The 72,089-nt window shown below is 44.6% G+C and overlaps 1 protein-coding gene across 1 annotated transcript; it reads right to left on the reverse strand.

Moving 5' to 3' along the window:
• Positions 1-33,299: 33,299 nt before the first annotated feature.
• Positions 33,300-58,969, reverse strand: LOC122553356 (calmodulin-1). Its single transcript, XM_043696951.2, has 6 exons — positions 58,841-58,969; positions 55,634-55,664; positions 53,383-53,526; positions 48,403-48,509; positions 47,190-47,325; positions 33,300-35,190 (listed from the first exon to the last, which is right to left on the reverse strand). The coding sequence occupies exons 1-6, from the start codon at positions 58,841-58,843 to the stop codon at positions 35,162-35,164; spliced, it is 450 nt and encodes a 149-aa protein (XP_043552886.1). The 5' UTR covers positions 58,844-58,969; the 3' UTR covers positions 33,300-35,161.
• Between the last annotated feature and the right edge of the window lie 13,120 nt (positions 58,970-72,089).

Below are 72,089 nucleotides of genomic sequence, written 5' to 3' on the forward strand. Positions count from 1 at the left end.
AGCAGGTCAGGCAGCATCCAGGGAACAGGAGAATCGACATTTCGGGCATAAGCCCTTCTTCCTGAAGAAGGGCTTATGCCCGAAACGTTGATTCTCCTGTTCCCTGGATGCTGCCTGACCTGCTGCGCTTATCCAGCAACACATTTTCAGCTATGTTACACAGTGAGGTCAGGGTGTGTTTTACAGTGGGGTCAGGGTATGCGATAATGTGGGGTCAGGGTGTGTTCCACAGTGGGGTCAGGGTATGTTATACAGTGCGATCAGCGTGCGTTTCTCATTGGGGTTCTGGTTAAATAGGGGGTTCAGTGAGTCTTACAGATTGAGGTCAGTATGTCGTATACAGTGGGGTCAGGGTGTGTCATACAGTGAGGTCAGGTTGTGTTACACAGTGAGGTCAAGGTATGTTACACAGTAGGGTCAGGGTGTGTTACACAGTGAGGTCAGGGAGTGTTACACAGTGGAGTAAGGGTGTGTAACACAGTGGGGTCAGGGTGGGTTATACAGTTGGGTCAGGGTGTGTTACACAGTGGGGTCAGGACGTGTTAAACAGTGAGCTCATGGTGTGTTGTACAGTAGGGTCAGGGTATGTTATACAGTGAGGTCAGGGTGTGTTATACAGTGATGTCATGGTGTGTTACACAGTGGGGTCAGGGTGTGGTACACATTGAGGTCAGGGAGTGTTACACAGTGGGGTCAGTATGTGTTACTCCGTGAAGTCAGAGTGTGTTATACAGTGGGGTCAGGGTGTGCTATACACTGGGGTCAGGTTGTGTAGTACAGTGGGGTCAGGGAGTGTTACATAGTGGGGTCAGTCTGTGGTACACTGTGAGGTCAGTGTGTGTTTTACAATGGGGTCAGGCTATGTTAGACAGTGAGGTCAATGAGTGTTACACAGTGGGGTCAGGGTGTGCTACACAGTGGGGTCAGGGTGTGCTACACAGTGGGGTCAGGGTATGTTACACAGTGGGGTCAGGGTGTGTTACACAGTGAGGTCAGGGTGTGTTACACAATGGGGTCAGGGTATGTTATACAGTGCGATCAGCGTGCGTTTCTCATTGGGGTTCTGGTTAAATAGGGGGTTCAGTGAGTCTTACAGATTGAGGTCAGTATGTCGTATACAGTGGGGTCAGGGTGTGTCATACAGTGAGGTCAGGTTGTGTTACACAGTGAGGTCAAGGTATGTTACACAGTAGGGTCAGGGTGTGTTACACAGTGAGGTCTGGATGTGTTACATAGTGAGGTCAGGGTAGGTTATACAGTTGGGTCAGGGTGTGTTACACGGTGGGGTCAGGATGTGTTTTACAGTGAGGTCATGGTGTGTTGTACAGTGGGGTCCGGGTGTGTTATACAATGGAGTCCGGGTGTGTTACACAGTGGGGTCAGGCTGTGTTATACAGTGGGGTCAGGGTGTGTTACACAGTGGGGTCAGGGTATGCGATAATATGGGTTCAGTGTGTGTTATACAGTGTGGTCAGGGTGAGTAACACAGTGGGGTCAGGCTGTGTTATACAGTGGGGTCAGGGAGTGTTACACTATGAGATCAGGGTGTGTTACACAGTGGGGTCAGTCTGTGGTACACTGTGAGGTCAGTGTATGTTGTACAGTGGGGTCAGGCTATTTTACACAGTGAGGTCAATGAGTGCTACACAGTGGGGTCAGGGTGTGTTATACAGTGAGGTCATGATGTGCTACACAGTGGGGTTAGGGTGTGTTACACAGTGGGGTCAGGGTGTGTTACACAGTGAGGTCAGGGAGTGTTACACAGTGGGGTCAGGGTGTGTTACACAGTGAGGTCAGGGTGTGTTACACAGTGGGGTCAGGGTGTGTTACACAGTGGGATCAGGGTGTGTTTTACAGTGAGGTCAGGGTGTGTTATACAGTGGTGTCAGGATGTGTTACATAGTGGATTGGGTGTGTTATACAGTGGTGTCAGTGTGTGTTAGACAGTGGGGTCCGGGTGTATTATACAATGGAGTCAGGGTGTGTTACACAGTGGGGTCAGGCTGTGTTATACAGTGGGGTCAGGGTGTGTTATACAGTGAGGTCAGGGTATGTTACGCAGTGGGGTCAGGGTGCATTATGCAGCAGGGTCAGGGTGTGTTAAACAGTGAGGTCAGAGTGTGTTACACAGTAGGGTCAGGGTGTGTTACACAGTGGGGTCAGGGTATGTTACACAGTGGGGTCAGGGTGTGTTACACAGTGAGGTCAGGGTGTGTTACACAATGGGGTCAGGGTATGTTATACAGTGCGATCAGCGTGCGTTTCTCATTGGGGTTCTGGTTAAATAGGGGGTTCAGTGAGTCTTACAGATTGAGGTCAGTATGTCGTATACAGTGGGGTCAGGGTGTGTCATACAGTGAGGTCAGGTTGTGTTACACAGTGAGGTCAAGGTATGTTACACAGTAGGGTCAGGGTGTGTTACACAGTGAGGTCTGGATGTGTTACATAGTGAGGTCAGGGTAGGTTATACAGTTGGGTCAGGGTGTGTTACACGGTGGGGTCAGGATGTGTTTTACAGTGAGGTCATGGTGTGTTGTACAGTGGGGTCCGGGTGTGTTATACAATGGAGTCCGGGTGTGTTACACAGTGGGGTCAGGCTGTGTTATACAGTGGGGTCAGGGTGTGTTACACAGTGGGGTCAGGGTATGCGATAATATGGGTTCAGTGTGTGTTATACAGTGTGGTCAGGGTGAGTAACACAGTGGGGTCAGGCTGTGTTATACAGTGGGGTCAGGGAGTGTTACACTATGAGATCAGGGTGTGTTACACAGTGGGGTCAGTCTGTGGTACACTGTGAGGTCAGTGTATGTTGTACAGTGGGGTCAGGCTATTTTACACAGTGAGGTCAATGAGTGCTACACAGTGGGGTCAGGGTGTGTTATACAGTGAGGTCATGATGTGCTACACAGTGGGGTTAGGGTGTGTTACACAGTGGGGTCAGGGTGTGTTACACAGTGAGGTCAGGGAGTGTTACACAGTGGGGTCAGGGTGTGTTACACAGTGAGGTCAGGGTGTGTTACACAGTGGGGTCAGGGTGTGTTACACAGTGGGATCAGGGTGTGTTTTACAGTGAGGTCAGGGTGTGTTATACAGTGGTGTCAGGATGTGTTACATAGTGGATTGGGTGTGTTATACAGTGGTGTCAGTGTGTGTTAGACAGTGGGGTCCGGGTGTATTATACAATGGAGTCAGGGTGTGTTACACAGTGGGGTCAGGCTGTGTTATACAGTGGGGTCAGGGTGTGTTATACAGTGAGGTCAGGGTATGTTACGCAGTGGGGTCAGGGTGCATTATGCAGCAGGGTCAGGGTGTGTTAAACAGTGAGGTCAGAGTGTGTTACACAGTAGGGTCAGGGTGTGTTACACAGTGGTGTCAGGGTGTGTTACACAGTAGGGTCAGGGTGTGTTACACAGTGGTGTCAGGGTGTGTTATATAGTGGAGTCAGGGTATGTTACACAGTGAGGAGAAAGTGAGGTCTGCAGATGCTGGAGATCAGAGCTGAAAATGTGTTGCTGGAAAAGTGCAGCAGGTCAGGCAGCATCCAAGGAACAGGAGAATCGACATTTCGGGCATAAGCCCTTCTTCCTGAGGTGAGGTCAGGGTGTGTTTTACAGTGGGGTCAGGGTATGCGATAATGTGGGGTCAGGGTGTGTTCCACAGTGGGGTCAGGGTATGTTATACAGTGCGATCAGCGTGCGTTTCTCATTGGGGTTCTGGTTAAATAGGGGGTTCAGTGAGTCTTACAGATTGAGGTCAGTATGTCGTATACAGTGGGGTCAGGGTGTGTCATACAGTGAGGTCAGGTTGTGTTACACAGTGAGGTCAAGGTATGTTACACAGTAGGGTCAGGGTGTGTTACACAGTGAGGTCAGGGAGTGTTACACAGTGGAGTAAGGGTGTGTAACACAGCGGGGTCAGGGTGGGTTATACAGTTGGGTCAGGGTGTGTTACACAGTGGGGTGAGGACGTGTTAAACAGTGAGGTCATGGTGTGTTGTACAGTGGGGTCAGGGTATGTTATACAGTGAGGTCAGGGTGTGTTATACAGTGATGTCATGGTGTGTTACACAGTGGGGTCAGGGTGTGGTACACATTGAGGTCAGGGAGTGTTACTCAGTGGGGTCAGTATGTGTTACTCAGTGAAGTCAGAGTGTGTTATACAGTGGGGTCAGGGTGTGTTATACACTGGGGTCAGTCTGTGGTACACTGTGAGGTCAGTGTGTGTTTTACAGTGGGGTCAGGCTATGTTAGACAGTGAGGTCAATGAGTGTTACACAGTGGGGTCAGGGTGTGCTACACAGTGGGGTCAGGGTGTGCTACACAGTGGGGTCAGGGTATGTTACACAGTAGGGTCAGGGTGTGTTACACAGTGAGGTCAGGGAGTGTTACACAGTGGAGTAAGGGTGTGTTACACAGTGGGGTCAGGGTGTGTTAGTTGAAACTTTATTGCTGGAACAGCACAGCAGGTCAGGGTGTGTTACACAATGGGGTCAGGGTATGTTATACAGTGAGGTCAGGGTGTGTTATTCAGTGAGGTCTGGATGTGTTACATAGTGAGGTCAGGGTAGGTTATACAGTTGGGTCAGGGTGTGTTACACAGTGGGGTCAGGCTGTGTTATACAGTGGGGTCAGTGTGTGTTATACAGTGTGGTCAGGGTGTGTTATACAGTGTGGTCAGGGTGTGTAATACAATGGAGTCCGGGTGTGTTACACAATGGGGTCAGGGTGTGTTACACATTGAGGTCAGGGTGTGTTATACAGTGGGGTCAGGTTGTGTTACACAGTGAGGTCAGGTTGTGTTACACTGTGAGGTCAGGGTGTGTTACACAGTGGGATCAGGGTGTGTTTTACAGTGAGGTCAGGGTGTGTTATACAGTGGTGTCAGGATGTGTTACATAGTGGATTGGATGTGTTATACAGTGGTGTCAGTGTGTGTTAGACAGTGGGGTCCGGGTGTATTATACAATGGAGTCAGGGTGTGTTACACAGTGGGGTCAGGCTGTGTTATACAGTGGGGTCAGTCTGTGGTACACTGTGAGGTCAGTGTATGTTGTACAGTGGGGTCAGGCTATTTTACACAGTGAGGTCAATGAGTGCTACACAGTGGGGTCAGGGTGTGTTATACAGTGAGGTCATGATGTGCTACACAGTGGGGTTAGGGTGTGTTACACAGTGGGGTCAGGGTGTGTTACACAGTGAGGTCGGGGTGTGTTACACAGTGAGGTCAGGGAGTGTTACACAGTGAGGTCAGGGTGTGTTACACAGTGAGGTCAGGGTGTGTTACACAGTGGGGTCAGGGTGTGTTATATAGTGGAGTCAGGGTATGTTACACAGTGGGGTCAGAATGTATTATTCAGTGGGGTCAAGGTGTGTTATACACTGCGGTCAGATTGTGCAGTACAGTGGGGTCAAGGAGTGTTACATAGTGGGGTCAGTCTGTGGTACACTGTGAGGTCAGTGTGTGTTGTACAGTGGGGTCAGGCTATGTTACACAGTGAGATCAATGAGTGTTACACAGTGGGGTCAGGGTATGTTATACAGTGAGGTCAGCGTGCATTATCCAGTGGAGTCAGGGTTTGTTACACAGTGGGGTCAGGGTATGTTATACACTGTGGTATGTTATACACTCCATCGGTTTAGGCTGTGGTATACAGTGAGGTCAGGCTGTTACACAGTGGGATCAGGGAGTGTTTTACAGTGGGGTCAGGGTGTGTTTCACAATGAGGTCAGGGTGTGTTATACAGTGAGGTCAGGGTGTGTTTCACAGTGGGGTCAGGGTGTGTTATACAGTTGGGTCAGGGTGTGTTACACAGTGGGGTCAGGTTGTGTTATACAGTGGAGTCAGGGTGTGTTATATAGTGGAGTCAGGGTGTGTTACACAGTGGGGTCAGGGTGTGTTATACAGTGGGGTCATGGTGCATTATACAGCAGGGCCAGGGTGTGCTAGACAGTGGGGTCGGAGTGTGTTACACAGTGAGGTCAGGGTGTGTTACACAGTGAGGTCAGGGCATGTTATACAGTGAGATCAGGGTGTGTTATAGAGTGAGGTCAGGGTGTGTTTCACAGTGGGGTCAGGGTGTGTTATACGGTTGGGTCAGGGAGTGTTACACAGTGGGGTCAGGTTGTGTTTTACAGTGGGGTCAGGGTGTGTTACACAGTGGGGTCAGGTTGTGTTTTACAGTGGGGTCAGGGTGTGTTTCACAGTGAGGTCAGGGTGTGTTATACAGTGAGGTCAGGGTGTGTTATACAGTGAGGTCAGGGTGTGTTTCACAGTGGGGTCAGGGTTTGTTATACAGTTGGGTCAGGGTGTGTTACACAGTGGGGTCAGGTTGTGTTATACAGTGGAGTCAGGGTGTGTTACACAGTGGGATCAGGGTGTGTTTTACAGTAGGGTCAGTGTGTGTTAGACAGTGGGGTCCGGGTGAGTTATACAATGGAGTCAGGGTGTGTTACACTGTGGGGTCAGGCTGTGTTATACAGTGGGATCAGGGTGTGTTATACAGTGTGGTCAGGGTGTGTTACATAGTGGGGTGGGTGTGTTATACAGTGGGGTCAGTGTGTGTTACACAGTGGGGTCAGGGTGTGTTATACAATGGAGTCAGGGTGTGTTGTACAGTGGTGTCAGGGTGTGTTATATAGTGGTATCAGGGTATGTTACACAGTGTGGGCAGGGTGTGTTACACAGTGGGGTCAGGGTGTGTTTTTTCGTGGAGTCAGGGTATGTTACACAGTGGGGTCAGAGTGTGTTACATAGTGGGGTCAGGGTGTGTTACACAGTGAGGTCAGGGTGTGTTACACAGTGGGGTCAGGGTGTGTTATACAGTGAGGTCATGATGTGCTACACAGTGGGGTCAGGGTGTGTTACACAGTGGGGTCAGGGTGTGTTACACTGTGAGGTCAGGGAGTGTAAAACAGTGAGGTCAGGGTGTGTTACACAGTGGGGTCATGGTGCATTATACAGCAGGGCCAGGGTGTGCTAGACAGTGAGGTCAGGGAGTGTTACACAGTGGGGTCAGGGTGTGTTACACATTGAGGTCAGGGAGTGTTACACAGTGGGGTCGGGGTGTGTTATACAGTGAGGTCAGGGTGTGTTACACAGTGAGGTCAGGGCATGTTATACAGTGGGGTCAGGGTGTGTTACACAGTGAGGTCAGGGCATGTTATACAGTGAGATCAGGGTGTGTTATAGAGTGAGGTCAGGGAGTGTTACACAGCGGGGTCAGGGAGTGTTATACAGTTGGGTCAGGGTGTGTTATACAGTGGGGTCAGGGTGTGTTACACAGTGGGGTCAGGGTGTGTTATACAGTGGGGTCAGGATGTGTTAAACAGTGAGGTCATGATGTGTTATAGAGTGTGCTCAAGTTGTGTTACACAGTGGGGTCAGGGTGTGTTACACAGTGGGCGCAGGGTGTGTTATACAGTGGGGTCAGGGTGTGTAATGCAGTGACGTCAGGGTGTATTATACAGTGGGGTCATGCTGTGTTGTAAAATTGGTTCAGAGAGTGTTTCACTGAGGCTCAAGTGTGTATTATACAGTTGGGTCATGGTTTGCTGCACAATGGCGTCAGGGTGTGTTACACAGTGAGGTCATGATGTGCTACACAGTGGGGTCAGGATGTGTTATACAGTGGGGTCAGGGTGTGTTACACAGTGAGGTCAGCGAGTGTTACACAGTGAGATCAGGTTGTGTTACAAAGTGAGGTCAGGGTGTGTTACACAGTGGGGTCAGGGTGTGTTACACAGTGAGGTCAGGGTGTGTTACACAGTGGGATCAGGGTGTGTTATACAGTGTGGTCAGGGTGTGTTGTATAGTGGTGTCAGGGTATGTGACACAGTGAGGTCAGGATGTGTTACAAAGTGGGGTCAGGGTATGCGATAATGTGGGTTCAGTGTGTGTTACACAAAGGGGTCAGGGTATGTTAGACAGTGCGATCAGCGTGCGTTTTCCAGTGGGGTTCGGGTTTGCTAAACAGTGTGGTCAGGCAGTGTTACATAGTGGGTTCAGTGAGTCTTACAGATTGAGGTCAGTATGTCGTATACAGTGTGGTCACGGTGTGTCATACAGTGAGGTCATGGTGTGTTATACAGTGGGGTCAGGGTGTGTTACGCAGTGGGGTCAGGGTGTGTTACACAGTGGGGTCGGGCTGTGTTACACAGTGGGGTCAGGGTGTGTTACACAGTGAGGTCAGGGTGTGTTACACAGTGGGGTCAGGGTGTGTTACGCAGTGGGGTCAGGGTGTGTTACGCAGTGGGGTCAGGGTGTGTTACACAGTGAGGTCAGGGTGTGTTACGCAGTGGGGTCAGGGTGTGTTACACAGTGAGGTCAGGGTGTGTTACGCAGTGGGGTCAGGATGTGTTACACAGTGAGGTCAGGGTGTGTTACACAGTGGGGTCAGGGTGTGTTACGCAGTGGGGTCAGGGTGTGTTACACAGTGGGGTCAGGGTGTGTTACACAGTGGGGTCAGGGTTTGTTATACAGTGAGGTCAGGGCATGTTATACAGTGAGATCAGGGTGTGTTATAGAGTGAGGTCAGGGAGTGTTACACAGTGAGGTCAGGGTGTGTTACACAGTGGGGTCAGGGTGTGTTACACAGTGAGGTCAGGGTGTGTTACACAGTGGGGTCAGGGAGTGTTACACAGTTGGGTCAGGGTGTGTTATACAGTGAGGTCAGAGCATGTTATACAGTGAGATCAGTTTGCGTTTTCCAGTGGAGTCCGGGTTTGTTAAACAGTCTGGTCAGGCAGTGTTACATAGTGGGTTCAGTGGGTCTTAAAGATTGAGGTCAGTATGTCGTGGACAGTGGGGTCAGGGTGTGTCACACAGTGAGGTCATGGTGTGTTATACAGTGGGGTCAGGGTATGTTGTACAGTGACGTCAGCGTGTGTTATACAGTTAGTTCAGGATGTGTTACACAGTGAGGTCAGATTGTGTTACACAGTGGGGTCAGGGTGTGTTACACAGTGAGGTCATGATGTGCTACATAGTGGGGTCCGGGTTTGTTACACCGTGGGGTCAGGCTGTGTTATACAGTGGGGTCAGGGTGTGTTATACAGTGGAGTCAGGGTTTGTTATACAGTGGGGTCAAGGTGTGTTATACAGTAGGGTCAGGGTTTCATAACACAGCGGGGGCCAGGGTGTGTTACACATTGGTGTCATGATGTGTTATAGAGTGTGCTCAAGTTGTGTTACACAGTGGCGTGAGGGTGTGTTTTACAGTGGAGTCAGGATGTGTTACAAAGTGGGGTCAGGGTATGGGATAAAGTGGGTTCAGGGTGTGTTACACAGTCGGGTCAGAGTATGTTATACAGTGCGATCAGTGAGCGTTATCCAGCGGGGTCCGGGTTTGTTAAACACTGTGGTCAGGCAGTGTTACATAGTGGGTTCAGTGGGTCTTACAGATTGAGGTCAGTATGTCGTGGACAGTGGGGTCAGGGTGTGTCACACAGTGAGGTCATGGTGTGTTATACAGTGGGGTCAGGGTATGTTGTACTGTGATGTCAGCGTGTGTTATACAGATAGTTCAGGGTGTGTTACACAGTGGGGTCAGGTTGTGTTACACAGTGGGGTCAGGGTGTGTTACATAGTGAGGTCAGGGTGTGTTACACAGTGAGGTCAGGGTGTGCTACACAGTGAGGTCAGGGTATGTTACGTAGTGGGGTCAGGGTGCATTATACAGCAGTCAGGGTGTGTTATACAGTGGGGTCAGGATGTGTTACATAGTGGATTGGTTGTGTTATACAGTGGTGTCATTGTGTGTTAGACAGTGGGGTCCGGGTGTGTTACATAGTGGGGTGGGTGTGTTATACAGTGGGGTCAGTGTGTGTTACACAGTGGGGTCAGGGTATGTTATACAATGGTGTCAGGGTGTGTTACACAGTGGGGTCAGGCTGTGTTATACAGTGGGACCAGGGTGTGTTACACAGTGGGGTTAGGGTGTGTTACACAGTGGGGTCAGGGTGTAGAACATAGAACATAGAACAATACAGCACAGAACAGGCCCTTCGGCCCATGATGTTGTGCCGAACATTTGTCCTAGCTTAAGCACCCATCCATGTACCTATCCAATTGCCACTTAAAGGTCACCAATGATTTTGACTCTGCCACTCCCACAGGCAGTGCATTCCATGCCCACACCACTCTCTGGGTAAAGAAACTACCCCTGACATCTCCCCTATACCTTACACCCTTCACTTTAAATTTATGCCCCCTTGTAACACTCTGTTGTACCCGGGGAAAAAGTTTCTGATTGTCTACTCTATCTATTCCCCTGATCATCTTATACACCTCTATCAAGTCACCCCTCATCCTTCTCCGTTCCAATGAGAAAAGGCCTAGCACTCTCAACCTATCCTCGTATGACCTATTCTCCATTCCAGGCAACATCCTGGTAAATCTTCTCAGCACCCTCTCCAAAGCTTCCACATCTTTCCTAAAGTGAGGCGACCAGAACTGCACACAGTACTCCAAATGTGGCCTAACCAAAGTCCTGTACAGTTGTAACATCACTTCACGACTCTTGAATTCAATCCCTCTGCTAATGAACGCTAATACACCATAGGCCTTCTTACAAGCTCTATCCACCTGAGTGGCAACTTTCAAAGATCTATGAACATAGACCCCAAGATCCCTCTGCTCCTCCACCTTACTAAGAACCCTACCGTTAACCCTGTATTCTTATTTGTCCTTCCAAAATGGACAACCTCACACTTGGCAGGGTTGAACTCCATCTGCCACTCCTCAGCCCAGCTCTGCATCATATCTAAGTCCCTTTGCAGCCGACAACAGTCCTCCTCACTATCCACAACTCCACCAATCTTTGTATCATCTGCAAATTTACTGACCCACCCTTCGACTCCCTCTTCCAAGTCATTAATAAAAATTACAAACAGCAGAGGACCCAGAACTGATCCCTGCAGAACTCCACTTGTAACTGGCCTCCAGGCTGAATATTTACCATCTACCACCACTCTCTGACTTCGACCGGTTCGCCAGTTTTCTATCCAACTGGCCAAATTTCCCACTATCCCATGCCTCCTGACTTTCCACATAAGCTTACCATGGGGAACCTTATCAAATGCCTTACTAAAATCCATGTACACTACATCCACTGCTCTACCCTCATCCACATGCTTGGTCACCTCCTCAAAGAATTCAATAAGACTTGTAAGGCAAGACCTACCCTTCACAAATCCGTGCTGGCTGTCCCTAATCAAGCAGTGTCTTTCCAGATACTCATAAATCCTATCCCTCAGTACCCTTTCCATTACTTTGCCTACCACCGAAGTGGCCTGTAATTCCCGGGTTTATCCCTATTCCCTTATTTGCACAGGGGCACAACAGTCGCCACTCTCCAGTCCCCTGGTACCACCCCTGTTGACAGTGAAGACGAAAAGATCACACAGTGAGGTCAGGGTGTGTTACACAGTGGGGTCAGGGTGTGTTACACGGTGGGGTCAGGGTGTGTTACACAGTGAGGTCAGGGTGTGTTACACATTGGGATAAGGGTGTGTTACACAGTGAGGTCAGGGTATGTTACGCATTGGGGTCCGGGTGCATTATACAGTAGGGTCAGGGTGTGTTACACAGTGGGGTCAGGGTGTGTTACACAGTGGGGTCAGGGAGTGTAACACAGTGGGGTCAGGGTGTGTTACACAGTGAGGTCAGGGTATGTTAGGCAGTGGGGTCAGGGTGCATTATACAGCAGGGTCAGGGTGTGTTACACAGTGAGGTCAGGGAGTGTTACACAGTGGGGTCAGCATGTGTGTTATACAGTGGGGTCAGGGATTGTTACACAGTGCAGTCAGGGTGTGTTTTACAGTGGAGTCAGGGTGTGTTACACAGTGGGATCAGGGTGTGTTTTACCCTGAGGTCAGGGTGTGTTATGCAGTGGGGTCAGGATTTGTTACATAGTGGGGTCAGGGTGTGGCATACAGTTGGGTCAGGGTGTGTTACACAGTGGGGTCAGGGTGTGTTATACAGTGGAGTCAGTGTGTGTTACACAGTGGGGTCAGGGTGTATTATATAGTGGAGTCAGGGTGTGTTACACAGTGGGGTCAGGGTGTGTTATATAGTGGAGTCAGGGTATGTTACACAGTGGGGTCAGGGTGTGTTTTACAGTGGAGTCAGGGTGTGTTACAAAGTGTGGTCAGGGTATGGGATAAAATGGGTTCTGGGTGTGCTACACAGTGGGGTCAGGGTATGTTATACAGTGTGATCAGCATGCATTTTCCAGTGGAGTCTGGGTTTGCTAAACAGTGTGGTTAGGCAGTGTTACATAGTGGGTTCAGTGAGTCTTACAGGTTGAGGTCAGTGTGTCGTATGCAGTGGGGTCAGGGTGTGTCATACAGTGAGGTCATGGTGTGTTACACAGTGGGGTCAGGGTGTGTTACACAGTGGGGTCAGGGTGTGGTAGACAGTGAGGTAGGGTCTGTTACACATTGGGATAAGGGTGTGTCACACACTGAGGTCAGGGTATGTTATGCATTGGGGTCCGGGTGCATTATACAGTTGGGTCAGGGTGTGTTACACAGTGGGGTTAGGGTGTGTTACACAGTGGGGTTAGGGTGTAGAACATAGAACATAGAACAATACAGCACAGAACAGGCCCTTCGGCCCACGATGTTGTGCCGAACATTTGTCCTAGCTTAAGCACCCATCCATGTACCTATCCAATTGCCACTTAAAGTTCGACAATGATTCTGACTCTGCCACTCCCACAGGCAGCGCATTCCATGCCCACACCACTCTCTGGGTAAAGAACCTACCCCCGACATCTCCCCTATACCTTACACCCTTCACCTTAAATTTATGCCCCCTTGTAACACTCTGTTGTACCCGGGGAAAAAGTTTCTGATTGTCTACTCTATCTATTCCCCTGATCATCTTATACACCTCTATCAAGTCACCCCTCATCCTTCTCCGTTCCAATGAGAAAAGGCCTAGCACTCTCAACCTATCCTCGTACGACCTATTCTCCATTCCAGGCAACATCCTGGTAAATCTTCTCAGCACCCTCTCCAAAGCTTCCACATCTTTCCTAAAGTGAGGCGACCAGAACTGCACACAGTACTCCAAATGTGGCCTAACCAAAGTCCTGTACAGTTGTAACATCACTTCACGACTCTTGAATTCAATCCCTCTGCTAATGAACGCTAATACACCATAGGCCTTCTTACAAGCTCTATCCACCTGAGTGGCAACTTTCAAAGATCTATGAACATAGACCCCAAGATCCCTCTGCTCCTCCACCTTACTAAGAACCCTACCGTTAACCCTGTATTCCGCATTCTTATTTGTCCTTCCAAAATGGACAACCTCACACTTGGCAGGGTTGAACTCCATCTGCCACTCATCAGCCCAGCTCTGCATCATATCTAAGTCCCTTTGCAGCCGACAACAGTCCTCCTCACTATCCACAACTCCACCAATCTTTGTATCATCTGCAAATTTACTGACCCACCCTTCGACTCCCTCTTCCAAGTCATTAATAAAAATTACAAACAGCAGAGGACCCAGAACTGATCCCTGCAGAACTCCACTTGTAACTGGCCTCCAGGCTGAATATTTACCATCTACCACCACTCTCTGACTTCAACCGGTTCGCCAGTTTTCTATCCAACTGGCCAAATTTCCCACTATCCCATGCCTCCTGACTTTCCACATAAGCCAACCATGGGGATCCTTATCAAATGCCTTACTAAAATCCATGTACACTGCATCCACTGCTCTACCCTCATCCACATGCTTGGTCACCTCCTCAAAGAATTCAATAAGACTTGTAAGGCAAGACCTACCCCTCACAAATCCGTGCTGGCTGTCCCTAATCAAGCAGTGTCTTTCCAGATACTCATAAATCCTATCCCTCCGTACCCTTTCCATTACTTTGCCTACCACCGAAGTGGCCTGTAATTCCCGGGTTTATCCCTATTCCCTTATTTGAACAGGGGCACAACAGTCGCCACTCTCCAGTCCCCTGGTACCACCCCTGTTGACAGTGAAGACGAAAAGATCACACAGTGAGGTCAGGGTGTGTTACACAGTGGGGTCAGGGTGTGTTACACGGTGGGGTCAGGGTGTGTTACACAGTGAGGTCAGGGTGTGTTACACATTGGGATAAGGGTGTGTTACACAGTGAGGTCAGGGTATGTTACGCATTGGGGTCCGGGTGCATTATACAGTAGGGTCAGGGTGTGTTACACAGTGGGGTCAGGGTGTGTTACACAGTGGGGTCAGGGAGTGTAACACAGTGGGGTCAGGGTGTGTTACACAGTGAGGTCAGGGTATGTTAGGCAGTGGGGTCAGGGTGCATTATACAGCAGGGTCAGGGTGTGTTACACAGTGAGGTCAGGGAGTGTTACACAGTGGGGTCAGCATGTGTGTTATACAGTGGGGTCAGGGATTGTTACACAGTGCAGTCAGGGTGTGTTTTACAGTGGAGTCAGGGTGTGTTACACAGTGGGATCAGGGTGTGTTTTACCCTGAGGTCAGGGTGTGTTATGCAGTGGGGTCAGGATTTGTTACATAGTGGGGTCAGGGTGTGGCATACAGTTGGGTCAGGGTGTGTTACACAGTGGGGTCAGGGTGTGTTATACAGTGGAGTCAGTGTGTGTTACACAGTGGGGTCAGGGTGTATTATATAGTGGAGTCAGGGTGTGTTACACAGTGGGGTCAGGGTGTGTTATATAGTGGAGTCAGGGTATGTTACACAGTGGGGTCAGGGTGTGTTTTACAGTGGAGTCAGGGTGTGTTACAAAGTGTGGTCAGGGTATGGGATAAAATGGGTTCTGGGTGTGCTACACAGTGGGGTCAGGGTATGTTATACAGTGTGATCAGCATGCATTTTCCAGTGGAGTCTGGGTTTGCTAAACAGTGTGGTTAGGCAGTGTTACATAGTGGGTTCAGTGAGTCTTACAGGTTGAGGTCAGTGTGTCGTATGCAGTGGGGTCAGGGTGTGTCATACAGTGAGGTCATGGTGTGTTATACAGTGGGGTCAGGGTGTGTTACACAGTGGGGTCAGGGTGTGGTAGACAGTGAGGTAGGGTCTGTTACACATTGGGATAAGGGTGTGTCACACACTGAGGTCAGGGTATGTTATGCATTGGGGTCCGGGTGCATTATACAGTTGGGTCAGGGTGTGTTACACAGTGGGGTTAGGGTGTGTTACACAGTGGGGTTAGGGTGTAGAACATAGAACATAGAACAATACAGCACAGAACAGGCCCTTCGGCCCACGATGTTGTGCCGAACATTTGTCCTAGCTTAAGCACCCATCCATGTACCTATCCAATTGCCACTTAAAGTTCGACAATGATTCTGACTCTGCCACTCCCACAGGCAGCGCATTCCATGCCCACACCACTCTCTGGGTAAAGAACCTACCCCCGACATCTCCCCTATACCTTACACCCTTCACCTTAAATTTATGCCCCCTTGTAACACTCTGTTGTACCCGGGGAAAAAGTTTCTGATTGTCTACTCTATCTATTCCCCTGATCATCTTATACACCTCTATCAAGTCACCCCTCATCCTTCTCCGTTCCAATGAGAAAAGGCCTAGCACTCTCAACCTATCCTCGTACGACCTATTCTCCATTCCAGGCAACATCCTGGTAAATCTTCTCAGCACCCTCTCCAAAGCTTCCACATCTTTCCTAAAGTGAGGCGACCAGAACTGCACACAGTACTCCAAATGTGGCCTAACCAAAGTCCTGTACAGTTGTAACATCACTTCACGACTCTTGAATTCAATCCCTCTGCTAATGAACGCTAATACACCATAGGCCTTCTTACAAGCTCTATCCACCTGAGTGGCAACTTTCAAAGATCTATGAACATAGACCCCAAGATCCCTCTGCTCCTCCACCTTACTAAGAACCCTACCGTTAACCCTGTATTCCGCATTCTTATTTGTCCTTCCAAAATGGACAACCTCACACTTGGCAGGGTTGAACTCCATCTGCCACTCCTCAGCCCAGCTCTGCATCATATCTAAGTCCCTTTGCAGCCGACAACAGTCCTCCTCACTATCCACAACTCCACCAATCTTTGTATCATCTGCAAATTTACTGACCCACCCTTCGACTCCCTCTTCCAAGTCATTAATAAAAATTACAAACAGCAGAGGACCCAGAACTGATCCCTGCAGAACTCCACTTGTAACTGGCCTCCAGGCTGAATATTTACCATCTACCACCACTCTCTGACTTCAACCGGTTCGCCAGTTTTCTATCCAACTGGCCAAATTTCCCACTATCCCATGCCTCCTGACTTTCCACATAAGCCAACCATGGGGAACCTTATCAAATGCCTTACTAAAATCCATGTACACTGCATCCACTGCTCTACCCTCATCCACATGCTTGGTCACCTCCTCAAAGAATTCAATAAGACTTGTAAGGCAAGACCTACCCCTCACAAATCCGTGCTGGCTGTCCCTAATCAAGCAGTGTCTTTCCAGATACTCATAAATCCTATCCCTCCGTACCCTTTCCATTACTTTGCCTACCACCGAAGTGGCCTGTAATTCCCGGGGTTATCCCTATTCCCTTATTTGAACAGGGGCACAACAGTCGCCACTCTCCAGTCCCCTGGTACCACCCCTGTTGACAGTGAAGACGAAAAGATCACACAGTGAGGTCAGGGTGTGTTACACAGTGGGGTCAGGGTGTGTTACACGGTGGGGTCAGGGTGTGTTACACGGTGGGGTCAGGGTGTGTTACACAGTGAGGTCAGGGAGTGTTACACAATGGGGTCTGGGTGTGTTAGACAGTGAGGTCAGGGTGTGTTACACAGTGGGATCAGGGTGTGTTTTACAGTGAGGTCAGGATGTGTTATGCAGTGGGGTCAGGGTGTGTTACAGTGGGGTCAGAGTGTGTTACACAGTGGGGTCAGGGTGTGGCATACAGTTGGGTCAGGGTGTGTTACACAGTGGGGTCAGGGTGTGTTACACAGTGGGGTCAGGGTGTATTATATAGTGGAGTCAGGGTGTGTTACACGGTGGGGTTAGGGTGTGTTATACAGTGGAGTCAGTGTGTGTTACACAGTGGGGTCAGGGTGTATTATATAGTGGAGTCAGGGTGTGTTACACAGTGGGGTCAGGGTGTATTATATAGTGGAGTCAGGGAGTGTTACACGGTGGGGTCAGGGTGTGTTACACGCTGAGGTCAGGGTGTGTTACACAGTAGGGTCAGGGTGTTTTACACAGTGGGGTCAGGGTGTTTTACACAGTGGGGTAAGGGTGTATAATACAGTGAGGTCAGGGTGTGTTATACAGCTGGGTCAGGGTGTGATACACAATGAGGTCAGTATTAAACAGTGAGGTCAGAGTGTGTTACACAGTGGGGTCGGAGTGTGTTACACAGCGGGGTCAGGGAGTGTTACACAGTCGGGTCAGGGTGTGATACACAATGAGGTCAGTATTAAACAGTGGGGTCGGACTGTGTTACACAGTGGGGTCAGGGTGTGTTACACAGTGAGGTCAGGGAGTGTTACACAGTGGGGTCAAGGTGTAGAACATAGAACATAGAACAATACAGCACAGAACAGGCCCTTCGGCCCACGATGTTGTGCCGAACATTTGTCCTAGCTTAAGCACCCATCCATGTACCTATCCAATTGCCACTTAAAGTTCGCCAATGATTCTGACTCTGCCACTCCCACAGGCAGCGCATTCCATGCCCACACCACTCTCTGGGTAAAGAACCCACCCCTGACATCTCCCCTATACCTTACACCCTTCACCTTAAATTTATGCCCCCTTTTAACACTCTGTTGTACCCGGGGAAAAAGTTTCTGATTGTCTACTCTATCTATTCCCCTGATCATCTTATACACCTCTATCAAGTCACCCCTCATCCTTCTCCGTTCCAATGAGAAAAGGCCTAGCACTCTCAACCTATCCTCGTACGACCTATTCTCCATTCCAGGCAACATCTTGGTAAATCTTCTCTGCACCCTCTCCAAAGCTTCCACATCTTTCCTAAAGTGAGGCGACCAGAACTGCACACAGTACTCCAAATGTGGCCTAACCAAAGTCCTGTACAGTTGTAACATCACTTCACGACTCTTGAATTCAATCCCTCTGCTAATGAACGCTAATACACCATAGGCCTTCTTACAAACTCTATCCACCTGAGTGGCAACTTTCAAAGATCTATGAACATAGACCCCAAGATCCCTCTGCTCCTCCACCTTACTAAGAACCCTACCGTTAACCCTGTATTCCGCATTCTTATTTGTCCTTCCAAAATGGACAACCTCACACTTGGCAGGGTTGAACTCCATCTGCCACTCCTCAGCCCAGCGCTGCATCATATCTAAGTCCCTTTGCAGCCGACAACAGCCCTCCTCACTATCCACAACTCCACCAATCTTTGTATCATCTGCAAATTTACTGACCCACCCTTCGACTCCCTCTTCCAAGTCATTAATAAAAATTACAAACAGCAGAGGACCCAGAACTGATCCCTGCAGAACTCCACTTGTAACTGGCCTCCAGGCTGAATATTTACCATCTACCACCACTCTCTGACTTCGACCGGTTCGCCAGTTTTCTATCCAACTGGCCAAATTTCCCACTATCCCATGCCTCCTGACTTTCCACATAAGCCTACCATGGGGAACCTTATCAAATGCCTTACTAAAATCCATGTACACTGCATCCACTGCTCTACCCTCATCCACATGCTTGGTCACCTCCTCAAAGAATTCAATACGACTTGTAAGGCAAGACCTACCCTTCACAAATCCGTGCTGGCTGTCCCTAATCAAGCAGTGTCTTTCCAGATACTCATAAATCCTATCCCTCCGTACCCTTTCCATTACTTTGCCTACCACCGGGGTTATCCCTATTCCCTTATTTGAACAGGGGCACAACAGTCGCCACTCTCCAGTCCCCTGGTACCACCCCTGTTGACAGTGAAGACGAAAAGATCACACAGTGAGGTCAGGGTGTGTTACACAGTGGGGTCAGGGTGTGTTACACGGTGGGGTCAGGGTGTGTTACACGGTGGGGTCAGGGTGTGTTACACGGTGGGGTCAGGGTGTGTTACACAGTGAGGTCAGGGAGTGTTACACATTGGGATAAGGGTGTGTTACACAGTGAGGTCAGGGTGTGTTACACAGTGGGATCAGGGTGTGTTTTACAGTGAGGTCAGGATGTGTTACACAGTGGGGTCAGGGTGTGGCATACAGTTGGGTCAGGGTGTGTTACAAAGTGGGGTCAGGGTGTGTTACACAGTGGGGTCAGGGTGTATTATATAGTGGAGTCAGGGTGTGTTACACGGTGGGGTCAGGGTGTGTTATACAGTGGAGTCAGTGTGTGTTACACAGTGGGGTCAGGGTGTATTATATAGTGGAGTCAGGGTGTGTTACACAGTGGGGTCAGGGTGTATTATATAGTGGAGTCAGGGTGTGTTACATGGTGGGGTCAGGGTGTGTTATACAGTGGAGTCAGTGTGTGTTACACAGTGGGGTCAGGGTGTATTATATAGTGGAGTCAGGGAGTGTTACACGGTGGGGTCAGGGTGTGTTACACGGTGAGGTCAGGGTGTGTTACACAGTGGGGTCAGGGTGTTTTACACAGTGGGGTCAGGGTGTTTTACACAGTGGGGTCAGGGTGTATAATACAGTGAGGTCAGGGTGTGTTATACAGCTGGGTCAGGGTGTGATACACAATGAGGTCAGTATTAAACAGTGAGGTCAGAGTGTGTTACACAGTGGGGTCGGAGTGTGTTACACACTGAGGTCAGGGTATGTTACGCATTGGGTTCCGGGTGCATTATACAGTAGGGTCAGGGTGTGTTACACAGTGAGGTCAGGATGTGTTACATAGTGGGGTTAGGGTGTGGTATACAGTTGGGTCAGGGTGTGTTACACAGTGGGGTCAGGGTGTGGTATACAGTTGGGTCAGGGTGTGTTACACAGTGGGGTCAGGGTGTGTTACATAGTGGGGTCAGGGTGTGGTATACAGTTGGGTCAGGGTGTATTGCACAGTGAGGTCAGGATGTGTTACATAGTGGGGTCAGGGTGTGGTATACAGTTGGGTCAGGGTGTGTTACACAGTGGGGTCAGGGTGTGTTATACAGTGGAGTCAGGGTGTGTTACACAGTGGGGTCAGGGTGTGTTATATAGTGGAGTTAGGGTGTGTTACACAGTGGGGTCAGGGTGTGTTAGATAGTAGTGTCAGGATATGTTACACAGTGGGGTCAGGGAGTGTTTTTACAGTGGAGTCAGTGTGTGTTACACAGTGGGGTCAGGGTATGTTATACAGTGCGATCAGCGTGCGTTTTCGGGTTTGCTAAACAGTGTGGTCAGGCAGTTTTACATAGTGGGTTTAGTGAGTCTTACAGGTTGAGGTCATTATGTCATATACAGTGGGGTCAGCGTGTGCCATACAGTGAGGTCATGGTGTGTTATACAGTGGGGTCAGGGTGTGTTATACAGTGAGGTCATGGAGTGTTAGACAGTGGGGTCAGGGTGTGTTACACAGTGAGGTCAGGGGGTGTTACGCAGTGGGGTCTGGGTGCATTGTACTGCAGGGCCAGGGTGTGTTACACAATGGGGTTGGAGTGTGTTACACAGTGAGGTCAGGGTGTGTTACGCAGTGGGGTCTGGGTGCATTGTACTGCAGGGCCAGGGTGTGTTACACAATGGGGTTGGAGTGTGTAACACAGTGGGGTCAGGGTGTGTTACACAGTGAGGTCAGGGTGTGTGACACAGTGAGGTCAGGGTGTATTACACAGTGGGGTCAGGGTATGTTATGCAGTGGGGTCGGGTATGTTACGCAGTGGGGTCAGGGTGCATTATACAGCAGGATCAGGGTGTGTTACACAGTGGGGTCAGGGTGTGTTACACAGTGAGGTCAGGATGTGTTACACAGTGAGGTCAGGGTGTGTTACACAGTGAGGTCAGGGAGTGTTACACAGTGGGGTCAGAGTGTGTTACACAGTGGGTCAGGGTGTTTTACACAGTGGAGTCAGGGTGTATTATATAGTGAGGTCAGGGTGTGTCATACAGCTGGGTCAAAGTGTGTTATACAGTGTGGTCAGGGTGTGTTATACAGTGGGGTCAGGGTGTGCAGTACAGTGGGGTCAGGGAGTGTTACACAGTGAGGTCAGGGTGTGTTACATAGTGGGGTCAGTCTGTGGTATACTGTGAGGTCAGTGTGTGTTGTACAGTGGGGTCAGGATGTGTTACATAGTGGGATCAGGGTGGGTTACACATTGGGGTCAGGGTGTGTTACACAGTGGGGTAAGGGTGTTTTATACAGTGGGGTCAAGGTGTGTTGTACAGTGTGGGCAAGGTGTATTATACAGTGGGATCAGGGTGTGTTATACAGTGGGATCAGGGTGTGTTACACAGTGGGTTCAGTGTGTGTTACACAGTGAAGTCGGCATGTTTTATACAGTGGGGACAGGATGTGTTACATAGTGGGATCAAGGAGTGTCAGCATGTGTTATCCTGTGGGGTCAGGTTGTGTTATACAGTGGGGTCAGGATGTATTGTTCAGTGTGGTCAGGGTGTCTTATACAGTAGGGTCAGGGAGTGTTACACAGTGGGATTAGTGTGTGTTATACTGTGAGGTCAGGGTTTCATATACAGCGGGGGTCAGGGTGTGTTACACATTGGTGTCATGATGTGTTATAGAGTGTGCTCAAGTTGTGTTATACAGTGGGGTCAGGGTGTGTTGTAAAGTCGGTTCAGGGAGTGTTACACAGAGGCTCAAGTGTGTGTTATACAGTGGGGTCATGTGCTAGACAGTGGAGTCTGGGTGTGTTACACAGTGGGGTCAGGGTGTGTTTTACAGTGGAGTCAGGGTGTGTTACACAGCGGGGTCAGGGTCTGGGATAAAGTGGGTTCAGAGTGTGTTACACAGTGTGGTCAGGGTATGTTATAGAGTGTGATCAGCGTGCGGGTCAGGGTGTGTTATACAGTGAGGTCAGGGAGTATTAAACAGTGTGGTCACGGTGTGTTATACAGGTGGGTCAGGGTATGTTACACAGTGTGGTCACGGTTTGTTATACAGTGGGGTCAGGGTGTGTTATACAGTGAGGTCAGGGTGTGTTACACAATGGGGTCAGGGTGTGTTATACAGTGAGGTCAGGGTGTGTTACACAATGGGGTCAGGGTGTGTTATAAAGTGGGTTCAGGGAATGTTACACAGTGTGGTCACGGTGTGTTATACAGTGGGGTCAGGATGTGGAATACAGTGAGGTCAGGTTATTTTACACAGTGGGGTCATAGTGTGTTACACAGTGGGATCAGGGTGTGTTACACAGTGGGTTCAGTGTGTGTTACACAGTGAAGTCGGCATGTTTTATACAGTGGGGACAGGATGTGTTACATAGTGGAGTCAAGGTGTGTTGTACAGTGTGGTCAGCATGTGTTATCCTGTGGGGTCAGGTTGTGTTATACAGTGGGGTCAGGATGTATTGTTCAGTGTGGTCAGGGTGTCTTATACAGTAGGGTCAGGGAGTGTTACACAGTGGGATTAGTGTGTGTTATACTGTGAGGTCAGGGTTTCATATACAGCGGGGGTCAGGGTGTGTTACACATTGGTGTCATGATGTGTTATAGAGTGTGCTCAAGTTGTGTTATACAGTGGGGTCAGGGTGTGTTGTAAAGTCGGTTCAGGGAGTGTTACACAGAGGCTCGTGTGTGTTATACAGTGGGGTCATGTTGTGCTAGACAGTGGGGTCAGGGTGTGTTACACAGTGAGGTCAGAGTGTGTTATATAGTGGAGTCTAGGTGTGTTATATAGTGGAGTCTAGGTGTGTTATATAGTGGAGTCTGGGTGTGTTACACAGTGGGGTCAGGGTGTGTTTTACAGTGGAGTCAGGGTGTGTTACACAGCGGGGTCAGGGTCTGGGATAAAGTGGGTTCAGAGTGTGTTACACAGTGTGGTCAGGGTATGTTATAGAGTGTGATCAGCGTGCGGGTCAGGGTGTGTTATACAGTGAGGTCAGGGAGTATTAAACAGTGTGGTCACGGTGTGTTATACAGGTGGGTCAGGGTATGTTACACAGTGTGGTCACGGTTTGTTATACAGTGGGGTCAGGGTGTGTTATACAGTGAGGTCAGGGTGTGTTACACAATGGGGTCAGGGTGTGTTATACAGTGAGGTCAGGGTGTGTTACACAATGGGGTCAGGGTGTGTTATAAAGTGGGTTCAGGGAATGTTACACAGTGTGGTCACGGTGTGTTATACAGTGGGGTCAGGATGTGGAATACAGTGGGGTCAGGGTGTGGAATACAGTGAGGTCAGGTTATTTTACACAGTGGGGTCATGGTGTGTTACACAGTGGGGTCAGGGTGTATTACACAGTGCAGTCCAGATGTGTTACACATTGGGGTCAGGATGTGTTATACAGTGTGGGCAGGACGCGTTATACAATGTGGTGAGGACGTGTTATACAGTGGAGTCAAGGTGTGTCACACAGTGGGGTCAGAGTATGTTATACAGTGAGTTCAGGGTGTGTTGCACAGTGAGGTCAGAGTGTGTTGCACAGTGAGGTCAGAGCGTGTTATGTAATGGGGTCAGAGTGTGCTATGCAGTGCAGTCAGAGTGTGTTATAGAGTGGGCTCAACGTGTGTTGCACAGTGAGGTCAGGATGTGTTACACAGTGGGGTCAGGGTGTGTTACAGTTGTGTTAGGGTGTGTTACACAGTGTGGTCCAGTTGTGTTATAGTCGGGTCAGCGTGTGTTACACTGTGCGGTCAGGATGTGTTACACTGTGCGGTCAGGATGTGTTACACAGTGAGGTCAGGGTGTGTTACACAGTGAGGTCAGGATGTATTACACAGTGGGGTCAACGTGTGTTACACTGTGCGGTCAGGGTGTGTTACACAGTGAGGTCAGGATGTATTACACAGTGGGGTCAGCGTGTGTTACACTGTGCGGTCAGGATGTGTTACACTGTGCGGTCAGGATGTGTTACACAGTGAGGTCAGGGTGTGTTACACAGTGAGGTCAGGATGTATTACACAGTGGGGTCAACGTGTGTTACACTGTGCGGTCAGGGTGTGTTACACAGTGAGGTCAGGATGTATTACACAGTGGGGTCAGCGTGTGTTACACAGTGAGGTCAGGATGTATTACACAGTGGGGTTAGCGTGTGTTACACTGTGCGGTCAGGGTGTGTTACACAGTGAGGTCAGGATGTATTACACAGTGGGGTCAGCGTGTGTTACACAGTGAGGTCAGGAGGTATTACACAGTGGGGTCAGCGTGTGTTACACTGTGCAGTCAGAGTGTGTTACACAGTGAGGTCAGGATGTATTACACAGTGGGGTCAGCATGTGTTACACAGTGGGGTCAGCGTGTGTTACACAGTGAGGTCAGGATGTATTACACAGTGGGGTCAGCGTATGTTACACTGTGCGGTCAGGATGTATTACACAGTGGGGTCAGGATGTGTTACCAGTTGGCGTCAGACTATGCTACCTGTGATGATGCTCTGATTTTAACAGGTATATTTTGACCTGATTTCTTTTAAGGGAGATATTGAACGAGAGGTACAGAGCTGTATGTATCAACATAAACAATTTGAGAGCCATTTGGCCTTTTTAAGAAGTTGGAAAATAGTAGCAGCCTGGCTGGGTGTGGTCAGCTCTCACAGACCAGGGGCTCTCGACTTCTCTTTTTTTTCGATTTAGCTCTTATCAGTTGCTGTTGGAGTCTTAACAGGGCAGAGGCTGCTCGAGTTTTGAAGCTATATTTTCACAGTTACAGCTGGAAGCTGGGGTTTCTCTCTAGTGCTCGGAAACAAATCCGTTCGTCTAAGTATGATCCTGAAATGTTACCGTGTAGGTATTCACCTTCCCACCAAAGTCCAATACTCCTTTAATCTGTCTCATCCCTACCTTCCTACACTTTTTTTTGTAAATATATTTATTAGCAAATTTTTTTAACTTTACAAACATCTAAAATTATTGAAAAATACAATCAATAGCAGTATAATAAAAAGAAAAAAATACACAAATTACAATACAACTACTGTCTACTAACTACTAACCTACCTACCCTAACACTGTGCAAAGCAACACCAATAAATAAATAAATAACTAATAGATCAATAAAACACACAAAATAAAGAACAGCTATATTCGGTGCAAAGCTCCCAGAGGTACGGGAGCATTGTATATATTCCCATATTAACTTAGATGACCCACTCCAGGGCCCAGGGCTTGACAAACCTAACCATCTTGGTTAAACAAATGCCCGAGTTAAGATAACTGCCAAATCTATATCCAAATAACTCAAGTAGGGCTGCCATGTCTTATAAAAATGGTCTGTTGTGTGGTGCACCATGTTTGTAAAAAAGTCCAAGGGAATGTGCTCCATAATTAATTTCTGCCATCCCAGCAAGCCTGGCAGGCTCTCAGACACCCAATTCATCAGAATATTCGTCTGTGCACAGTATGCAAGAATATTAAATAGTTTCTTCCCATGCCTGTCTAAAGATGGTAAATTCAGTAGATCTAAGAGGAGAGATATCGGGTCTACTTTGATTTCAGTCCTCAATACCCTTCCTATCTCTCCAGCCACGGCGCTCCAATAAACACGGAGCCTGTGACATGTCCAGAAGCAATGGGTAAGAGTCCATACACTTATTTTACATTTGAGGCACACTGAAGACACTCCCTTTTTAAACTTCGCCAGATGGTCTGGTGTCAGATGAGTCCTGCGTAGGGCTTTTAACTGCATAGTGCATGTCCTATTACAGATTGAGATCATTTGAGCATTCTCTCATGTGTTCTTCCATGTTTCAGAAGAGATATCCACTCCTCGCTCTTGCTCCCAGACCTCACATAACTGTTTAATATCCTGCCAGGCCCTGCCACCCAGCAGGCGATAGAGGGCACTAACTAAAAGGGTGCTTGTGGAATGTAGCAACAACCTCTCTGTATCGGGCTTAGTAAGAAGCGTAGTCTTCTTCTGAATGAAATCCCTGACCTGGAAAAAATGGAAAAGGTCTCTGCTGGGCAACTCGTATTTGCGGCTCAGTTGCTCAAAAGACATCATAATTTCCTTCCTACATTTTAACCTCTAGCAGCTTTTCAACCACAAAGAAGCCCTTTTCAAAATGGCTGCTCCAAAAATGGATGTTCCTCTAAAGCTTGCCTCCCTTTTCTTCACTCCAGGTAGTCGCTGGTGACTGAGCCAACTCCTCCCAGAATCCACCTCGATTTGGTTAGAAATGAGTGTGAGCGGCTTGGGAGATAAGGTTGAGACAGATTATTCTGTTAAAGCTGTTGGCAAAAGAATTGATGTGGAAGTGACCGTGTTGGACAAAGTTAAAAATCACACACCAGGTATATTCCAAAAGGTTTATTTGGAAGCACTAGTGTTTGGAGCGCTTCACTTTCATCAGATAGCTGTGGAACAGGATCTATCTTCTCTTGCCTAATCCAGGTCTGTGTCCATCTTACCAGCTCACCACAGATCCCATGTGATGTCACCTTGTACATCAGCCTCCTGTGCAGGACCTTGTCAAAGGCCTTGCTAAAGTCCATGTAGACATCTACTGCCCTGCCCTCATCAATCTATTATCACTTCGTCAAAGACTCAATCAGGTTTGTCAGGTATGAGCTCCCCCAAAGAGTCAAGCTGCTTTTCGCTAGTATGTCTATATTTTTCCAATCAGGTCCCCAAGAATCTTCTCCAATAATTTCCCCACCACTGATGGAAGACAGACCAGCCTGCAATTTCCTGGATTATCCCTGTTGCTCTGCTAACACAAAAGAATGTTAACTATTTCCCAGACATCTGAGACTACTCCTGTCATTAGAGAGGATACAAAGATTTGGTACAGGGCCCCAGCAATTTTCTCCCTCAGCATTCAGGGATAGATCTCATCAGGTCCTCGGGAACTGGTCTACCTTCATGCTTTTAAAATCGCACAAAGCCTCCTCTTATTTTATATCAATGTGCCCTAGAACATGAACATCTTTCTCCAAAAGTAGGAAGGAAATCAAGCAGCAAAAGAAAGCAGAAAGCTGAGAGCCTTTTTTTTTGTTGAGTTGTCCTGGTCAGTCTGTGTTCCAATCGTCCATGATTTCAACTCCTTCCACATCCTGCTCTACATCTCCCCTATGCATCTATGCTCCTACATATCTGGCCTCTGGAGTATCCTCAATTTCCTTCGCTCCATCACCAACTGCCGCACCTTTAGCAGCCTTGGTCTTAAACTCTGGAATTCTGCCTGTAAACCTCGCATTCTTCTCATCTTTTCAAAGATACCTCTCTGACCAGGATTTTGCACATCAGTCTTCACGTGAAGAATCAGAATCCCTACAATGTGGAATCAGGCCCTTTGGCCGAACATGTCCATACCGACCCTCCGAAGAGTAACCCACCATGCCCATTTCCCTCCCCTATATTTACCCCTGACGAATGCACCTAATCTACATATCCCTGAACACTATAGGCAATTTAGCATGGCCAATTCACCTGACCTGCACATCTTTGGACTGAGAGGAAACCGGAGCACCCGGAGGAAACCCATGAAGGGATGGGAAGAAGGTGCAAATTCCACACAGACAGTCACCGAGGCTGGAATCAAACCTGGGTCCCTGGCGCTGTGACACAGCAGTGCTAACCACTAAACCACCATGCTGCCCCATGGTTCAATGTTAAATTGTTTTTTTGTCCAAATACACCCCAGTTAACTGCCTTATTTTGCTAAAAGAAATAGATAAAGGCAAGTAGCTGTTGGAAGACAGAATTGATAAATAATGGAGGGATCTAGACTTCCTTTGGTTTGCCCTTTTCTGACAGAACTTCCATCTGTAAGAAATCTGGGATATCATCTCATCACTGGATACACAAATGGGCAAATGTTAGCGAGTTTTGAAAAGATTTGTGGCTCAGGTTGAGGTTCTGGATGTAGTTTGCTCGCTGAGCTGCAAGGTTCATTTTCAGACTGTTCGTCACCATATTAAGTAACATCTTCAGTGGGTCTCCAGACAAAGCATTGCTGATGGTTCCTGTTTTGTATTTATAGCTTTGGGTTGATGTCATTTCCTGTGGTGATGCAATTTCCTATTATTTTTCTCAGGGGGTGGTAAATGGGGTCACAGTCATTGTGTTTGTTGAGTGTGTTCCGGTTGGAATGCTAGGCTTCTAGGAGTTCTTGTGCGGGTCTCTGTTTGGCTTGGCCAAGGATGGATGTATTGTCCTTCCTTATCTAGATGTAAGAATACTAGTGAGAGGGTCATGTCATTTTGTGCTAGTTGATGCTCATGTATCCAGGTGGGTTGTTTTCTGCTTGTTTGTCCAATGTAGTGTTTGTTACAGTTCTTGCACAGCATTTTGTAAATGACATTGGTTTTGCTTGCTGTCTGTATAGGGTCTTTCAAGTCCATTAGCTGCTGTGTTGGTAGGCTACTATGAAGCCAAGGGGTTCGAGTCATCATCCAAGATATAGGGGAGAGGTGAAGATGTTTTGGGCCTGCTGGTTTAACTGCAAGTAAACATTGTTACTCCAACTGTTGCAGTACTGGTCAGCTGCATTCAGGGCAACTGAAGTATTGGAAGAGAGGCCTCTTAGTCCTCCATTTCACTGCTTACATACGCAGACTGAGCATTTCAGCCATTGATGCGGAATGCCTACACTGGAGATTTTAATCTATATGGAGTGTGCTGCACTGCTGCCACAGGATTGATGTGCCAATACCACCATCAGTATTAATATGTTGCTGAAAGTGGCTCAGTGGTTGGTACTGCTGCTCCATAGTGGTAGGGACATGGGTTCCATTCTAGACTCTGGTGATGGTGTGGAGTTTGTACATTCATCCTGTCTGTGTGGGTTTCCTTGCACAGTCTTACAGACATGCAGGTCATGTGAATTGGCTATGCAAAATTACCCATAGTGTACAGGAATGTGTAGATTAGATGCATTTGTTAGGGGAAATGGGTGTGGGTGGTTTACTCTGCAGAGGGTCAGTGGGGTCTTGTTGTAAAGGGCCTGATTCCACATTGTAGGAATTCTACAAAACCCCCACTAAACCAATCTCTCCCCTTTATGGGCAGCACGGTGGCACAGTGGTTAGCACTGCTGCCTCACGGCGCCAGAGACCCAGGTTCAATTCCCACCTCAGGCGACTGTGTGTGGAGTTTGCACATTCTCCCAGTGTCTGCGTGGGTTTCCTCCGGGTGCTCGGGTTTCCTCCCACAATCCAAAAATGTGCAGGTTAGGTGAATTGGCTATGCTAAATTACACGTAGTGTTACGTGAAGAGGTAAATGTAGGGGAATGGGTCTGGGTGGGTTGCGCTTCGGTGGGTCGGTGTGGACTTGTTGGGCCGAAGGGCCTGTTTCCACACTAAGTAATCTAATCTAATGTTTCAACTGTAACAAGCATCCCCAAATACATCCAGTCCACACATCTAATAGAAGACATCCCTCAAGAATACCAGTCCTATTTTAGTTTGTCATCGTTGCCACAATTTTAAGTGACTCTGCAAGCAGATTTGAGCATTAGGCAATAAAACCTAATAGGTTGATCCTGATTACCAGAAATCAGCAATAAGCCAGCTGTCCATGTCACAGTTGGCCTAAATATTGAGTAGATTTGCTTCGTTCTATAGTCTAATGGAGTGTCTGGACACTTTCATGCCAAACTCAACTTCATCCATCCCTCTTTCTTACAAAGAAAGAAAGAAAGGACCATTCAGCCCTTGAGCCTGCTCCATCATTCAATACTCAGTCCCTAGTTCTCCTCACACCCTTTCATGTTGAGGTCATTTAAAAACTTATTCTTGAAAACAATTTTTTTTTTTTTTTAAAAAAAAATCTACTGATTCACCACTGAAGAAATCTCATGTCAAATCGCACATGAGGCAGAGGTCACAGCCTAAGGGCCCCAGCCATTGGATACATTCCTGTGTTTAGCCAGTCAGTCTAGTCATTTTGGAATTTAAAAAAGACACTATAGGTGGCTCTACATGATCCCTTCATTCTGCTTAAGCTTAGCAAATATAATCCTAACCGCTCCAATCTCTCCCCAGGAATCTTTGCAGCAGTTCCTCTAACTAGAACATCCTTCCTTAGAGTAGTGCAGTTTTGGTCTCCTTATCCAAGTATACAATTTCAAAAACATTCTCACTCAACTCAAATCCTCACTCTGAAGAGCAACATCCTATTTGCTTTGTTCACCAGTACCTGTTACAATGCTAACTTTGTGACTAGTGTACAAGGACACCCATTGCACCAATCCCTTCCCCAAGCACCAGATAATATCCACTTGGTTGCAAAAATAGGAAGGCAGGTTAGCAGTCATTTTTATCCACTTTAATGTTTCATCTGTCTTGCATTTCCTTGCAGTTGATCATGTCAGCTGCAAACTTGAAGATATTTAGCTTTAAAGACTTCAAATCACATAGCAAAAAGAAATTTCAAAAACACCTATTGTATTCACACCAGATTTTGCTTGGTCAAACTTAATTTAACAGTTTAACTCAGTCTGACGAATCTACTAGCCTCCTCCTGGAGGCTCCTAATAACAGAGCTTAATTTTAAAGCTTCAAACAACCTAAAGACTTCAGATTTGGAACTATCCCTAAACCCATTCCTTGGAAATAACATGTTTAAAACCAGACTTAAACTACCTTCCTTTCTCAGAACAGCTTTACATATTTAGCTTCAGCTGAAGAGCCCCACAGAACTCCCATAACAATGACAGGGTCCCCTGCTGACTGCCACATGAGCCTCCGTGTCCAGAGGATTTAAGCTGCCATTTGTCACTTCCAACAGGAAGTCACAACCAGACACCTATTCCTAAGAACCATTCCCTCTGACTCCACTCCTCCATTACATGCAAAGGTGCTGAGGGCATGAGGCAATCAGAAGGTAATATAAATCACTGCCCTTTAGCCTCCTCACCATCCAAGCCCTAAAACACCTTCCAGGCAAAGCAGTTTACACCTATATTCATTGCTTACAATGTGGGATGGGGGTACCATTTTGCAGAACATATGTTCTGCCTACAAAAAAATGCCTAGCTTCCAGTTGCCTACCCAACATCTGTTGCAGGGTGTTCATTTCAGTGAGCCTCAATGCAAGCTTGAAGAACATCCACTTAGGGACCCTGCAACCTCTAGAATTCAGCAAATTTAACAACTTGAACTGGATCCTGTCCTTCCATTCTGAAAAAGGGAAATCTCAGGTAACTCAGTTTTTGGCCTGTAGCTGCAGATAAGGGGAACTACAAAACCTATGCCATTTAGTCTAGCAAAATCCATTTGATATGCTGGCAAAGGTTATTGCAGAAGGTAAAAGCACATGGCGTAGAAGGCAATACATTTCCTACTCTGGCTGTTTATTAGCCAAAGAGATCTTTGAACTTAGCAGGATGTCATGAATGTATCTGGAGGGCTGGGCTTCAGCTCTAAAAATTTTATATAAATTAGGAAGGTACCCAACTTATGATAAGCAAATTTGCTTATGAGAGCTTGGTAGGAAAATTGTTAAGAATGAGAAGGTGACAAATGGATACAAGTAAATGGACAAAAATCTGGCAGGTGGGAGTATATTACAGGAAAGTGCAAAATTGTCCTTTTGGCAGAAGGAATAAGAAAACATGACCTAAATAGCAAAGTGTTACAGAACTGAGATATCTGAGTATTCTAATGCATAAGTCACTGAAGGCTAATAGGCCGATACACCAAGTAATGGGGAAAATTAGAATTACTTTATTGCAACTGCAAGTGAAAGTAAGGAGTTAGTTTCAGAACTGGGCACTGTACTTACTGAAGGCATGAATGCCTTGAAGCAGTTCAAGGAAGGTTTGCTTGACCAATATCTAAAGTGGAGAAAGTGAGGTCTGCAGATGCTGGAGATCAGAGTTGGAAATGTGTTGCTGGAAAAGCGCAGCAGGTCAGGCAGCATCCAGGGAACAGGAGAATCGACGTTTCGGGCATAAGCCCTTCTTCAGGTTCCTGAAGGGCTTATGCCCGAAACATCGATTCTCCTGTTCCCTGGATGCTGCCTGACCTGCTGCGCTTTTCCAGCAACACATTTCCAGCAATATCGAAAGTGAGCGAATTGCTTTGAGTGAAGAGATCCTCTCGAGTTAAGGAAACATGCAAGATGCTGAGGGGACTTGACCGAGTGGATGTTGATTGAAGAGCAAGCTTGGGCCCATAACTTTAAAAAGACACTCATTTATAACAGATGAGAAAACATTGAGTCTTTGAAATTCTCTTCCTCAAAAAAGGCAGCAAATGCAGAACCATTAGATCATAACAGCTAACCCATGTTCAATGAGTCAAGTACTTAACACATGCTCTGTACAGTGGTCATGTAAAATCAATTTTAGCCAAGATGCACACTTGGGCATAAGTGCAAGGTTACTGCAGCTATAATGGGCATAGTTAAGTGTAGGCAAAAAGGAAATTTTCCCCCAGAGTGGGGAGAGACCATTCAGCCCCACCAGTCCATACTGACCCTAAGAGTAACTCACCCAAACCCATTTCCTTCTGACTAATGCATCTGACATTATGGGCAATTTAGCATGGCCAATTCATCTGACCTGCACATCTATGGAATGCAGAAGGAAATCCACGCAGACATGGAGAAAATATGCAAACTCCATATACAGTTGCCTGAGGCTGGAATCGAACCTGGGTCCCTAGTGCTGAGACACTGATGCTAACTAAGCCACTGTGCTGCGGCATAAAAATTCATAACCTTAACTAAAAATAGATGAACTGATTAGGGAAAGAACAGGGACTTTAATTCAGGCAATTCCACTATCTACATCAACTGGGCCAAACTGACAACTCTTGCTCAACTTCCAGACCTCAGCTAATAACTAACTTGTTAACAGTATAGTCAGCAGTCAAACAAGTTCCCATAGTTTCATGAGTACTACATCCAAATTGCCCCTCCCATAATATGGATGATGGCGTCACTATTCAAAGATCATAAGTCTTCACATCTGCATTCTGGAAAAAGGAATAATGCTCCAGTTGTTTTATCATGCCAAAAAAATATGCACCCAAGCTCTGCTAGATGGCAAGAGCAGAGTAATACAAACTTAGGTGAAATACAGGAAAATCAGAAGCTGCAAATACCACATTTATATCAAAGTCTGGGAAACATTTGTCAGTAGTTAAACTGTACTTCTGTACACATGATTGAGGGTACAAGTTTCCAATTTATTGAACCAATTACTATAGAACCCAGTGCAATAACGGAGTGTGAAAATATCCCTTTAAATCATGTTGCAATTGGTTGGAAGTTTAGATTAAGGCACACCCAGTTTTAAGTGACAAATGCACAATGCTATTCACAAATAGCACTATTGATTCCATTTATTAGTAGCTTTTGCTACAATTTTAATACATAAAGCATTAAGTTTAGTTTTGATACTTACAACACAGTAACATCATCAAGTTAAACTGGTTTATCTGATGCACATGAGAAACTGGCATCCATCTCCCACATCTGAACACAGCATCAAAATAAATTGCAATATATCAGCATAAGCTACTGGTATCATAGACCCTCATCAATTCCAAGATTAGCTTATCAGTCCATTCAGATCTTCAGCCTCTATGCAACCAGGAACACTCCTCCCAAATCCAAGTTTGTACATGAAACATTCACCACTTAAGCCATGGAAAGTTCTTGGGTTTGGATCATGCTCCAATCAGGCAATAGCCTTCATTTCTCCAAGCCTGGCTAGATTGAAGAGCAGAGAACTAAGCTTCAGGAGATCCAAAAAAAAGATGGGATGGGTCAGTCTTTGGTGCATATGGATGTGTCAAGGTTGTATGATCAAATGCTGCCTACTTCATAAAGACTTCCCAGCTCCAAAACTACTCAGGACAGCAAACTCAGCCTGTGCAACTCGAAAGGTAAAGCAAGATGCATTGCAAATAAATGCAAAGTAAACCAAAAATGTTCTCCAGGGCTGAAAAGCAGTTGAAGATCTAATTACTTCAGCTGTTAAACATTTAAATTCTTCATACAGCAGAAATACTGATTTGAGAACCTTTAAAAGTGGAGATTTGTTTGATATGAAACTATATAGATTGCAGCAAGTTAACATGAAAAACAGTTTAGTAAGCAAATTAACTGCAAATAAATAATCAGTCTATACCCAATTAAATAGACACCAAGTGATTTGAGAGAATTTGGTGCATTCACCTACTGTGAACAGAAACCACTCAACAGGCCCATTTAAAAACATTTCTTGCAAACATCCACTTGTGTAATGGTCTTACATAAGCTGAAGCACAGCGATCATTGGCTGATATGAAAAACCAACCAGAAAATTTTAGTAACAGGTTGAATGTAACTGAAAAAAGTGAATTAAATAAATTTGGCACCCAAGAGACTTAAGTTAATGGTCTTTTATTGGAAAAAAAGACTAGCATTTACAACTTGGAATGGACATAATTGTAATTTGCTGAACAGCCATGTCGTCATTGTGCTGAAGTCCTATGTAGATATATACTTTGACGGCTCCAAGTTTATGGTACAGAACAGAAGTTAAACACGAGAGTCTGAGACACTCCCTTATCATAGGTAACTTTTAAAAATTCAGTGAACGGTAAATTGCCTGACATCCGTTTCACAATAGTGCAATCAGACACGTTAACCAAGTTTATACAGACATGCCATCCTTTTAGTTTAAATCAAGATCTTCAATCCTGGTAATTGTTTTGTGAGCACACTAAGTATGAAAACAATTCCACTCCAGGGACCATCATATAATTACAACCTATTTTTTTCTTGCCTCAGCACTCAAAATTTAACCAACTTTTCAGGAACAATCCTGGTACAATATATAAACTGGAAAAACTAAACTATTCCCACAAAGAACATAAAGTGGAATTAACAGAGCCAGGCTGTGCTCAACTGTCAAGCTGCATGCATGAAAAACTGGCCAGCCCAAACAGTGTTTCAGCAAGGAACTTCATAGAGTCCAATTGCCTTAGTTTTTAAGGTAGTACAAGTTTTACTGATGCATGGCTTGAAGATCTTTGGGGACAGGACCACTGATCATTTACATGCAGAGTTTGTGGACAGGTTTTTTTTTCTTGACATTCAGTAACTTTTGCTATACAGAAACAGAATGAATAAATGAACATTTTGCAAGAGGTAAGTAAAAGATTTGAACTTTTTTCTAGGAAGGGGAAAAAGATAAAATTCTTCATTTTGCAGTCATCATCTGTACGAATTCTGTGGACAAAAGAATTGAGACTTTTATTGAAGTTTACTTTAGAATAAAGTCAGAAATGTACAGCATAAATCAGTCCTAGGCTCATGTGTCAGCATTCAGCCATCTCTCCAAACCCTCCCTATTCATGTACACATCTCGATGCCTTTTAAAGGTCATTGTACCAGCCTCCATTGGCACCTCATTGTATACATGCACTACCCTTTGCATAAAAGTTACCCCTTAGGTCCCTTTTAAATCTTTCCCCTCACCATAAACATGTGCCTTCTAGCTTTGGCCTCCCCTATCCTGAGGGAAGACTTTGTCTACTGACTCTATGCATGCCCCTCATGATTTTAAAAAAAGTGCCTGGAAGGCCACCCCTCAGCCTAATATTCCATTCAACAGATCAGTATCAGTTCAGATTGACCTCAGTTCAAAAGTAACCATCTTGCCTGACTGAACAAGACGGAGGAGTCACGGCAGCACCTTTGGTGTCATTTTAATACAATCAAAATCAGCACAGACAACCCCTCAACATGTGGAGATCTACTGCAAACAAACATTACATATGAACTGATTAAACTACCTACTTCGGAGTAGTTTATCTCCGGAGCCAGATTTGAAATCAATTTCAATTTCAGCAACCCACAGAAGTTTGCCTTTTAAGTGTCTTGATATTGAGGTAGGTGCCAGCTTCACTGGAATTTAAAACAACTCCTAGACTCTGCCCACTCAGCTAACTACAGGAGTGGTGGCAGAAGACTGGAGGAGAGCAAATGTCCTGGTTTGTGAAGGTAGGTCATGCCTCCCAAACCTTACTGGAGTTGAGGACAAGTAGACAAGTGTAAACACTTGATGTGGTGTATATGGATTTCAGTAAAGCATTTGATAAGGTTCCTCATGGTAGACTATTGCACAAAATACAGACATATGGAGGGTGATTTACAGTTTGGATCAGAAATTGGCAAGCTGAAAAATGACTGTGGTGGTCAATGGGAAGTGTTCATCCTAGAGTTCAGTTATTAATGGGGTACTACAAGGATCTGTTCCGGTTCTACTGCTGTTTGACATTTTTATAAGGACCTGGAGAGGGGGCATAGAAAGATGTGTTAGTAAATCTGCAGATACTAAGGTTGGTAGAGGTGCGAAGTGCCAATGGATATTACAGGTTAGAGGGACAGAAGCTCCAGAGTTTGAGAGAAGATTTGTAGCTCAGGTGCTTGTTGTGGTTCCATTTGCCGAGCTGGGAATTTGTGTTGCAGACGTTTTGTCCCGTCTGGGTGACATCCTCAGTGCTTGGGAGCCTCCTGTGAAGTGCTTGTGATCTTTCCTCTGGCATTTGTAGTGGTTTGAATCTGCCGCTTCTGGTTGTCAGTTCCAGCTGTCCGTTGCAGTGGTCGGTATATTGGGTCCAGGTTGATGTGCTTATTGATTGATTGAATCTGTGGATGAGTGCCATGCCTCTAGGAATTCCCTAGGAATAGCCAGGGAATTCCTAAAGGCATGGCACTCATCCACAGATTAAAATCAATCAAATCAATAAGCACATCGACCTGGACCCAATATACCGACCACTGCAACAGACAACTGGAACAGACAACCAGAAGCGACAGATTCAAACCACTACAAATGCCAGAGGAAAGATCACAAGCACTTCACAGGACGCTCCCAAGCACTGAGGATGTCACCCAGACAGGGGACGAAACGTCTGCAACACAAATTCCCAGCTCGGCAAACAGAACCACAACAGAAGCTCCAGAGCTGGCAAATAGAGTTTAATGCGGAAAGATGAGGTGATTCACTTTGGAAGGAGCAACAGGACTGCAGAGTACTGGGCTAGTAAGATTCTTGGTAGTGTAGAGGAGCAGAGATCTCAGTGTCCATGTACATAGGTCCCTGAAAGCTTCCACCCAGGTGGATAGGGCTGTTGAGGCATAGTGTGTTAGCTTTTATTAATAGAGGGATTGGGTTTTGGTGCAGAGGTCATACTGCAACTATACAAAACTAGTGCAGTTCTGGTCACCACATTGTAGAAAGGAGGTGAAGCTTTGGAACAGATTCAGTAGAAATTTACTAGGATGAGGAGAAGCTGTTTTGGTTAAGGTGGAGAGGTGACTTAATTGAGACAAGATAATTAGAGGGTTAGATAGGGTAGACAGTGAGAACGTTTTTCCTTGAATAGTTATGGCTAGCACAAGGGAACATAGCTTTAAACTGAGGGGCAATAGATATAGATGTCAGAGGTAGTTTATTCAGTAGAAGGGTATGGAACACCCTGCCTGCACCACTATATAGACTTGCCAATTTTTAAGGGCATTTAAATGGTCATTGGATAGACAGAAGGATGAAAATGGAAGTGTGTAGGTTAGATGGTCTTCAGATTAGTTTCACAGGTTGGTGCAACAGAGGGTCAAAGGACCTGTACTTGCTGCAATGTTATGTTTTAACAGCACCTTTAGAAAAAGCAATACCTGCACGGTTGATCCTCAAAACAAAATAGAATAGCTAATTGGCACTGTGCAGCTTCACTTGCACATGCCCAGTGATTGGGCAAGTACTTTTGAAGCACAAAGACATTAAAACAGTGGGTCATGAAAGACACGAACCAAACTGAAAGACCTGCATCAAGGTGCAGATGTTTTTATACCTTCTCCAAAAAAGGTAAATAAAATGAAGTCTTATGTTAATTCACATCAGATTCCAGGTAAATTCACCCACAGGCAGTAGACTTATCAATGGATAACTGAAACATGCATTTAGTGTTTTCTTACAGTTGTGTGCCAGGATTCAAGATAGAGGCAGAGATCTCATTTGGGTAAAGCACAAGATGAGGAATAATTTCAGAATGATTCAAGAGTTAATTTTTGAAATGAAAAGAAGGCATAAGATACAAGTGAATGGAAATTTAAAATCCAAGTAAACAACTTAAGGCAGAGCAGTAGAGGTGGTCGATGTAGACTTCAAGGCCTTTGATAAGGTTTTGCATGGTAGACTGATCAGATCACATGGTATCCACAGACAGCTAGCCAATTGGCTACAAAATTGGCTTGATAGTACGAGATAAAGGGTGGTTGTTCAGACTGACTAGCATCATGCTACAAGGATCAGCACTAGATCCAAGGATGATTGTTTATATAAAAGATTTGAGAAATAGGAGTCATGACTGCTAAGTTTGGTGGCACAGTGGACAGTACAAATTATCTAACAGTACAACAGGATCTTGCTGAGTGACAGGTAGTAGTTAGTGCAGATAAATGCAAAGTTTTGATAAGACAAACTAGGGTAGGACTTCATTAGAGGTAAGAATCTGTGGATGTAGTACATAGGTCACTGAGTGACAGCAAAGGTACTTGGCACACACCTTTATCAGAACACCAAGTACAGGAGTTTGGATGCACTTATATCTGCATAAGCATGAGAATGGCCACATTTGGCATGTGTATAATTCTGGTCCACCAGCTATGGGAGGCATGTGATTAAGCTGAAAACAATGGGGGGGGGGGGGGGGGGGGGAAGAGAGAAGGAGAAGAGGGGATGGACGAAAGGAGTGACCTTAGTAGAGGATTGTGGGGTCATGCAAGGTCTTCACCAGGTATGGAGTCTCCAAAAAAAAAATCAGAAGGCACAGGTTTAAAGGGAAGGATAAAAATTTAAAGATGTAGGAGCAAATTACCACAGATGCTGGAATCTGAACTAAAAACAAATTAGTGGGTCATGCAGCATCTACAGAAAACAAACTATCAAGTTTAGATAGCTCTTCCATGCTGAAAGTGTATTTCACTTCAGCTATATCAAATTCTAGACTCAATGCTAGCTTGCTTTCTCTTCACAGATGCTGCCTGACCACTGACCTTCTGACAGATGACTGACAAACAATCTTCCTTTGTGAAAAGCATGAGAGGGGGTTTTCCTCAATCATTTAACTTCAGCTTTGCTTGGACTCCAATTCCACTGAAGCAGTCTTTATGTCAGGGCAGTCATTCTCACCTGCTAACAGAGCACTTTGCTTGGAGCAGTTGACAAACATTGCATCATGGACACTGGTCAGTAAGCCAATAAATCTAGTGTGGCTTACAGTAACTTCTAAAAAGGAATGCTCTGGATTCGTGCAGACTGGTCACCTTTTTCTTATCCAAGAGGGAAAGAGCAGTGGGACCTTACAGCTAAGGTTTGTCTAGAGGAGAAAGCCTAACAAATAAGGTGAAATTCCAGTCTAAGGCATTAATTGTAATCTTGACATTTCAGGAAAGACCAGATCAGCAGCATGTGTAGCTCGTGTGCAGAGCCTCAGACATTGCCAGTATCCAAGATGAGCATGTGCAAGTGCCCCATCTGCACAAGCTGGAGCACCAGTTGGAAACACTGGTGCATCCACAAGGCTGAGTGTTAAGTGGATAGCACATTTAGAAAGGTGGTCACATGGCAGTTCAAGGGATCAGAGGAAAGGATTGAATGGGTGACTGGACAGTCCAGAGAGAATAGATAGGTAGTGCAAGAGTCCCTGGGATTTACTCACATCAGCTTCCAAAATGGAATGCTGGTTAGAGTGCTGGTATCTCAAACACAATCAGATCCAAGCTCCAGCATCACAAGCAACTTGACTGTAGAAGGCAGGGGAAGGAAGGAAGTTATAGGTGATTCTTTAGTTGGGGAGCAGATAAACTGACTGCAGAAATGCCCGACTTCAGGATGGTGGTGCCTGGGTCAGGAAGAGAGGGTGATGAGTTAGAGGTCTTGCACACGTTGGTACCAATAATATAGGCAAAGTGAGGAATGAGGTCTTAAATCAAGAATTCAGTAAACTAGACATTAGATTAAAAGCAGAACCTCAAGTGGTTGTAATCTCAGGAATACTCCAAGTACCAGATGCTGAGTTCAGAAACAGGAATAGACACTGAACACATGGCTCAAAAGATGGTGCTAGAGGGAGGGTTTTCAGTTACTTGGACTGTTTTTGGGGAAGGTGGGACATATACAAATATATATACACACCAGAACCATACTGGGACCAACATCCACGCAGGTAGGTTTATTAGTGCCATTGGTAGGAGTTCAAACTGGTCTGGCAGGCAGAGAAGACAAATCAATGAAACAGATCATGCTGCAGCACAGGAAGAAAGTCTGAAGCTAAAGCAAGGCTGGATGGTCTTTAAGACTAGGAGTAGTAATGGTAAGACTGATGAATTAGTTACTTGAATGGACACATGAAGTATGATATGGTCATCAGAAACATGATTGAGTGAAGGGCTGGATTGGCAACTCAATATTCCAAGGTTAGGATCTCTAGGCATGTCAGAGGGTGTAAAAAAAGGTGGTAATAAAGGAGTCAATTACTGCAATAAGGAGAGAGATATCTTGGAAGCACCCTCAAACAAAGCTTTGTCAATCAAGCTTATGAATGTTGCGGGGGGGGGGGGGGGGGGGGGGGGGCAAGCTCATAAATGAGAGCAAGTGTTAAGATTGAGCTCAGGTTGAGGTTTTGGGTGTAGGTTTGCTTGCTGAGCTGAAAGGTTCATTTCCACAAGTTTCTTTACCTTACTAGGTAGCATCTTCAGTGGACCTCATGCAAAGCTATGCTGAATATTCCTGTTTTCTTTGGGTTGGTAATGTCATTTCCTTTTCTCAGGGGGTGATAGATAGAGTCTAACACTTGATAAAATTCCAACACACCACTATGGACTACCCAAAATTCACAAACCAGGAGCCCCCCTCAGTCCATAGTCTCACTACCTGGAACACCAACTTACATATTGGCCAAGGAGCTACACCAAAGACTAAAACACTTTAGAAGGCCCACACCACTGCACCCAAGAATTCCTGAAGACCAAAGTCACTAAGCTAGAAGAGAATGAAATAATGGTCTCCTTTGATGTCACAGCCCATTTACTTCAATCAGCATAAACTTGGCCAAGGAAACACTGACTACCTATTAGAAGACCCAAAGACACACACACCAAACACCACTAACCACTAACTTAATCAGCAAGGAAAAATAGCATCAAGCTAGTGGACCTACCACTTCACCTTCAACAAAACCCAGACAAACCACTGGAACACCCACAGGATATCCAATATCAGGGTTCTTAGCAGAGGCAGTAATGCAGAGACTAAGCAAACAGCTCTGCCAACCAAAACTCTGGGTCCACTATGTGGATGACACCTTTGTCATCACTAAATGAAAGTTAGAGGAAACCTTAAAGGCCATCCTACCCTTACTGGCATAAAATTCACGAAAGAGGAAACAAACTGCCATTCCTAGACGTCACAGTAGAGCAAACAGCCAATGGGGAACTTCAAACTAGCATCTACAGAAAAACAGATGCAATCTCAACACCCACGAATGAAGCTGCATCAGAACATTGCTGAAACAAGCAAACACTGCAGAGGAAAATCACCTATACACTATTCAAAAAGAATGGGTACCCAATGAACACAGTCCACCGATTCCTCGGCAATAAACCCAAACAAGCAGACAAAACACGTCCACAAACCCTAGCCACACTCCCCTACATCAAAAAGGCATCTGAAATGACTGCCAGACTACTGACCCCATGGCATCATGGTAGCCCACAAACCCACTAACACTAAAACAGCAACTAATGAACTTGAAAGACCCTATACAGACAAGCAAAACTAATGTCATTTACAAGGGCTTATGCCCAAAACGTCGATTCTCCTGCTCCTTTGATGCTGCCTGACCTGCTGCGCTTTTCCAGCAACACATTTTTCAGGTAATTTACAAAATACCATGCAAGGACTGAAACACTACATTGGACAAACAGGCAGAAAACTAGCCACCAGGATACATGTTTTTTGCTTAGTTGATGATCATGACCCTCTTACTAGTATCCTCACATTTGGATGAGGAAGGATACCCCTTCATCTGGGACAACACATCCATCCTAGGACAAGCCAATGACATGCACAAGAAATCTGAAGCACAGCATTCCAACTGGAACTCAAATCGAATTGGACTCCATCTACCACCCCCCCTTTTAGAAAAGGAGCAGGAAGTGACATCACCACAGGAAATAAATCACCAACCCAAAGAAACCCAAACACGAAAGCAGGAATTTCCGGCATTGCTTCGCACGCGATCCACTGAAAAGGTCACCTAGTAAGGTTATGAAATGTCTGGAAATGAACCTTTCATCTCATGAATGTATCACAAGCTCCAAAGAGTCAGCAGAAAATATGGAGACATTTCAGAGGTAAGGAAGGGGATATCAAAACTAGGATTTCAATGTTCCCAACAAATTGGGGCAGGGTTGGGCTTGGGGGGGGGGGGGGGGGGGGCGGAAGGGAGGGAGAAAGAGAGAGAGACAGAAAAGGGGTGTTTTTTTTCCCCAGAACATAATAAGTTCAACAAGGGACAGCAGTGCTGACCCTGGTTTTGGGGAAAGAAGCCAGACAAGTGATGTGGCAGCAGTGGGGGGTGCACTTAGGCAATAGAGACCACAAGATTATAGTTCAAGCTTGCTCTGAAATGTTGTGGTTCTGTTCACCGAGCTGGGAATTTGTGTTGCAGACGTTTCAGTGCAAATCTGCTCACAAACCTTGCTCTGGAATGCCAAAGAACTGGAGGACAAGTAATGTGGCTCCACTTTGTAATAAAGGGTGGTAGAGATGAACTGGTGAAACTCAAGCAAACTACTGGAGAAAGTTCTGAAGGAGTGAAATACTCATTTGGAAAGGCATGGATTAATCAGGGAGTCAGAATGGTTTTGTCAGAGGTCATGCCCAAATTTGATTGTATTTTTCAAAAATATCTAACAAGTATATGGGTGAATCAAGTCGAATTGATGTAGGTCACTGATTTTAACAAAGCTTTTGTCAAGGCCCATGAGAGACTGAGAAAGTTAAAGCACAGAACTGTGGGCAACTTGATGAGATGGATCAGAAACTGGCTTAGTAATAGGGCACAGTAGTGGCAGAAAGCTGTTTGAGTGACTGGAAGACAGTGTCTAGCAGTATACCACAAGGATCAGTACCAGAACCCTTATTGTTTATATACACAAGGGGTAAAGTGTGGGTTGGAATGTTTAGCAAATTCGCAGACAACACCAAGATTAGTAGTGGTTAACAGTGATGGTGATAGGTTACAGGAAAATATACAGGAGCTGGTCAGATGGACATATGGCATTTAACCCTGATAAGTACAAGGTGATGCACTTTGGAACAAACAAGTAAAACATTTAAAAAATAGCAGGACATTGGATTGCTTAGAGATCAGAGGAGTCTTTGGGTAATGCAGATCCCTTGAATCCACATACAACACAGAAATAGACAGTCCAACTCATCCATGACATATCCCAAACTAACTTAGCTCCATGGGCCAAATGTTGGCCCATATCCCTCTAAACCCTTCCTATTCATATACTCATCCTGATGCCTTTAAATCCTGTGATGGTACCAGAATAGTATAGTTAAGCAAGCATGTGGGACACTTTCATCAGTTGTTAGTGTTCTACAAAGGTAGTGTTAGTGTTCTACAAAGCACTGATCAGGCCACAGCTAGAGTACTGTGCACAGCTCTGGAAACCTCACTACAGGTATAGTGTGTAGCTTTAGAGGGGGTAGAGCAGAGGCTCAAGGATGTTGCCTTGAATGAAGAAACTCAGCTATAATCTATCAACCTCAAATTCAGCTCTTTGGTTGATATCCGAACCAAGGCCACCACGACAAATGGATGATTAGCTCTAGCAAAATTCAACCAGTGCCAGTAAGCAAGTCACTACCAAGCACTGATAGCACTGTTGACAACATCCTCCACTTCATGAATGGAGTAGACTAGTGGAGCAATAACTGTACCTTGGATTTAAGCTTTGTACAGGACACTTGGCCAATTTTCCACATTTAAGTGAGACACATGGGTGTCACTGACAGGCTAGCATTTTCCTGTCCAATTGTTCAAGGTAGGGAGCTGCTTAGAGTACATTTGCTATAGTTGGATTGACAATGCTTTTGGGCATCCATTCAAACATTTTGACACTGAAGGTGGTCATTTCCAAAATCAGGTGGTGGTTTGGAAGAGAATGTGCAGGTAGTGTTTTACAAAATCAGGATCCCTACATAAAGCAGGAAGGAGCCATTTGGTCCATCGTCAGCACCAACCCTCAGGAGTATCCACCTAGATCGAACACCATCCTCTTACATATTTGGATGACAAATCCATTTAACTACACATCTTAGGACTATGGGAGGAAACCTGAGCAACCAGCAGAAAACCACACTGCATGGAAAACAAGCTCCAAAACATGCTATCTGATCATGTTCCATCATGTGCCCTCTTCTCGATGAAAGTGGTCAGGGTTGTGGAAGGTGCTTAAAAGATTTTGCAAATTTCTGCAGTGCATTTTGTATGTTTATGCACTGCCACTACTGAACATTAGTAGAGGGAATGACTGGATATGGTGCCAATCAAGCAGGCTGCCTCATCTCAGATGCTGTCAAGCTAGAGTGCTGAAGCTGCACTTATACAGGCACATGGAGTATTCCACCACACTGATCTATTCCTTTCAAGCAGCAAAGATGGCTGGAGAGTCAGGCAAGTTCACTGACTTGCTCTTTATAGCCACCATTTAAAACAGCTAATCCAGTTTGACTTCTGGTCAACTCAGTATTTTAATAATGAAGGATTAAATAGCTACTGAAATAGCTAGCTCAAAAGTATGGTAAAGAAAAATAGAAGCTAGAGAAACTCAGCCAGTCTTGACAGCATTAACAGAAAGAGAGTCACACCCTCCTTCAGAATCCAAAGGTTCACTGGACCCAAGGTGTCAATTCTGCTTTCTTTCTACAAGTGCTGCCAGACTGAGTTTCTCCAGTATACACAGTTGTGCATTTGGTCCCAGTATAGCAAGTTCTGGAACAAGTCTTTCAGACATTTACCAAAATATTGCCAGGACCCATAACTTGTAACCAATGCCTCTAGACATTTCTTGATATGGTGTGTAGTCTAGTATAACAAATTGGCTGAACACTGGTACTAACGTCAGGAAACTGAAAGAAGCCAAGATAGGTTATCTGCTCAGCACATCTGGCTCAAAGTGAAAGCAAGTGCTTCAGTGTTACCCTTTCTACTGCAGTGTGGGATTCCACTGTTGGTATATTTGAGCTGCCATCTCTAGTGATTCACTTGGATGTGACAGCATTGCAGGGCTTAGATCAGACCTATTGGTTGTAGCAGAATCTAGCTTTGTCTCACTTGCAGCTTGTGCTGTTTCAGGTAGTCTGATTATTGATCTGTTTCAGACCTCATTTTTAGGCACTGCCTGGTGTTGCTCCTAGCATGCACTCCAGCATTCATTGAACGGTGATCAATGATAAAGTAGGACCAGAATATGCCAGCCCATTAGATTGGAATAAGACTCTGATGGTACATAACATTTAGGATACCCAATCTGGAGCTGCTCAATCTGTTTGAACTGTGTAGTACAGCACCATAACAGATCAATATGACACTGTTTCCACAGCTCTGTGGAAGTCTCAGCAGCAGGCAGATTGGTGAGAAATGAGATCAATAGTTCTGTCTAGTTACACTGCAGGTGGAGAGAGAATAAGTCCAATTGTCCACTGTCCTTTAGGGCTCAACTGACTCAAGCTGTGGACATTGAAATCTTCACTCAGCATCCTGCTTGTGCCACCTTCTGCTTCCTCCAAACAGAAGTGATTGCTAAGGAATAGATTTACCAACCTGAAGGGAGTCAGTACACTGCATTGAGTTTCTTTGTCCATGATACCATGTGTTCACAGGGTCCAGAGTCAAATGTTGAAAACTCCTAAAGAACCTCCTTTTGACCATAAGCAACAGTAACCACGTGTCTGCTCTGCCAGTGGGACAGAACATTTTCAGGGATGGGTGATCTGAGACATTTGACATCAAGGTCAGGTTGTCTGTCACCTGGTCTGAGAGGGAACTCCAATTTTGGCACAAGCCCCCAAAACAAGGCTGTTCAGGGCTACTTAAGTTGTTTAAGGAGATTTTAAAGTGAGGAGATCCACCTGCTTTCAAACCTTCCAATGGTGGTTAAGAATCAACCACATTGTGGGTCTGCAGTCACACAGGAGAGACCAGGTAAGGATCAGTTTCCTTCCCTTAAAGGGACTAGTTAATCAGCTGTATTAACAATGGACAGTGGTTTCATAGTGGTAGAAACTGAACCCAGACACCCTGAATATAACCCAGGCCTCTGGATTACAATACAGTCATAATGCCACCACACCATAGTGTCACATCCAAGTTCCAGAGAGAGAACCAAACTACACATCCAGTGTATAAAATGTTAAGTGTAACAGTAAAGCTTAGACCAAAGGAGAAACTTTGATCTTTAGTGAAATATTAGAAAGGTTCATTTATTAGAAAGATTCTTATTCGGGTTTAACTTTACAACTATTTCCTTTCGTCAGCACGTACTTTACAGGAACAAAGTCTTAAATGTTATTCTACTGGTAAGCCAGTGATCTCAGCCATTTTAGCAGAACAGGATTACATCTGAAGCAATGGGTCTTAAGTATTTTGGGGGGGGGGGGGAGAAAGAGAGAGCGGGTGGAGGATGCAGGGCAGAGGGAGTTATCTACCCCCGTTGATCCAACATGTGGACATAAGGAACACTGGATAACTTCAAAATAAGTTACAACATTCTGAAAAATGTAGTCAATAATTGTAAGACTGAAGCACAAGTCAGTATATGAGGGTGCAGTTGAAGGGTCTTGATAGGAAATTGAAAGCTACATCTATAGGTAGGGATACATTCTTTAGCATATTACTTGCACATGATTCCCAAATCAAGGCAAGCATGTCTCAAGGAACAGGAAGAAAAGTTAATGAAATGTATCCAATTTTAAATATGCACTTTCAAAATGCAAACTTCATTGGATCATATAGAGCATTGTTTTATAGCATGCAGTGCCACAGTAATCAGAACCTATGATTAACTAGCAATTTAGATCTCTAATCCTATTTGTTCAAGAGATGTTCTATTACCTATTGATACCAGATTAAAAAGTAAAAGTATACCTTCATAATTGACTTGGCCATCACCATCAATATCTGCTTCTCTAATCATTTCGTCTACTTCTTCATCTGTCAATTTCTCACCTAGGTTTGTCATAACGTGACGGAGCTCTGCTGCACTGATGTAACCATTACCATCCTGAGAAAAATCAAAATGAAGTTAGAGATCTTGCAGTATGTATGCTAACAGATGAGTCCTTTGGAGTCACAGCATCACAAACCAGCTATCCATATCCAGCCCACTGAGCTAAATCTTTTTGGAGAAAGTGTGGGCAACATATGCTAAAGTAAACAAACCTCAGTCTGCATTTGTTATTAGCTGCGCCATTAGAAAGTGATCATATTTAAACTCAACAGCCGGGGGGGGGGTTGCTTTTAAATGCTTATCTTGCCCAGAGGCTCAAGTCAATCTGGAATTAATTTACAACAATACAATTCACAAGTGATCAACCCAAAAAAAGGCGCAAGGAAATTCCACCTCACATCATAAAGTATCCCGCTACACCAGAAATATTCATCAGCTCAACCCACAAGCATCTTGTCAGCACTACAGACAGGAGATTGTGTATTTCATGTTCAGCAGAAACTGACCATTCAGCTACATTCCCTTTAAGCTGCATGACCACCAGGAAGCTCTGCATTGCTGCTCAGCACACCACTGCTTCTGTAGCTGCTACTGCAGAACCATTTGAGGTCCATAGCAGCACAAAAAACAAAGGGAACACTGCTGGTAAAATGCCTGAATTGTTTCCTTCAAATGCAATAAAGTTGCCAAGAGTCTGAGACCAAAACAAGCAAGGACAGCATCGTCACATGCTTCTGAGTTAAACAGCAGCAACAAGGAAGAGAAATATTAACTTTTCAAGCCATCTTCTCTAAAGAAAAGCAATTTGATCCTGTTTGAAACATGCTTCAGCTTCCATTTGCAACAAGCACAACTGGAAACTAGATGCTGGATTAGGGCCAAGTGAAATCAATTAGGCAAAGTAATAGAAAGTGAATGCTTAATGCAACTGTGAACATTAAGGCAAGGTTTGCCATCATGCTGTGCATTGAATTCCATCTTGTTAGAGAAAGTCCATTTCTTGGAGGTCACAGATTGTTATTTCCAATTATAGATAATTAGTGCTATGATTGGTACTGAGCTCAATGTAGCCAAAGATGCAGGGGCTGTACAAAGTCATAATTGATGGTAGTCCGCATATTAAGTGCTTACCTTGTCAAATACACGGAATGCCTCACGAATTTCCTCTTCACTATCAGTGTCCTTCATTTTTCTGGCCATCATGGTCAAGAATTCAGGAAAGTCAATAGTTCCATTACCTGAAGTGTTAGGGGTGGAGTAAAAGGAACATTTACAATAAGGCTTAAAAAAGTGATAAATAGTCATGAACCATAAAGGACCAGAGGCACATGAAACAATCGAGTCTCTACTTTGAGGACACCCCAATGTCAAGTGAGACATTAACAGCAAATACAGGCACTGAGCTGCTGTTTGCCATCATTTGCCAAAATCAGCTAACCCTCAGTGAAGTTAAGTGTGCAGAATGTCAAAATCAGGTGCACAGTTTTGTAGACAACAAAACAATGCTGAACTATATGGCCAGGAAGGGAAGACAATTGTGGCAAAGTACACTGCCTGCCTTAGTAATCTTGTTTTGTATACTTTAGCAGCTAAAAACTTAGCTGATGTTTACATGCAACTATATGATGAGATGTAAATTGTAGGGAGTTAAGAATACTAGTCAAAGCTACAATTAAAAGCTGCTCAAGAACATCTCAATTTTCTAAATTGGATGCAACCCCATATAGTTTGGCCTAATTAAAACCATGTTCCAATCTTATTAAGCCATAAATAGATCAGACTGAATTATCCAGTTAATCAGGCTAAGAGCCACCAAGTTAATCAGAAACGACAGTGTATATAGTTAATTATGCTCTATAATAGCTTTCATTGTTCCCATTTCAATATCTTACAGCACTTTTTTCCCATTGTAATTAAAATTATACAACAGCATTGCTCTAATTGTCTATCTGCGATGTTTTGCAGCACAGAAGACTTTTCTCCTGTTTCTACCTAGATTGTAAACATCAAACCTGTTCAACAGGAAATAAACCAGACACCTGACATTAAAAAGCCTCAAACTAGTTTCCTAGGATTTGCTAACCACCTTGCCAAGTCTGGAGTACAATTGGATTAGGAGGGCTCTTGAATTATTAGATTATATTAGTACCTAGATTCTGCTTAAGGTAGCTTTTAGATGTCAATAATACCTTGCTTTCTTTGCTGATTACATTAGTGACTTTTTGAAGCAACAGTATAGCACCACTAGCAATGTATGCAGATAGTCTTAAAAATGGAATGGCACCGGAGGTACAAGAATTTTTGTATTTGCCCACTGTCTTATTGAATCTCATCAGCCTTGAGAAATAGTTGAAGCTTTAACGCGCAATTCCAAACAAATTGGAACAGTTACAACACAAGAGGCCATTGATATCATCGGGCGTCAGTTCACTAAAACATGGGCAAACATTTTGCTTAACCCATACACTACTGCTATTTCAAATCAAGCCAGTTGCTGGCTCACTTGCACTTAAAAACTGGCAATCTGAACTCAGTAAGTGGGCAAATACAAAGCAGAGTTTAGTGTAAACATATCAAATCAGCTAAACACTACCAGGTCTCATCTTTAAATATATATAGGCTTAAGAATTTTAACTGCCCAAAATAGCATTAATTACCCCAAGGAGGTTACAATCCAATCAATTTAGTAAAATGACAAGAAATAATTAGCTCGAAGAACTCCGATTTTAGCAAGCTTTGGATTCAGAGACTGGGACAAGCCAACATGAAAATCGATTGGATATGGTCAACAGAAACCATACCATTTCATCCACCCAATTAGTGGCAATCCAACACGGCAGGAATCCACACCTGGAACCCACAAGCACCAGACTCCAAACTAAAACTAGTGAATTCATTATGTTTCACAATGCCTTGGGTTTAGTTAGAGCCATTTTAGGTGCAAGTTCTTGTTCTATTGTAATCCAATACTCGAGCCATTTAATGATCAGGAGGGTTTACTTCCTGATATGTTGATACAATTAGAACCAGGGGCATGCAATTATAGTTAATGTAGCAGGACAATGACCAAGTTAGACATTTCAGGCAGGAACTCTTAATATTTTAGGTGTTATAAAATCTACACAGTCAGTCAATTAGCCTGGGATTCAACTGAATCAATGTCATTAGCATTGCCTTCATTCAACCAAGAAAGAATGAGACCGAATCAAAAACATTAAGAATTCAGATCAGGCAGAACCTGTGGTAAGAAAAAAGGTACAATAGATTTTAAAGGGAGGGCAGAGGGAGAGAAAGTCTTGGATAGCAGAGAAGCTGGAGATCATGTTAAATCTGCAAGCTGGAGTTCCAATCAGAGTTGGCCTCCATATTCTAAGAAATAGCTACCAACTTCAAGACTGCCCTGTCATTCAGTAAATGGAGTTGAAGTCATTGTCAGATCAGTCAGTAAATGATTAAATCAATCAATCAAAAGCTTTAACTCCATTTTTCTGCTGCCCACCACAACTCTGCCCTTATGAACCAGAAATCACTCCACCTCATTCATTGGATAACAGAACTCCTCTCCAAAGATGTTCCTAAACTTAAATGAAAGATCTTTATTCTGAAAAATATTTCGATCATCCAAGATGCTGCATGGTCAGCAGGAACAACACTAAATTGAGACATTCAATAAGTTCACCTTTGGCCTAGAGGAGGCCTTTTCAATTTGGAAATCTTTGAAGAGCAGGTATTGCATTTCTGTATCAATGCCAAAGGACGATCAACTGCTTTGATCAGTGTTAGGCAAAAAAAGCTGGTTAATCAGACCATGACAAAAGACATCTGAAGGAGGCTAGTAAGGAGAGATGCTAGTGCATTAAATGAGATGTACAGCGAGAGACAAATCAGTATGGGAAGAAAATCCAAAGTTAACCAATGAGTAAAATGTGACAGAAGGTTAAATGGAGTCTGTGGAAAGCAAGGAGTTCAGTGAAAGTAGTTGTCAGCATTTGAGCTAGCTGACAGAAGATGGAAGCAAAACTTATTCCCAGATATGTCCAAGCTGAATTCAAGCAATTTAAATGGATTTTTTCAGAATTCATTCACAGGATGAAGACATCACTGGCTAGACCTGCATTTATTGTCTATCCCACAGGGCAGTCAAATTGCTGAGAGTCTGGAGTCACAGTCTAGACCAGGTACAGATAAGTTTCCTTTTGTAAAGGGGCATTAGTTAACCAGATGGGTTTTTCCAACCGTTAACAATGGTTTCATAGTCCTCATTGGACTCAATTCCAGGTATTTACTGAATTCAAATTCCATTTGAAACCTAGCCCCCAGCATATTACCTGGATTAACAGTGCAGCAGTAACTCCAATATCCTGTCACCATTTCCAATTTATTAAAGAAATTGGAAGACAGACTGAAATCCATTTTATTGCAAAGCAGCTTCATCAATACTCTGCTGTTGGGAGCATTTATGGTCAGTAACAAGAGGGCAATTAGATTAGGTTAGACTCCCGACAGTGTCTAAACAGGCCCCTTGGCCCAACAAGTCCACAAAGACCCTCTGAAGAGCAACCCACCCAGACCCACCTCCCTCTGACTAATGCACAGAACACCATGGGCAATTTAGCATGGCCAACTCACTTGACTTGCACATCTTACTGTGGGAGGAAACCCGAGCACCTGGTGGAAACCCACACAGACACTGGGAGAACGTGCAAACTCCACAGACACCAGAAGCTGGAAGTGAACCTGGGACCCTGACGCTGTGAGGTAGCAGTGCTAACCACTACACCATGCCCAATGAGACAAATATTTCCAAGTCAGGCAACAAGAAATTAATGTGAAATTCAACATAACGTATACAGACTGCACACTGCTTTTCCCTGACTGACTCAATAACTTTAATGCAATAGTACAATCACAATTCAGCGATTTCTAAACAACTCATGACTTGCCCTGTGCACCACAATGCTGCATGAAGTGTAGGGGATCAATACAATGACTGATAACATTCAAATGCAAGATTAGCAATTTGACCAGACAATTTACAAATCAAAACCTAATTAGGGGTGGGCAATTATGTCAATTATATACTGTTGATTAAAAGTAAACAAGAATTTCAGAGTTGCAAAGGTTGCTCCTCAACAACTTTCAGTAGCTAAAGTCACAAGCAATTAATGACTTATTGTAATACTTCAACCATTCAAGAAAGCTAGTGTAGTACTTAGGCCTAACAGAAACTAGCTCAGTCATAAAGGTAAATTCAACACAAAATGCAGTCGATGTTTCTGCTTACTTGACAGATTAGCAATACTTAAGTCAGACAGTAGTTGACTTGTGACTTGCCCACTCCTCAAATCCAAGTGCTTACCAAACTGGCTGGTTAGAATGGGAGCCTCTGCAGAAGGGTGTTAAGCTGCTTAGAGGGGATGGGCCCCCAGAGTCCAGCCTGATCCCATTTTGATCATGGATTTGGAGCACAGACCAACTTCATCCTGTCCTTCCAATCCACAGAAAAAGCATTCAATTACAAATCATTGCCACTTCAGCTAGGATCCCCTCAAGTCAATGAGAGATTCAGGAATAATTGGTAGATTTCTTACAAGTACCCATTCCTGGATGTTTGGCATTTAGCAGCTCAAGACTTGGAGAAAACGTTGATTATACAGCAAGAAATGTTTACTATGGAAAAAGGATGGTCAAAATGTTAGAATGTTGTACTCTGCTACAGATAACAGGCGATTAAAAGATCACCAGTAACTGATTCATAAGTGAAAATGCTCAATGCTACAATTTTTAGAATACTGCCATTCCGCATTCCCTCAGCTATGAGGGAATGGAGTTCTGCAATAGAAAAGATTAACATGGCCAGTTATTCCAATCCTGGATAAAAGCTTGACAACAGTACTTGTTAGTACAAGACAACTTCAAGGAGCTATATCATACATACTCGAGCTCACTAGGAAAAATCTATTATACTTAAAACAGAGTTCAAGTATTTACTCAACAAATTCATCCTGGCATTTGAAGTAACCCATCTTTTGGCACAAAGTGATGGGGTAGGAGACAATGGTCTCTAATATGCTTTCAAAGAAGCAAGGCAGCACAAGAAGCTGAACTTACCATCTGCATCAACTTCATTAATCATGTCCTGTAATTCTGCTTCAGTAGGATTCTGACCCAAAGATCGCATTACAGTCCCCAACTCTTTCGTTGTTATGGTGCCATCACCATCTTTATCAAAGAGGGAAAACGCCTCTTTGAACTCTGAAAAAAAAAATCAAAAAAGGATAGTTTCACATTAAAGCAGCAACTGCAAAATTAAAAACCAGGAAGGATTCTGCAGGGTAGACCAATTTAGATATGATCCAAGTTGCTGGTCAAATGCATGAATCAGTTACTTTAAAACATGCAAGATTGTTTTAGAAAGTCCATAATCCCTATAATTTTCTATGACAGGATAACAAGTCAGATTGCAATAGCTAACATCCTAGCACATCCCACTAACGCTTCAATATTTAAACTGAGTGCTTCACTCCACTGCTTAGCTCAAAGTTTGACAATATGCTAATCAATCGGGTGCACACAGTCAGGCAGTATCAGCATGTTCAGGCTTGCAACTATAACACCTCCACATGTGGTAACTGATGTAATACGGTTTCTTAGCAACTTGAAGACACCAATTAGTTGAGGGTAGTTACTGATATGAGTTAGCTTAGGCACAGGATTCCAAAGCTCCCTGTATTTGAAGTAGCCAAGATTAACCTTTCATGTTATAGAATTATTTTTGGGTTTTAAAGTCTGGAGTTTCAAGATCCAAAAATCTGACTTGTCAGAATTAACTTTCAATACAAAAGACATGTTTGGCCCACAGGATTGATAGCTCTTCAATGCTCCACACTGAAATATCAACAGTTTTGTTAAAACTGGTTTAATAAAATTGATTAGTAGGAAATTCACATTTTTATGTAACTGCATTCAAAAGTCAGCTTTTACAGTAATCTGTATTAAAAACTGCAGACCATGGTAGAAACAAAACTCAAGTTTTGCATTTGCTTCTTGAACTGGACACCACCATTTATATAATTCACTTTTCTTGCAACAGCAATTGATATAAGTTAATGATCCATCCAGGAACCAAACAGGATGTGTGGACATGGCAGAATATCAATTTGGATGGGTGACAGGTCAAACTATTTTCTTGAACGTTTGCCTGAAGCAACTCCATCTTTTAACTCCATTCCACAGTATATTAAATTGCAGTAAACTAGGAATGAACTTCACTAAGACAGGAAACAGCAGGCAGATAATGCTTTAATTATGCCACCAAATGATGATCTGTTTAGAAAGTGGGACACTTACCACTATTTGAAATAATCACATTTTGCATTCAATCTGCTAATCAAGACTCAGCTTAAAGTACTTGCAGCTAACCAGGCCTACTCTAGATTTGAAACAGGGCAATGCTCACTGTTTGATTATGTCAGATTAAGCATTTTGGATGGAAATTACATATAAACAATCTCAAGGCAAAATTAAGTGCATATGCCATTTAACAGTTCTATACTTAAACTACTCAAATAAACGTTGAAAGTAGAAAATCACTACAACAAGGTTTTTTTTTGCATTTGACCCCAAACTCCAGTTCCTTGGTCATGATAGCTCATCCTGACAGCCTGTAACCCTACAGCAGATGGTCAGAGGGACCCAGGTTATGATTGAGCATTAAATTGTTTGAAACAAAAACAGATGGAAGGCATAAATATTCAGTGCTGAAAACCCCCATACTGCCTCCTTACAGTTAGGAACACTGATGCACAATATCCAGTCGCTCTCAATAAGACTGCAGATTGCAGTCAATCTTGAGTTGCGAGCATCAGTTGACAATCCAATGGACCCATTTCTTAATGAATCAAGAGTGTAGTCTCATGTTTTGAGAATCCCAACCTTCGGCACAAAAATTAAAAAGCTTGGGGGGCCCCAATAGAGTGCAGCAGCTGGATTTGCTAGGCACCTACTTTATAAAACAAGTCTAGGTGTTTATCCTACACAAAATTTCCGTTCCTGGTTAGTTTAACTGAGTTTATTACATATCCAAATATATACCTTAAAAGATGCTCACTTCATAACTAATCATGTTATGCAGCTGCCTATGAAGACAGGTCAACTGTAGTACCTACAAGCTTGTGTACACAACTGTTCAACATTGCAAACAGACTCAAGGCTTCAGTAAGCTACCATTTCATACCTATTTTCCTCTGTTGAAGTCATTAAAATTCTCAATTTAATGCACTTCAAAGGTTACATCTAGCATTTGTACAAATTTATAATTCACATGAAACCTCAATTAACATAAGGATATTTAGTCACTTACCAGCAATCTGCTCCTCAGTAAGTTGGTCAGCCTGTTAAGACAAGATAAGCCATTATACATAGCTGCATTTTGAAACATTAGAAATCAGAGGACAGACTTTAGAAAGCAATAACCTGAAATTTGCAGGTACATATTTCACTTTTTGGCAGACAAAAATTACTGAGAAATGCTTTGCAATATAAAGAACTGCTGGAGAAACTTTAGTCCATATCAGTGGAGACTGAGTTAATGTCAAGAGTCAATGACACTTAGCTTGTTTTGCTCGAGATGTTGCCCATACCTCCATTTGCAATTTCTTCTTTACGCTTTGATGACATTTCTATTGTCAAGTTTTAAAAAGGCAGGTATATTTCATTCAAATACTAAGGACTTGAAGCCAATCAAATGGGAAGGGAGGCAAATCACAATGTTAGAATACAAGGTACAAAATTACAAAGCAGTGTTGGCTGAAGTTGTATGTTCCCAGGCCAGTTTGAAGACTGATCTGTCTAGACCTTAAAAACAGGACTTGGTCATAAACAGGACCACAAACAAAGCTGCTAAAAACTGATTCAATACGCATTTATGGCAATTCCATTAGAGAAGTATACTGCAGAAATCCATGTGCTGTAAGAAGTTTGACAACATCCCAAATAGGACAGTTGAGTAGTTATATCGCATCTGTGTTTGAAGCACTCAGGCAGACTGGAAATAATACAACCCTCACTATGCTTGCTGAAACCAATTAGTTATTGATATTTTCAGAAGATTAAATAATTAGATTTAACAGATACCACGAGTGCATACTCCACACTTTGGAAAATTAATCCAGAGCTTTGCAGACATTCACCTAGTAATGTGGAGCTTTGCACTGAATGTTCTTCGTTTCTTGTATCGGAAATAATCTGACTATCGCTGGGAGTAAAGGCTGTTCCAAAGACAACCATAAGTGTCTTCCATCTTAATGTCTGGTGAAGGCAAGAGACGTTGTGGAGAAAATGAAATGGAAGATGCACATACTGCCGCTTTTGGACGTAGAATCTCCACCGAATCCCATCAGTTCCCAAATTACAACAATTGGGCAATGTCATTATCGATGACAAAGTATCAAAATCATTCAATATCAGACAGGTAATCCAAACAGCTTCAAAATGCAGAAATGTCTTTTTCAAACTGCCCAGTATCAGCTTAAATATTTATCAAGCTAAAGGGTTCAAGTGAAGATGGTCCATCACTGAATGCTTGCTCAAAACATGTGCATCCCATTTCATCCTCAGCAATTTTTCACACTGGTGAATACAGCAGCTCAGCTGGGTTCAAACCTCCAGTTTTAGCAGTTTCACTTATCAGCAAAAGGTTTGATTTGTTCATCTGCACAGGCACTTGGTTTTTGAATTTGATGCATAGAAACTAAGCTTTTAGTTCCAGTTTCCAGCTTATTTTCTAGTAGAAGTGAAAGTAGTGAAATTAAAATGTTAGTGGAATCAGGTTTTGGAAGAAATCATTGGGATGCAAAACTCCGATTCAGTCATAAGGGAATTTCAAATACAATGAAGGAAAATGTAGTAGACACTAATCTCCAGGAGGGGGCAGTAATATTTCCTATTCTGCACAATGTCCTAGTGAAGAGGATTCAAAATAGTGACGAGGATTCAAAATAGTGACAATACTAAGTTTGATGCCCAACTAAGCTCAAAGGGTGTTTTAACTGGCTGGGGACAAAGGTGGAAAATCTCAGGTGCATCATGGAGTACAAGCACTGGCAACCATCCAGAGGAGATGTGCACTGTGCAGCAGAATTCAAACTTTAATGCATCTATACCTTTCACAAAAACTGATTACAGTCAGTCTTTTTCCAGGTTGAAGGAGCATTTTATTTTTGGGTCTGACCTTAAGTTTCAATTCCCATCTTAACACCTGGAGTGATCCAATTATCTCGACTAATTGGATAACTGGTATCGTTAAAATGTCAACTTTAAGGGCATTTGAAGTTTCACTTCAAAACCCTGCAACCTTAGAGCACACTAAGAAAAAAGGTTGATAATAGCACTGAAGCAATTGACAAAATCCATTTGAAGCCAAATACAAATTCTTGACTTCATATCCAGAAGGTTACACATTCAGGTAAGTTAGTTCAAGCTATGATTTAGCCATTTCAGTTCAGCTCAAGTACAACAGCAAAATTGCTGTGTTTAGTCATAGTTGCAGCATCCAATTTTAACAGGCAAAGTCAGAGGACAACCAATACAAGCTAGCTAGGTCAAAAACAAATTTATTGCCAGGAGGCTTCTCGTAAAGCTGTTTTACATTAGTGATTTACATGCTGGCGCAGGTGTCATTTATACATGACAGCAACACAAATGCAAGCTGGAGACAAGGTATACTACATTCTAGGTGGCAAAACAATGATTCACCGCTCGAAGCAGAAAAATCTGCAATTACGTAGTGTACTTGCAAGCAAGGAAATTCTGTGCAGCGTTAAGGAATTTAAAAGTTTATTCTGCTCCGTTGACAAAGCAGATTCCGCCCGATTTGAAAGGAAAACCCTGGAAAGCGAATGGACACTCGGTCCTTTTGAGTTTGAGGAAGGGGTCCTGATGTTGGGAGGGGGGAAAAAGAGAGAGCACACGGACAAAACGGGCACAACTAAGGATACCCCGGGCTGGCACTGGGAAAGCAGATGCGAACATTTAACGGAAATGCAGGTGCGATCAGTCCCTCGCCGCCCGTTTAGTAGCGCATCGAGCACAATGCAGCAGCTCCCCCGCTTGCCACCCGAAGAGGCCGGCTCCTCATGGAGGGAGGGAGGGAGAGAGACAGAGTACACGGGGATGGGGAGGGGGGGGGGGGGGGAGGGGAAGAGATGGGGGGCGCTCGCGCGGACCCACAGGCTCGCGCCCCCTCAGTCGCCGCGGATACACCCGGCCAACCCACCCCCCCAACCAACCAAAAAAAATAACAGCCAAACCGAAACGGCCACCCTCCGCCACTATGCCAGATGCTCGAACCAACTTCCTCTCTCCCACCCGCGGCACCCCCACCTCAACATTTTAACCGAACGGCGTGAGCCGCCGCCGCATGACAACCGCCGCCATTTTGATGGCTCGCCCACCGTTCACTCACACACACACGCGCGCGCGCGAAACAAAACATAAAACAGCCCGCTCTCTTTCAAAAATATGCTTTTAAACGACAGGAGAGCTAACGGTTCCTGCCGAACATACGCACCATATCGAATGTTGCTTTTTTGTTTGTTTTAAAAAAGGGGGAGGGTAACGTGTGCTGACCACAGACACCAACGACTGCAGCTCCTCCGGTGACCGCGGTCCCACTGGCGCCGATTACCGCGCTCTTCCTCTACTCCCCTCTACATATATACCGTGTATCCTTCCGCCGGCAGCCGCGGAAAGACGGTTGACGTAAGGGGGGAGGGGAAGGTGTGCTGAGGTCCGTGGCGGAGGGAGGGAGTGTCAAGTGGTTCCTTCACTCCCCCCCCTCCCTTCCCCATCAATCCTCCTCCACCTTCCTCCTTGCGTCCCAACCTGGACTTCCAGTATTTTTCCGTTCGCGCTGCCGATTGCGTTTTGCGCACGGATCTACATCGCCGAGGCGGATGGTTACGGTTTGGTTGGGAGGGACGGAGGTGTGAGAGGGGCTCGGTTGCCTTGTTGGCGCGGGACGTGGGGGAGGGGGGGGACGGAAGGACGGTTGGTTTTTGAAGAAGGGGGAGGGGCGCCTCGCGCGCCCTCTCTCTGTGTCTCGGGGACGTGTGTCGGCTTGGAGGAGGGAGTCAAGGGGACGTCCATCAGCTTTGTCTCGCCGTCGGCGATTGGTGCAGGCGCACCTGCAATGAGGGAGCGGATGAGACCCGGCCTGCCATTGGCCGCCGCGTACCTGCAATGCGTCAACTCCGCGGCCGGGCCGATGGCGGCGGCGTCGCTGGAAACACCGCTACCGGGGCCTGGTCCAGGTGGAAGCTGCTAATTGACACTGAGAGGCAAACACTGGAGTAGGCAGGCAGCCAGATAACGCCTTGTTACTTCATGCAAAGTGTTCATCTCAATTCCTATAGAATTGAGGAGCAGAATTTGGTCCTTTGAGCCATTCAGTGTAATCTTGGTTAATACTCCATGGCACTGCCATTTGTCCAACTTTCTCCCCATATCTTTAAAATCTATATAATACATTTCTTGAATCTGTTTAGTGACGATCTCGAACCCTTTCTCCAGTTGAGATTTCAATGCTCCTTGAGTAAAGAATGTAAATGTCTTAATGGACCCCCGCCCCAGCCGTCCAAGTGAATATAGACATAGAATAAAGCAGATGAATTAGGAGGCTGCAAAAGACGGGAGTGGTCTAGGTTCCTGGGACTGGCCCTTGGGTCCATAGCATCTGTACAGGTTGGAAGGGTTGCAGCTGAACAAAGCTGGGGATGAGTCGCATTTGGAGTGTTTTGGGAGGGCTTTAAACTAGTTTGACAGGGGAATCAAGAGAGAATATTGGAGATTATCAGCGTTTGCAGAATATTTAGGTTGGTACCAGAATAGAGAATATTACATTGATGGGTGAAAGTTGGAGTAAGGGAGAAAGAAATGAAGTCTAAACTCGAGTTAATGTGTATATAAATGCATCAAATACTGTAAATAAGATTGGGGAGTAACAGATGTCAGGTGCCACATGGAAATATGATGTTGTGGTAATAACAGATGCTGCTCTGTGAAGGGCATGATTTATTGTTAAATATACCAGGCTATTAGTTGTTTAGGAAAGGAGATGGGGTAGCAGTATTGGTTAAGGAGTCCTGACAAAAGAAGATTTCTTGGATGGTTGAACGACAGAATCAGTTTGGCTACAGCTTAGTAATAAAAAGGGTAGAAGTACGTTGCTATGTAGTCTACAGACCATGAAGTAGTGCAAAGGGTGTAGAGGAACGTATCTGCAAGGAATTTACAGAAAAATGCCAACATTATGGAGTAATTACAATAGGGACTTCAGTTTCCCAAATATAGACTCGGACAATCTTAGTGTGAGGGGCAAATGTTCCCAGATTGTGTTCAGGTGAGTTCCCTACAGCAGTATGTGTGCAGTCCAACAAGAAAGGATATGTTGTCAGACCTAGTCCTTGGAAATTAAGTGTGTGTCACGTGACAGTGGGAGAACATTTAGAGAAGTGATAATTCAATCATAAGATTCATGATGGTGATAGGCATTGACAGGCAACAATACAGAGTAGCAAAAATCATTTGGCACAAAGCTGACTTCATTGGGGCAAAAACAGGATTAACTGGAACAAGAGGTTAGCAGGAAGAATGGTAATTGAACAATAGGCTACCTTCAAAGAGCAGATGGCTTAGGTGCAATCAAGTTATATTGTATCAAATGGGAAAGGTTAACATATCCAAACATAAACATATCCAAAGTTCCCTGCATTGCGACGGAAATAGAAATCAACATTAGAAAGAAAGTGTGTGGATAAGAGGTCTAAGGGAGAAAATATAGTTGAGAACCAAGAAGAATATTGAATGTTAAGATGTAAGGTGAAAATAACAAATAAAAGCAACAAGGAGGAATTAGAAATAAAAGATTAGCAGCTAACGTAAAGGAGAATCCCAAAGACAAAAGCAGAAATTGTTGGAAATGCTCAGCATGTCTGGCAGCATCTGTGGAGAGAAATCAAAGTTAATGTTTCAGGTTGAGTGACCCTTCCTCAGAATTGATGATAGTTAGGAAATGTCAGTTTATATGCGGAAGATAGAGTAGGGGGAGAAGGTAAGGACTGAACAATAGATGGGGATAGAGCCCAAAGACAGAGCAGCATCTGTTATTACCACAACATCATATTTCCATGTGGCACCTGACATATGTTAATCCCCAATCTTATTTACAGTATTTTATGCATTTATATAGTTGTACATAGAAAAGAGTGGATAGCGATCTAGGTAAAAACAATGACTGCAGATGCTGGAAACCAGATTCTGGATTAGTGGTGCTGGAAGAGCACAGCAGTTCAGGCAGCATCTGAGGTTTAGCAGTAAGATCGACGTTTCGGCAAAAGCCCTTCATCAGGAATAAAGACAGAGAACCTGAAGCGTGGAGAGATAAGCTAGAGGAGGGTGGGGGTGGGGAGAAAGTAGCATAGAGTACAATAGGTGAGTGGGGGAGGGGGTGAAGGTGATAGGTCGGGGCGGGGGGGAGGGTGGACAGGTAGGACAAGATAGACAGGTAGGACAAGTCATGGGGACAGTGCTGAGCTGGAAGTTTGGAACTAGGGTGAGGTGGGGGAAGGGGAAATGAGGAAACTGTTGAAGTCCACATTGATGCCCTGGGGTTGAAGTGTTCCAAAGCGGAAGATGAGGCGTTCTTCCTGCAGGCGTATGGTGGTGAGGGAGCGGCAGTGAAGGAGACCCAGGACCTCCATGTCCTCGGCAGAGTGGGAGAGGGAGTTGAAATGTTGGGCCACAGGGCGGTGTGGTTAATTGGTGCGGGTGTCCCGGAGATGTTCCCTAAAGCTCTCTGCTAGGAGGCGTCCAGTCTCCCCAATGTAGAGGAGACCGCAACGGATACAATAAATGATATTAGTGGATGTGCAGGTAAAACTTTGATGGATGTGGAAGGTTCCTTTAGGGCCTTGGATGGAGGTGAGGGAGGAGGTGTGGGCGCAAGTTTTGCAATTCCTGCGGTGGCAGAGGAAGGTGCCAGGATGGGAGGGTGGGTTGTAGGGGGGGGCGTGGACCTGACCAGGTAGTCACGGAGGGAACGGTCTTTGCGGAAGCTAGAAAGGGGTGGGGAGGGAAATATATCCCTGGTGGTGGGGTCTTTTTGGAGGTGGCAGAAATGTCGGCGGATGATTTGGTTTATGCGAAGGTTGGTAGGGTGGAAGGTGAGCACCAGGGGCGTTCTCTCCTTGTTACGGTTGGAGGGGTGGGGTCTGAGGGCGGAGGTGCGGGATGTGGACAAGATGCGTTGGAGGGCATCTTTAACCACGTGGGAAGGGAAATTGCGGTCTCTAAATAAGGAGGCCATCTGGTGTGTTCTGTGGTGGAACTGGTCTTCCTGGGAGCAGATACGGCGGAGGCGGAGGAATTGGGAATACGGGATGGCATTTTGCAGGAGGTAGGGTGGGAAGAGGTGTAATCCAGGTAGCTGTGGGAGTCGGTGGGTTTGTACAAAAATGTCAGTGTCAAGTCGGTCGTCATTAATGGAGATGGAGAGGTCCAGGAAGGGGAGGGAGGTGTCAGAGATGGTCCAGATAGATTTAAGGTCAGGGTGGAATGTGTTGGTGAAGTTGATCAACCTCCTCGCGGGAGCACGAGGTGGCGCCAATGCAGTCATCAATGTAGCGGAGGAAGAGGTGGGGAGTGGTGCCGGTGTAATTACGGAAGATCGACTGTTCTACATAGCCAACAAAGAGACAGGCATAGCTGGGGCCCATATGTGTGCCCATGGCTACCCCTTTGGTCTGGAGGAAGTGGGAGGATTCGAAGGAGAAATTGTAAAGGGTGAGGACCAGTTCGGCCAAACGAATGAGAGTGTCGGTGGAAGGGTACTGTTGGGGATGTCGGGAGAGGAAAAAACTGAGGGCTTGGAGGCCCTGGTCATGGCGGATGGAGGTGTAGAGGGATTGGATATCCATGGTGAAGATGAGGCATTGTGGGCCAGGGAAACAGAAGTCTTGGAGGAGGTGGAGGGCGTGGGTGGTGTCTCGAACATATGTGGGGAGTTCCTGGACTAGGGGAGATAGCACAGTGTCGAGGTAAGTAGAAATGAGTTCAGTGGGGCAGAAGCATGCTGAGACAATGGGTCGGCCAGGGTGGCCAGGGTCGTGGATCTTGGGAAGGAGGTAGAACCGGGCAGTGCGGGGTTCCTGGACTATGAGGTTGGAAGCAGTAGGTGGGAGATCTCCTGAGGTGATGTGGTTTTGTATGGTCTGGGAGATGATGGTTTGGTGATGGGGGGTGGGGTCATGGTCGAGGGGGCGGTAGGAAGAGGTGTCCTTGAGTTGGCGTTTGGCTTCAGCGGTGTAGAGGTCAGTGCGCCAGATGACCACTGCACCGCCTTTATCTGCTGGCTTGATGGTGAGGTTGGGATTGGAGCAGAGGGATTGGAGGGCTGCGTATTGTGAGGGTGAGAGGTTGGAGTGGGGGAGGGGGGTAGACAAGTTGAGGCAGTTAATGTCCTGGTGGCACTTGGAAATGAAGAGGTCGAGGGCAGGTAATAGGCCAGCGCAGGGTGTCCAGGTGGATGCAGTGTGTTGGAGGTGGGCGAAGGGGTCCTCGGAAGGTGGGCAGGAGTCATGATTGTGATTCCTTGAGTTGGCATTTGGCTTAATTCCTCAAGTTGGCGTTTGGTTTAATAGCTTTTAATGAGGTCTGTTAGTGACTTACAATGGGTTGTGTGTAATAGCAGACTATGTGATAACAAGACCTGGTATTTGGGGATTGGGGTAACAACATGGGAATGCTCAAACCCTAAAGTTATTGAACTCAATATTGAGTCTGGAAGGCTGCAGGGTTCCCAAGCAGAAAATGCTTGCGCTGAGCTTCGCTGGAGCACTACAGCAAGCCTGAGACAGAAATGTTGGCCAGGGAACAGGGTGATGTGTTCTAGTGGCAGGCAATTGGAAGTTCAGTATGTTTTTTTCAAAATAATAGCTTTTCACCCTGCTAGCCAGATTATTATCCACTCCTTTGTCTATCCAACTGTTCTTCTCTCTCTCTGATCTCTATTCCCACCTATTGTTTAGACCTTAGGCCCTCCCCCCCAACCCTATCTTCTGCATGTAAACTGACATTTTCCTAGCTATCATCAGTTCTGAGGAAGGGTCACTCGACTCAACATGTTAACTCTCCTTTCTCTCCATAGATGCTGTCAGACCTGCTGAGCTTTTCCAGCAATTTCTGTTTTTTGTCTGATTCACAGCATCCATAGTTCTTTTAGTTTTTATTGAAAATCACAAAGACATCTGTTGGCATATAATAAGTAAAAGAGCGTTTTAAAAAGAAGTAGAGGCAAAAAGGTAATTTACACCTGGATGCAGAAGTATGTCAGAGATATTGAAATAAATACTTGGCATTTATCTTTACAAAAGTGGAGGATGCTGCCCAGGCTTTACCAAGACTCGTTAGACAGCACCTTCCAAACCTACGACCACCTACATCTCAAAGGATAAGGGCAAAAGATACCTGGGAACAATACTGCTCTTAAGTTCCCTGCCAAGCCATTTATCATCCTGACTTAGAAGTGTACTGCTATCCTTCAGTATCAATGGGTCAGAATCTTGGAATTTCCTCCCTATGGATATTCTGGGTCTACCTACATCAGATAGGCTACAGTGGTTCAAGAAGGCAGCTCACAATCACCTTCTCAAGGTTAGCTATGGATTGGCAATTAATGCTGGGCCCAGCCAGTGGTGTGCATATCCCATGAGTAAATTTAAATCAAAACCAAAATGCTGACAGAGGAGGACACTCTTAGTAGAAGGATTCAAAATTAATAAGGAAGATGTCTTGGACAGACTGTTTGTAATTAAAGTTGATAAGGTCCAGGGTGCCTCCAAGGGTTTTGAAGCAAGTGAGGGTAGAACTTCTGGGGACACAGGCCATAACGTTTTGTGCTTCCCTGCAGTCAGGGAAGGTGTCAGAAGACTGAAGAATTGCAAATATTATAGGCTTGTTCAAGAATGAATAATGATTTGGATGAGAACAGTGCCTGTTCTATAGCTAAGTTTGCAGAAGACAAATATAGATGGGAAGGCAAGTGGTGTGTATGACACAGAGTCTGCAGAGGGATATAGACAGACTAAGCGAGTAGGCAAAAACTTGAAATGAAATTAGGAAAATGTGAGCTTGTGCACTTTGGTAAGAAGAAAAAAGAAGCTGAATATCATTTGAATGTACAGAGGGATTTAGGAATCCATCCAGGAGTCACAAAAGCTGACAGCCAAGTTCAGTAATAGGGAAGCTAAATGGAATGTTGGTCTTTATTTCAAATGGAATGGAGTGTAAAAGTAGTGAGGTTTTGCAAAATCTAAACCAGTCAACTTACCAATTAGTCAGACCACAGCGGGAATACTGTGAATAGTTTTGGACCCCTTATCTAAGGAAAGATGTACTAATATTGGAGATAGTCCAAAGAAAATTCACTAGGCTGACACCAGATATGGAAGAACTTTGTAATGAGGAGAGGTCGAATAGGTTGGGTCTGTACTCATTGCAATTCAGAAGTATGAGTGGTAGCCTTGAAACATACAGGATTCTTAGAGGAAGGCCTGGTTTGAAAGCAGAAAGATTGTTTCCTTTTGTGAGAGAGTCCAAGACCAGAGGGCATAATCCGAGAATAAAGGGATTACAGCTTTGAAACAGAAATGAGGAGAAATTTTTTCGCTCAAAGATTAGTGAATCTGTGGAATTCTATACCACAGAGGGCTTTCAAGGCTGGTTATTAAAGATGAGGTAGAAGATTTTTAATTAGTAAGGGAATCAATGATTATAGGGAAAATGCAGGAAAGTAGAGTCGAGGATTATCCAATCACCCATGATCTCATTGAATGGTGGAACACAGTCAATGGGATGAATGACCTACTTGATTTGATTTTGATTTGATTTATTGTACTCACATGTACCACCACTGTTTTGCGAGCAGTACAGGCAGATCATAAAGTGCTTAGACAGAGTGAGGCACACAAGGTCCCACTTATGCTCCAAAGTCTTGTGGTCTGAAGAATCCCTGCAATTACCAGCCAATCAATTTATCCTAGGACAAGCCAAACAGAGACACGCACGAGAAATCTTAGAAGCATGGCATTCCAACCGGAACTCTTATCAACAAACACATTGACTTGAACCCCATTTACCACCCCCTGAGAAAAAGAACAGGAAATGACTTCACCATAAAAATGATGTCACTACAGGAAATGACACCACCAACACAAGGAAACCCAAACTAATAAATAGAAAGCAGGAAACACCAGCAGTGCTTCGTCCGGAGGCTCACTGAAGATGTTACCTAGTATGGTGCTGAAATGTCTGAAAGTGAACGTTCCAGCTCAGTGAGCAAACCTACATCCAGAATCAATTTATCTTCTGTTTTGGGAAGCTTCCAGAAATAATTGTGAAGACTTGTACTTCAGAATTTGCAACTCCCCTAGCCAAGCTCTTCCTGTACAGTTATAACACTGGTATCTACCTGACAATGTGGAAAATTGCCCAGGTATGTCCTGCACATAAAATAGGACGATAAATCTAACCCGGCCAATTACCGCCCCATCAGTCTACTCTCGATCATCAGTAAAGTTATGGAAGGGGTCATCAATAGTGATATCAAGCAGCACCTGCTCAGCAAGAACCTGATAGTGATGCCCAGTTTGGGTTCTGCCAGGGCCATTCAGCTCCTGACCTCATTTCAGCCTTGGGTTCAAACATGGACAAAAGAGCTGAAGTCTAGAGATGAGGTGAGAGTGACAACCCTTGACATCAAGACTGCATTAAATTGAGTGTGACCACTAACAAAACTGGAATCAGTGGGCATCAGGGGCAAACTCTCTGCTGCTTGGAGTCATACCCTAGTACTAGGAAGATGGTTAGAAATGTTGGAGGTCAGTCATCGCAACTCCAGGATATCTTTGCAGGAGTTTATTGGGCTGTGTTTTGGGCCCAATCATCTTCAGCTGTTTCATCATTAACCTTCCCTCTATCATAAGGTCAGAAGTGGGGATGTTCACTGATAATTGCACAATATTCAGCACCATTCGCAAGAACTCAGATTCTGAATAGTTCAAATGCAACAAGATCTGGACAATATCCAAACTTGGGCTGACAAGTGACAAGTAACATTTGCACCACAAATATGCCAGGCTATAATCATCACCAATCACAAATAGCCCTTAAGTAGCTTGTGAGGCCACTTCTGAGGGTAGTTAAGAGTCAACCATATTGCTGTGGGCCTCGAGTGATGTGTAGGCCAAACTAGGTCAGGATACCACATTTCATTCCCTAAAGGACAGTATCAAATCAGAAGGGTTTTTATATCCATCAATATGGTGACATGATCAAAATTATGGTTACATGATCAACAACATCAACATTTTCGCAGAGTTGAAATGTGTATTATTGTGGGGCATGTGGTGAGAGGGGGAAAGTTCAAAGGAGATGTGAGGGCAAGTTTTTTACACAGAATGGTAGGAGTCTGGAATGAGGTGCCAGGAATGATGGTGGAGGCAAATACGATAGGGCTATTTAAGGGCCTTTTAGATATGCACATGAATATATAAGAAATAGAGGGATATAGACTAAGGTCAGGTCGAAGGTATTAGTTTAATTTGGTGTCACACTCGGCACAACATAATGTTCCAAAAGGCCCGTTCATGTGTGCTATACTGTTCTATGTTCTATTAGCTTTAATTCCAGATATTTGTTGAATTCAAATTTTACTCTCTGCCATGGTGGGATTTGAACTCTTATTGCTCGAGTATTATCCTGGGGTACTGTACATTGACATTACCACAACACCATCACTTTCCCAAAATGCTATTGCAGAAACATTACGCATCAGAATATTTTAGTCAGTAGATAGATTCTGGCATTAAAATTAATGGATATTGGTGCTAAAGTTTGGGATGATTTAGGTGGGTCATATAAATTAAGAGGTGAAATAGAAATAAACTGAGTTTTCTGATATTTATCCTGCAACTTACAAGCTTCCTGTAATTGTCTTGGTCAATAAGCATATCTTTGCTGAAGCAGGAAACAGAGAGCTGTGAGTGAAACAACACTGTAGTTAACATCATTCTTGTACTGTCATCAGTTGCATGAGGACCTGGGAGACAGATTTGGGAGTGGGGGGGGGGGGGGGGGGGGTGGAAGAGGGAAGAATTGAGTTTGAAAAGTGATGAGTCTAGAGTCTAATACATAGACGTCATGTAGAAATAGTAAATGGGGAGATGAGGAAACAGAGATAGCACTAAAATTATGGTTGGTTTACACTGAATGAGTGAAACTCAATTTGACATTTCTTAAAATCATGCACATTGCATGAAGGACACACAAATCACAAAATTCTCTTCCTTGTTTATATTACACATTGATTTCCTGTGTTAATTTAAGCTTTCTCTTAAACTGTGAGACAACATAATAAATTTATTTCATACAGGTACATTATTGCAGAATGCACCTTAATAGTCAGAAATGTAGAATAACTTAATGTATGGTTATGTGACAGTGACTCCATTGGTTTGGTAATTTGACTGCACAATGGAGCAGTAAAATCAACAACTCTCAAAAGATAGATGCTGCAAAGATTCAACTTTTAACTGTTAGGAAATGTTTAAAACTCAAAATCATTTGACAAGTCAGTAGATTGGTCAGAATATAAACCAGAGTAAATGATAACTAAGAAATTAATGAGCCTAGAATTGAAGTATGAAAGAAAGCTAGTTACAAATGTAAACATAGTAAGAATTTCTGTAGATAGTTTAAAAGGAGAATTAACAATGTTAGGAATGGTTCAATAGAAAATGAGTCTGGGGAAATAATGAAAATGATGAGAAGACGGACAAAGTGAACATGTATTGTGCACCAGTCTTCACTAAAGATACATCCCAGAAATAGCTGTAAGTCAAGAAATGAAAGGGAGGGAGGAACTCAAGAAAACTGCAATCATTAGTGAAGTGGTATTGATCCAATTATTGAAGCTGCAGCCTGACAGGGTCCCGGGTCCTGATGGACTTCATCCTAGGACTTAATAGAAGTAGCTAATTAAATAGCTCTGAATAGTTACAGGAACTTGAAACATTAACTCTGGTTTCTTTCCTCAGATGCTACTAGACCTGTTGAGTCTCTCCAGCAATTTCTGTTTTTGTTTGAAATAGTTTATGCATTATTTTTAATGTTCAAAACTTTGTTGTTTCAGAGGAGGTTCCTTTTGATTGGAAGATAATGAATATAACTCCTTTAGTCAAAGGGAGACAGAAAGCAGAAAACAACAGGTCATTTAGTTTAACATGTTGTAAGGAAAATGTTAGAAGCTATTATTCAGTGCCTATTATGTAATGGAAAGACACTTAGAAAAGTTCAAGTTATTTGGGCAGATTCAGCATGGTTTTATGAAAGCAAAATCACATTAAACCAGTTTATTGGAGTTCTTTGAGGAAGTAGCATGCAGTGGATCAAGTGGAATTGGTAAGTGCACTGTACTTAGATTTCCAAAAGGCAGTTGATAAGTTTTCAAAAGGTGAAAAATAGAAGCTCATGATGTAGGGTGTAATATCTTTGCATATTATGGTAATATTTGAAACATTTAGCTGGCGCGGCAAGGTGGCACAGTGGTTAGCACTGCTGCCTTACAGCACCAGAGACCCAGGGTCAATTGCAGCCTCAGGCAACTGCCTGTGTGGAGTTTGCACATTCTCCTCTTGTCTGTGTGGGTTTCCTCCGGATGCTCCGGTTTCCTCCCACAATCCAAAGATGTGCAGGTCAGGTGAATTGGCCATGCTAAATTGCCTGTGGTGTTAGGTGCATTAGTCAGAGGGAAAATGGGTCTGGGCAGGTTACTCTTCGGAGGGTCGGTGTGGACTGGTTGGGCCAAAGGGCCTGTTTCGACGCTGTAGGGAATCTAATCTAACAGGGAACAGGAAGTCGATATAAAGGGTAATTTTCTAGTTGACAAACTGTAAAAAGTGATCTGCTACAAGGATCATTGCTGGGGTCTGAGTTTTTTACAATTTGTATTAATGATTTAGAGGAAGGGACTGAGATTTTCTGATTACATAAAGCAAGTAAGTTGAGAAGAGGGCATAGAAAGGTACAAAGGGATATCGATAGGTTAGGTGAGAGGGAAAGATGTGGAAAAATGTGACTGTCCATTTTGGCAGGAAGACTAAAAAGCATGTTATCTCATGGTGAGAGCTTGTAGATCTTTAAGATAGAATCACAGAGATCTTCAGCACGGAAAATTCAGCCCATCATGTCTATGCTCCAGTCAAGATAACTAACTATTCAAAAGCCATTTTTCAGCACTTGGCCCATATGCTTCTAAATACGTCTTAAATGTTATGAGGGTTTTTGCCTTTGCCACCCTTCAAGATTCCCACCATACTTTTTTCATTGCCTCCCCTCTAAATCTTCTGTCCTTTAAATTTATGCCCTTGGTCATTGATCCCTCCATCAAGGTGAACATTTTCTTCATGTCTATTCTATCTATATCCATCATAAGTTTAAACATCTAAACCATATCCCCTTTCATTCTCCTCTGTTCTAAAGAAAACGCCCCCAGTCTGTTCAATCTCTCTTCATGACTGAAACTCTCCAGCCCAGGTAATATCCTGGTAAATTTCTTCTGTACATTCTCTAGTGTGGATTCCAGAACTGCACACAATATTCTAGCTGTGGCCTGAACATTTTATACAGTTCCAGCTCTTAAACTCTATGCCTCGGCAAATCTCTTAAATTTATTCACAGGGTGAGGGCAGGCAGCATTTATTGCCCATCCTAATTGCCCAGAGGGCAGTTATGAGTCAACCACATTGTTATGAGTTTAGAGTCACATGTCGGTCAGACCATATAAAGATGGCAGTTTCCTTCCCTAAAGGACATTCATGAACCAGATGGGTTTTTCCAACAGTTGGCAATGGATTCATGGTCAACATTAGCTTCTTAATTCAGATTTTTTAAAAATTGAATTCAAATTTCACCGTCTGCTCTGACAGATTTAAACTCGGGTCCCCAGAACATTATCTGGGTCTCTGGATTAACAGTCTAGTGATAATACCACATGGCCTTTGCCTCCTCCTAATAACAGCAAGTATCCCATGTGCCTTTCTAAACACTTTATTTACCTGTCCTGGTACCTTAAGGGACTGGAGTATATAAACACCAAGGTCCCTCTGATCCCCGGTGCTTCCCAGGGTTCTACCATTCATCATAAATTCCCTTGCCTTACCCTGCCCAAGTGCATCACCTCACATTTATCTGGATTGAACTCCAATGGAGATGCAAAGGGATCTCCATGGGAATTCAATCATAGAACGTTAGTATGCAGGGACTGCAAGTTATTAGGAACACCAATAGAATGTTAGTGTTTAATGCAAGAGGAATTGAATGCAAAGTAGGGAGATAATGCTTCAGTTATGCAGGGAACTGGTGAGATTATTGGTCTCCTTATTTAAGGAGGAATGGAAATGCATTGGAAGCAGTTCAAGAAGATTTACTGGATTAATAGTTGGAATGGGCAGAATGTCTTGTAAGGAAATGTTGGTCAGATTGACTTGTTAAGAAATGTTGGACAAGGCTGAGCTTGTATCTGTTGGAGTTTAGAAGACTAAGAGGCAACTTGCCTGAAACAGTAAGACCCTGATCAGTCATAGCAAGGTGGGCATGGAAATAATGTTTCCTCTTATTGGAGAATCTAGAACTATAGGGGTCAGTGTTTTAAAATAAGACATCGCCCAGTTAAGATAGAAATAAGATTTTTTTTTCCTCTCTCA

This window comes from Chiloscyllium plagiosum, unplaced genomic scaffold (genome assembly GCF_037043375.1).
Source record: "Chiloscyllium plagiosum isolate Xiang-an unplaced genomic scaffold, Cpla_swu_hap1 HiC_scaffold_8, whole genome shotgun sequence".
Lineage (NCBI taxonomy): Eukaryota > Metazoa > Chordata > Chondrichthyes > Orectolobiformes > Hemiscylliidae > Chiloscyllium > Chiloscyllium plagiosum.

Bases quoted from the DNA above. Each gene is read 5' to 3' on its own strand.
- LOC122553356 (XM_043696951.2), bottom strand. The intron at 47,326-48,402 runs GTAAGCACTTAA...GATTTTTCTCAG, and splicing joins CATTCCGTGTATTTGACAAG to GATGGTAATGGTTACATCAG. The intron at 35,191-47,189 runs GTATACTTTTAC...TTTTGTCCACAG, and splicing joins TGGCCAAGTCAATTATGAAG to AATTCGTACAGATGATGACT.